This window comes from Sorghum bicolor, chromosome 1 (assembly GCF_000003195.3).
Source record: "Sorghum bicolor cultivar BTx623 chromosome 1, Sorghum_bicolor_NCBIv3, whole genome shotgun sequence".
NCBI lineage: Eukaryota > Viridiplantae > Streptophyta > Magnoliopsida > Poales > Poaceae > Sorghum > Sorghum bicolor.
Genome location: NC_012870.2, coordinates 63,186,985 through 63,258,100, shown reverse-complemented (window position 1 = coordinate 63,258,100; position 71,116 = coordinate 63,186,985). Strand labels below are relative to the sequence as shown.

General features: G+C 42.2%; 5 protein-coding genes and 1 long non-coding RNA gene across 12 annotated transcripts in view; 3 read left to right on the top strand and 3 right to left on the bottom strand.

The window, feature by feature from the left end:
* The window catches only part of LOC110429614 (3-oxoacyl-[acyl-carrier-protein] synthase II, chloroplastic-like), a 7,387-nt gene extending 3,215 nt beyond the window's left edge, over positions 1-4,172 (top strand). Inside the window, exons 11-13 of the mRNA XM_021445813.1 lie at positions 126-206; positions 3,230-3,289; positions 3,655-4,172. Of these exons, the coding sequence (XP_021301488.1) occupies positions 126-206; positions 3,230-3,289; positions 3,655-3,771 (258 nt within the window). The 3' untranslated portion in view covers positions 3,772-4,172. The remainder of the gene's footprint in view (positions 1-125; positions 207-3,229; positions 3,290-3,654) is intronic.
* On the top strand, positions 43,874-44,967 carry LOC8080433. The gene has a single exon (XM_002467676.2). It carries the CDS (start codon positions 43,880-43,882, stop codon positions 44,513-44,515), a length of 636 nt encoding a protein of 211 aa, XP_002467721.1. The 5' UTR covers positions 43,874-43,879; the 3' UTR covers positions 44,516-44,967.
* On the bottom strand, positions 45,681-46,443 carry LOC110431926. The gene is made up of 2 exons (XR_002449401.1): positions 45,988-46,443; positions 45,681-45,902 (listed from the first exon to the last, which is right to left on the bottom strand). It is a non-coding gene; the product is annotated as an uncharacterized LOC110431926 (long non-coding RNA).
* On the bottom strand, positions 49,827-52,314 carry LOC8077075 (protein TIFY 10a). 2 transcript variants are annotated; one of them, XM_002465114.2, is made up of 5 exons: positions 52,010-52,314; positions 51,531-51,660; positions 50,706-50,941; positions 50,552-50,609; positions 49,827-50,460 (listed from the first exon to the last, which is right to left on the bottom strand). In XM_002465114.2, the coding sequence occupies exons 1-5, from the start codon at positions 52,125-52,127 to the stop codon at positions 50,316-50,318; spliced, it is 687 nt and encodes a 228-aa protein (XP_002465159.1). In that variant the 5' UTR covers positions 52,128-52,314; the 3' UTR covers positions 49,827-50,315. The 2 variants fall into 2 exon arrangements, with proteins under 2 accessions (XP_002465159.1, XP_021306407.1); XM_021450732.1 differs by having other exon boundaries at positions 50,706-50,989; positions 52,010-52,242.
* LOC8080432 lies at positions 57,667-67,024 on the top strand. Of its 6 annotated transcripts, none has more exons than XM_021451463.1 (22): positions 57,667-58,000; positions 58,281-58,361; positions 58,468-58,525; positions 58,644-58,664; positions 58,849-58,890; positions 59,266-59,430; positions 59,517-59,585; positions 60,011-60,064; positions 60,145-60,792; positions 60,909-61,082; positions 61,162-61,548; positions 61,610-61,655; positions 61,758-61,829; positions 61,902-62,125; positions 62,215-62,355; positions 62,440-62,828; positions 62,907-63,084; positions 63,159-63,257; positions 63,337-63,468; positions 63,558-63,664; positions 63,798-63,978; positions 66,784-67,024. In XM_021451463.1, the coding sequence occupies exons 6-22, from the start codon at positions 59,266-59,268 to the stop codon at positions 66,799-66,801; spliced, it is 3,084 nt and encodes a 1,027-aa protein (XP_021307138.1). In that variant the 5' UTR covers positions 57,667-58,000; positions 58,281-58,361; positions 58,468-58,525; positions 58,644-58,664; positions 58,849-58,890; the 3' UTR covers positions 66,802-67,024. The 6 variants fall into 6 exon arrangements, with proteins under 6 accessions (XP_021307138.1, XP_021307139.1, XP_021307136.1 ...); XM_021451464.1 differs by having other exon boundaries at positions 58,644-58,706; XM_021451461.1 differs by having other exon boundaries at positions 58,644-58,890; positions 63,165-63,257.
* Positions 68,335-69,552, bottom strand: LOC8077073 (protein FAR1-RELATED SEQUENCE 5). Its single transcript, XM_021452660.1, has one exon. It carries the CDS (start codon positions 69,550-69,552, stop codon positions 68,335-68,337), a length of 1,218 nt encoding a protein of 405 aa, XP_021308335.1.

The following is a 71,116-nucleotide window of genomic DNA, read 5'->3' as shown; positions in this document are numbered from 1 at the left end:
CAATTTTGTATTTCAGAAATCTTATATTTTAGACCTAGCAACCTTCTAGTGCTTTTTTTTTGGCAAAAGAAGCAAACTTCTTTCTCAGTTTAGTTGAGCAAACGATTTGCTTATATGTATTGCAGATACGAGTGAACTCAACGAAGTCGATGACAGGCCATCTGCTAGGAGCTGCTGGTGGAATAGAAGCTGTTGCTGCTATACAAGTAAGGAGATTAATGTAACTTTTCCTGTCAGGGTTGTTTGCTTGTTTTCTTTTTATTACTCAAAAGTCTGTACCTTTATAGGGTCCAAAATTTTAATATCTTAGTGAGCATCTGCTGAGATACGATCTAGTATTCCATTTATCAAGGTCTGTTGACTGTTGTTGCAAGTATTTCAATGTATAGTGCTTTTTCTTGTTTGAGCTGATGTGCAGAGTGCAGTGGAGTCATGTTAAATAAAAACAATGTTTCTGCATTAAAGGTCATTAGAAACTTAGAAACAAAAATTCTTGATACCGGTATGGTGGCACCAGTCACGCGGAACGCATATCGTACTGGCGTTCTGCGTCCTTAGAACTTCCGTTCCGGATCGCGGATCGGGAACAGAGCGAAACGGATGACAGATCATGCCTGGGATGACGTCCCAAGCAAAACAAACTGGATCATCGAGGAGGAAAGAAAGCACGTGGCGGCGCCTGGGCTTGACTGCCAGGTGGATGCGGACGGCAGGGCAGGGAACGATGAACGCGAGCGCCGCAGGCTGAGGTGATTGGGGAGAAGAAAGGACGAGTGCGAATGATGGATGACGATGACTCTGGACTGGGGTTCACTTGGTTATTGGGCTTGAAAGTAGTGCTTGGGCCTATTCAGTCCATAGAGCCAGCCCATAGCTACTAAACGTGAGCAAATTCATGATTTAGTTATGAGGGAAATGTTTCCACTTCCTGATATTAAAATTGATGCGTTCCATAGCTATGTTCCGGGTACGTCGTTCCAATTATCCAAGGATCGTGATCCCCTTCTCGGACCAATCATACCGAAGAGGTATACACCCTACGAACTGGGAACTTAAAATTGGCGATCCATGTTCCGTACTCCATTCCCCGTAGCCTACGTACAGGGAACTTTGTAACTGTGGGTGGCACACAAATGCAAGATCACTCCTTAATACAGCTGTGTGTCATATACCAAAGAAACAAAATGTTGTTGATAGTCTGATAGATAATTTTAAGAATCAACTCTCAAGTGCAGCTGATGCAACTAGGCAACATAGAGTACACCGATAGGATGGTGTAGACCGTATAGATTACATAAAGAAATACAAGTTAGACGTCTAATTCTTAGATATTGTACTCTTGAAGATTGACTTTTTACTGGATGCAAGATGTCTGCAGTATGCCTAGGATGGGGAAGTATCCATTTTTTAGTATCAGTCTACTATAAAAGGTTTCAGTATATGGTATCCAATACGGACAAGCTACTTAAGGGTAGTATTCATATAGAAATTATGGCATGAGGAAGCACCATATTGTAGCATTTTTTTCTTATACAATTTCTGGTCAATTGGACTTTGATGTATCTAGTATCTACGAAGTTAGTAATTCACACTAGTAATTCATAAAGTATCTAGATTCAGTTTCTTACTTGACCAGACTTCTGTGCCATTTGGTACTGCAGGATAATATCAGTAGTATACTAGTATGATAAAGCACTATTTGAACACTGATTTTTTAATAGATCACTCTAGTGCTTGCAACTGGCATTCAAGTTTCTGTTAGATCTAGTGGTTGACCTGTGGATGTTTGGTCTTTTATTTTTCACATTCTGAACAATATGCACCACTTGAGAATGGAACGGCGTAGGAGGGTACAATTGAAAAAGGTGGGAAAAAACATGCTCTTATTTTTTTTAAAAGAACACTTATCAATGTAAACCACCTTTATCAATGTAAACCAAGTTTGACTGCTTATGTGATGCTGTTGGTAACATTTGGTGGTGGTTGCGGGGGGCGAGGGGTGCATCTCATGCCACAGGTTCATCTCTAGGTTAGTAATATCAATAACTAGCATAAATTCCTATGCTCTGTTTATATAAAGTAGAAGGTGATGCAAATAATATATTTTTTTTTACTTGAGTAAGTTGAAGCACCCTGTCATTTGCACTTGGACAATATTATGTCATTTTCGTGTTGGGGGAGGAGAAAAATGTTGACAACATCAGATGTTAGATGAAGTGCCTGAACATATGTGTCGTGTGGCTCTTTCTTTCTCCGTTTAGTAAACATGCACCCATGCACCGTTTATTGCTTTTGCTAGACTTCTCTTCTCCTTCCTTTTTTTTAAAAGACTCGACCAGGGGGAGAGACGTCCCCCTGATTTTCGTCTTAAGAAGATGGTGCCGTGACTCGAACCCGGGCTGGCTCAGCCAACCGCTTCTTTGGCATGTTGTGTTGACCAGTTACACCGTCACCATGACAGTGTTGGCTTCTCCTTCCTATTTACATGCATGCACTTTAGTCTTAGTGTAGGTATTTACTTGCATGGTAAAGTGCTGGCTGGTGGAACCAAGGAGTTTGGCACAGGAACCAACGAATTTAGTAGGTTTCTTGTCTTCGGGCTAAAGGGAGTTGCGCCTTATATACTAGAACGGAGGGAGTAACACCCTTTAGGTGTTCATTTATAATGATGTTCTTTTGAGTGGTCTAGACAAACATAATTCCGAAGTACAGCGATTATGACATTGTGTTCTTGAAAAGGCTATTTTCCAATGTAAACATTGTGTTCTTGGAAAGGCTATTTTCCAATGTAAAATACCGAGGTTACTACAAGTCCATTTTGTAGGGGATGGATGGGAAAAAGTTTTTCCATGTGTATCTTTTGTTTGAGTTTCTATCAGAAGTGGGGTTTTATGCCAACTCTTAAACTTATCATTTAAGCATCCTTGTGCAATGCATGTGGTTTCTAGACACTTCTTTTTTTTTAACGGAGGAAAGACACTTACGTTTTGCTAAGATGGTTGATTAGTTTGCCATCGGAAAGTACTAACTTGCTGTTCCTCAAAGCACCAGACCTAGGCGAGTGTGATAGCCTACAACCAGCATGTTGGTATTTGATACCACTCCATGGGTGCCTACATTTATCAACTTTACTGAGCAGCAATATCAGGGTGCTGGATTTATTATGAGTCTTGTTGCAAATGATATATCATGTTATCCTCATGGTTTCTACTGCATTGTGTACTTGCAGGCTATAAGAACAGGTTGGGTGCATCCAAATGTCAATTTGGATAATCCAGAGAAAAATGTGGTACTTTTCTTTTTAACCCAGAATTTTCCACTCTTGAATTATAATATTATTGACCCTATTTCACCAGACTTGACATGTATTGGTACATCAGCTTATGGAATGGTGGGCACCAGGTTGCTGTAGTTTGGTTGGGGCCTTAATTTTTTCCTATGAAATCTAGTGGGCCTAGTTTGCAATAGTTCATTTGACCAAATTCTGTTTTTGTCAATTCAATAGCCTTGCCTTGTTCATGAATGCTACTCTCCAATCCCGAGCCCATCAAGTTGTTAGATTACAAACTATCATTAGCTTGTTTGTGCTGATCTCTTATTTTCATCTATTTGAAAGCAGTATCCAATATGCTTCTTTTTTGGGTCTTGACTTAGGATGTCAGCATGCTGGTGGGTCCACAGAAGGAGAGATGCGATGTGAAGGTGGCACTGTCAAACTCATTTGGATTTGGTGGGCACAACTCATCGATTCTATTTGCACCATTCAAGTGATAGTTGGCAATTTTCTTGTGGTGGTTACACATCGTCGGCCTTATATATAAGAGAAGAATACCAGGCTCTGCAACATCTTGTGTACTGCAAAATTAGGAAGAAATCCAAAAGCTTAGTAGGATTATATATTGCCACACAACCTACTAAAGATTGCAAATGGCTTCCTTTGTAATAGCAAATCAAAAAATTATGTCGAGCTGAGAAGAGCATCCAATCAAATGTCCCATGTACCCTTTTGGCGCGTTATGTTTTTGTTTTCGGAGGACGCAAATTGTACGCGTCCTATAGGGAGGAACTTAATTGGAGGCGATGTTTTTGGTGTTGCCCGACAGATACAGTGCGTCACATACAGATTCATGATATACTGCCTAGTTCTTTACTTTATGCTAATTGTTGCATTAGTAGCTGCCGGAATCCCCCGTGAGGTCGTGACGTGTTTTGATTTGTTATTATATATCACTGGGCATTAGTGCAGTGGTCTCTGAACTCTGTCTCAGTTGGTCATGATATAAGTGCCATGGATCAGCTAGTACTGCGTTTCTTGTTTATGTGAGGATCAGCAAAGATAGCACAAATCTGCACAACAAGAATTGGGGGGAAAAGTAGAAATCGAGAGGGTGGGTAGTTCTCTAAATCTATTCTGAGTTTTTATCCCGATCTGCATACTTGTATTATATACTTAGTTCTCTAAACTTGTCCTGAGTTTGTTCTGTTCATTGCAAATTGTACATTTGCTCTCTAAACTTGTGTATTACTTACCAAACCTGGCCCAATCTCCTCGGCATCGTGCTTTTGTCGACTTGCCCCACCACACGCACACACATTACCCCTGTGGCTGCTTCGAGCCGCACCACGCTTGCACCGCTACGGGTGCAACTTGTGCTGCGTCGCCGTTGTGATGAGCATGCTAGGATCTACCACGCTGTTCACTGTGCTCGTCCTACCACGACGTGCCTGCTTGTGAGCGCCGCCATACTGTGCCCTTCACGATTGAGGTGCCTCGCCTAGCCAAGTAGCCATGGTGGTGTAGGCGTGCACATCCAAGCGAACAAGATCATCGCAGCGGGAGGCAAGGAATGCTGGTGGTGTGGGGAGCGGGTGCGAGAAGATGGAATCATGGAGAGCATGAGATCCTGCTCCTGCGTGGTGGAGGATAGAAAGGAATGTGGCGGTACCGGTGTCGAGTGCAACTGCTGCGGTAAGGTGGAGCAAGAATGAGTCAAGTAAGGCAAGGAGGATCACAACAATGTAGGCTCGGCTTGCCACTCATCAGCTCGTTGTCGAGAAAGTTGGGTTCGTATATTGCCGAGTGTGGTAGGACTTAGTATGGTAGCATGGGTGTGGCACAGACAGAGGTGACACAATGACATAGGTAAGTTTGGGGTGGTGGGGTTTTGATCGTGGTGCATTCTCACAGCAGGTGAGGCGAGTTCATGTGGTGCTACAAGTGAGGACAGTGCGGTGTGGGGGATGGGGGGCGGTGTAGGGGATGGGGGATGTAAACCGGGGGTGACATGGTAATACAAATTTAGGTAGCTAGCCAAGGGTGTAATTTGCAAGTAATAGAACGCAAATAATAACTTAGAATAAGTTGAAGTCAAATGTGCAGTTTACAAGTAATGAGAACCGAGCGAGAACTCAGGACAAATTTGGCAAGTGAGTGTGCAATTTGCAAACATCGTGATTGAGATGGGAAGTCAAGACAAGCTCAAAGACCGTTACTGAAATTTACTCGTTGAGCAACTACAACTATCACTACTCGGCTATAGTGCTAAGACTCGTTTTTAGAGATGTTCAAGGCCAAGGAGATGGACCTGAGAGCAACCAGAACCCCCTTCTCCTTTCCCTTATAAGTTATTATAGACGATTGAGAAAATTCAAATCTAGGGGAGACCTGTTGCAGCAGATTGAGAAAACCTATCCCTTTTTCTAATATGGGACCCACAAGTCAATGACAACTAGCTCTCTCCTTTCATCTACCTCTTCTCTCTTTCCTCTCCCTCTGCCACAATAAGGGGGTGGCCGTGCGCGCTTATTCGCCCGGTGTGGCGGTGGTGCTCACTTAAAGCATGATGGCGCCTCCACCATCCTAACTCACGCGCGGAAGGAGAAAGGGGATTAAGAAAAATTTGTGACACTTCCTCTTCTTTTGAGGGATTGAGAAAAAACTATAGGAAAAGACGATTGAGAAAGTGGATATGTTTTTCTTTTTGGATATGTTGGAGCTTGAATTTTCTACCAAATACGATTTATTGCTGGTTATAGGGAAAGGGGATTGGGTATTCTCAATCTGGTGGAGATGCTTGTCCTGCTGCTAGTAGCTGAAAACTGAAGAACGACAGAGCTGAAGCCAGATTAACTTTGTGAGCAGGTGCCTAGTGCGCTGCTACCCGATCCACACCGTGGCTTCGTCTCGGGCCCATGTCATGGATTCGTGCCCCAATTGACACCAATCATCATGCATGGGCGCATGGCAATATATGCCATCGACTTGTGGCCGGCACACGACAACCCATAAGTGACCGTTGTGAACTTGTGACGTTGCAGCCTCAGCAACCATATCACGCCGCTAGTGGCCGTTGGATCATTTTGTTGGTCCATGCTTTGTTCCACGAATTCAGAAACCTTAATATTGATTTATTCTTGGTTTGGACGAATATAGACGCATCAGACGTAGCTCTACCAATGAACCGAGGATGCAAAATTGTGCTAGCCTGTAAAAACTACTATGATTCCTGAATTGTATTTTGAGAGCATGGCCCTTGTAAAATCATAGTCATGCTACCCATGGAGTCACCCAACCGAGAACATGGCCCTTGTGATCAGGACATCCAAGAAGGAGGAGTTCTTGGAAGGATTCACATGGTCTGGTCACGAAGGTGTCCGCCAATGCTCTGGTTCTTCCCGGTGGCGCGGAGCAAAGCACGGCCGGCTGCGGCGAGATGTCGAAAATGATGGCGGCGGCCGGTGGGCGTGGGAGGGTTAGAGGTTGTCTAGGTTTCCTAGCATTGGCTTTGGCCACCGGAGCCAAGAGTGGATGCCAACACTAGGGGTGGGTCGGGTGAGCCTCTTGGAGAGGATGCCCCCGGGGCATCTATAATAATTTTTAAGTGTTTATTACTTGTTCCAATATTGCTTTAAAAGTTTGTCATAGTAATAATTATGGAACTTCTAATTTGTATCATTGGAAGATAAATATGAGAGATGTATAGAGAATTGTTTCATGCCAAGACTAGAACAAAATAATTATTGCAACTATTTCTTACTAATGAGTCTTAAGAGTAGGGTCGTCATTTACAAACACAACCTACTTTGCACATATAAAACCGTACACAAATTTCATGTAAATGTCATGGAGAAAGTATAGCTTAACCAACTAAGATCGTCTATCAAATGTAACACTTTCTTTATGTCATCGCTGAACAGTAACCTAAAGGAACAATTTAGACGCTATATATGGATATTTATCAATACTTTAGGGTGAGGCGAAGAGTTGATTTTTTCTTTTAGAAAAATATTGACCAATTCTTAGCAGTTGCAGAATTGAAAAGCAGGAGCGAGTGACTCAAGCCCTCACTCTCATCCCCACGCGTTGCAATGCTGACATAGTACGTTGCGAAGCAAAACCTGCATTCTCGTGACTTGTGAAGCAGCTCATGAGCTATTGATGCAAAGCAATCACAATTAATCAATTCAAAATCATATATAGGAGAGTGATCCAGCAGAACCTCGTATTGATTGAGACCTTGCATTGCATTGCATGCATGCATTTCTGATCACGCATGCTAGCCCGTCTAGCTACTCTCTACAGCAGATTCGTCTGCTTGTGTACTGCATCTGCATGCCTCGAGCCCTGCCCCCTGGCCCTGTTTTTACCTATCTCTATGCATGAATTTGTCTGCCAGCATCTGCTCCCTCTAGGCTCTATGTACTTTAAAGCCTTTACCCAGCCTGAATTATCAGGAGTGAAACACAAGCGCATGCATGCTGCTCTGCCTCTCTCTGTACAGCGTCAGCTAGTGTGCATGGGACGACAGCAACAGCAGTGTTTGCATTGACAAGTCACCAGAGCTAGAGAGGCATGGCGCAGTCTGCCAAACCCTAGTTGTTTGATGACGAGATCCTACACATAGTATGCATGTTGCGGCCAAAACTGGTCGAGTTGTTTGACGACAACGGAAATATCAGGGGCATCTTATTTTCTTTCTCCATTTACTTTCGGTCCCAAGAAAGTGTTTCGTGCACCTCTCAAATTCTACAAAGATTATATTCCAGTTGGCAACTACGTGTCCTCTCACAAATGAAAAATCTATCACAAGATTTTTCATTTTTCAGACAAAAGGTAAACGACCTTTAGTTTATGAAGTTTTAAGCGCATACATGTTAATTTAGGAGTCGCTGATGCCTTTTTATTAGCCAATCAAGAATGCAAGAATTCAATGTTGCCTGCCTTGACATAAAATTAAGAACGCTGCAGACAACGTTGTTCATTTGATGTGCGGTGTCCATATGTAAGTGAACGGGTAAGCTACGACGATTTCATACAATAACATTTTAACAACATTTAATCATTAGATCACACAAATAGAAGATCATAAATCATAACAAATAAATGTGTAGTGCAGCAGAAGAGGATTTGGGGCAGCCTCTTAGCAAGCTTCCATTCCAACCAGCAAGGTTTCCAGAATTGCAACAAGCAAATTTAGAATGTGAGTAGAGCTTCAAGCGTAGGAATTGCATCATTTGGTTTATCTCCATCATCAGAAGAGTTGTTACTTGATGCATGATGAGAAACCCTTTAGCCAACACCATCTGAAGCTATAATTAATTAACTCATGCTTGCGGTATATATAGATCCACCTTAGAGTGGTCAACGCTCTCTATAGTGGTACTTACTTTGACATGTCTTATTTGGAACTCCTTATAAACAACTAAAATAAAATGCTATCTTAGCAAACTCAATGTTGCCGCATCCATAGGTGACCTTTTTTCACAAAGAATGAGCATGTGGTATATATCTAGGAGTAATGGCAATGAAAAGGCTCTAGAAGGGAGATAAGGTTAAAATAAAATGCTACCTTAGCAAACTCAATGTCGCCGCATCCATAGGTGACCTTTTTCCACAAAGAATGAGCATGTGGTATATATCTAGAAGGGAGATAAGGTTGGTGAAGAGATGACCAAGGACATTTGAATGGATCTAGTTGGGCCGGTGAATTATATGGCATCTATTCTAGACAATACCCAATTCATTGTTTGATCTTGTGGACATATTCTTGTACTTAGCATATTTCAAAAAAACTATCTTTTGTCTGAGTTTAGAGAGTCATAACTTATATCATAGTCTAGATATATGTTATCAACTAGGTCTTGGATGCCTACATGATATCAAATCAGCTTTCTATGATGCTTAGGACATGATGAAGTAGCAAAACTACTACCATATAGAAGAACTTATTTTAATAAAGCTTGTGTAGAGGAGCAAGGTGTGGGTGGAGGGTGTGGGAGTGCACTACACCATAACCCGTCATCTACAACTACATTGGAGATAGTAATAACCGCTATACCGATGTACCATAAGTTGCTATAAACCTATGGCAACCACTCACATAAGCTAGTGTAAGTGGCAGTGGCATAGCTAGGATCTAGAACAAGGATGGTCCATTTTAGATGTAAAACCAAACTATATAATGATCTACGTGTAATTTTCATGATTTTAGAGAGCCCATCTACTATAATTTAACCTTGAACTAAATTTTAGGATGGTCCATGGACCACCTGTCCACCTAGCTAGCTCGTTATAAAGCTATGCCAGCCGAGTCTGATGTGAAGTTAAGAAATCCCGAATGATGTTCAAAAAATCTATTCATCACTAGTTTTTTCAATAATTCGTCTGATGTCACAATGACTTTTACCAACCAACATTCCAATGCAAACAAGTTCATGTAACCCTAAAGAAATACATAATTAATCTCACATTATCCAAATTGTATCATTCTAAGACATAAAACATCACAAATTTGACTTGGATGGCATAAGGTCTTATTTATGACAATTGACACTTGTAGCAGGCATGCTAAATGCATATCAGACAAGTTTTCTTTTCACATCTCACAATTAACATGTTTAGCTTGCATTACCATGGTCTGTTTACAAGGTGTTATATCTTTATATTATAAGCTCACGACAAGATAAAGTTCAGTGCCAAATTACCTCTAACTTGTTGGGCGGGGGGGGGGGGGATTAGCTAGTTATTTAGTGTCAACATAAATTATCACTTGCAAACTGATCATAGGTCAGTTGGTTGGGTTCTTTGTGGTGGAACTTGCCCACTCGGGTTGAAGTCCTCAACTTGACATGTGTGTTCATATTTTTCTTTATTTTAGGATTTAATGGTGATATGCTTTTAGTGGTAGGCGATGACCCCATCGACAGCGAGAGATTTGCTGGGCCGGCTCAGTCCTTCAGAAGTGCTCATAGAGATAGGATTTGTCTATGTGTGTTCGTTGGAGTGAGTCTGTGTGTGCGTGTTGTGAGCATCTACGTTGTATTTTGTGTACTTCTAAAAAACATAAATGATAAGTATGAGTTGCAATACAAAAATGCCATCTAAGAAATAGGCAACTCATAACAAAACTGCAATTTCAACTGACCCTTCTTCAACTAGCGTGGATAGGTCCTTTTGCAAGCCTAAATCCTGAGCCACCAATGCTGACTGAGGAAAAAAAACAAACCTAAGCTTAGATCATATTATGCCACACTCCACAGCTTAGATCATATTATCTAAATGTAGAGAACCATTGAAGGATAGTTGAGACTTGACTACACAAAAAAACTATTCTCTAATAATCTTATTCCACATGCCACCATGTCAGAAAAGCATATCAGTGACACAGCTAGATAGTCATCAGCGACGTGGAAAAACACATCATTAATATTGCGTCTCTGATGTGAACCCAGTGGCGTGTATAGCCAAAAGGGAGTTGGTATTGAAAGTTATTAAGCTGCAACTGATTATGTTCTGAAATGAGATGTCAATGAAGCAAAAATCGATCACGTTCTGTTTTAGAACCAAGTGTGCAGCTTGCTGTAGTAATGTTTTTACTTAAAATTTTGATGTGACTAACTTTTATCCAAAAGTTCTTTATTGGAAACTTAAATTTTGGGACATAATAAAAATAAGATGATGAAAATGAGACAACTGTTGGTTTGCAGAGATAACACTAAGTACGTCAACTTGATTTCATCACAACTAAATTGGCTGATATATTCCATCAAGAGATGTGCTCAGACCAGTGCATCAATTAGTAAAGACACAATCATTTTTTTAGAGCAAAAAGACACAATCCTTGGGATCAAATACTTGCCATTTCAATATAGTACTACTAGTGCACACATTTATTATTGGAGATACAACAAAAGCATGTCAATAGGGAGCAATTTTGCTCAAAACTTCGATAAATTGCTTCCTATATGTGACAGATCAATAATGGTCAAGAGAACCATTCTGTATCCCATCCTTCTATATCTCCAATGTCCATACTGCAATTTAGAGAAATATTCATAATTAGATAAATCAATTGCATATTACATGCATGTATCCCTATATATTCGTTCATTAATCCAACATATACAATTTTGCATGTATATGCCTCCTCCTATAAATATTTGGTTTGTATTTCCACGGAATATTTTTTGCATTCTATATATCGTTTTCTGTACTGGATAAAGTTACTGTGTGAAACAAATATGATACACTATAGACACTACTTCATACTATATAGTGGTCATTTTGATTCACTGTAGTATATATAGATCACTATACTCATGACATCCTACACCTACACGCAATAACTGAGCGATTTTACATCCTTTTTCTTGTACAAAACGTTGCAAACAAAAGTAGATGTGGATAAATCTTGCTGATTTTTTTTCTAGATAACTCGTTTTCACTACGAATTTTTACAACAACACTACTTAATTATATTACAAGCATATAGTAGTGATGACAGTACTTATAATACAACTATTCATTACTTACCGGGGCAAGGCCAAGGAGACATCTTCGTCCGGATGGTAGTAGTCACTCAAATGTATCCCAGGGAAGTCAGAGTTGCTTTCTTGGGTAGCCACATGGCCAAGGCTGTCGCTAACCCAACTGGGCATGTCCACCAACGACGACGGATCCTCCGTCACGTTGGCAGCTCCTCCGTCTTCCTGATCGACTACTGTGCCGTTGCTTCCTTTGTCTTCGATGCTCTCAAGGAGCTTGCTCCACCACGCTGACGTGACCAGGTTCATGGTGTCACTCCACTCAATGTCGTGCTGCTGCCCGATCGAGTAGATCGCCGCCATCTCCTCATCATCAAGCACTCGGTGCAGCGATGGATCTGCTGCTGCCAGTGAAGTGTTCTCCATGGTGACGGCGGACAGGTCGTGGCTCGCCATCGTCACCGACGGAGAGGAGTAGACTGAGTAGGAGGAAGCTGGTGATGGTTGGAGTAGTGATGGAGGATCAAAAGAACAAGTGCTGTTCTTGGTGTCATCAGCTGCAACAGAACTACCATTGAATCCCTGAAAGCTAAGGTTTAGACCTAGCGGCTGCGCAGGAAGAGGGACCAACGACTGATCATCAAAGTTATGCTCAGAACTATTGAGCATGGGCGGCGCAACGACTGGTGCGCCGCCGTAACTGATCATCGTCAGTGGGGACGAAGAATAGCTACTAGGAGTAGGAGCAGTGAAGTGTGAAAATGGGGAGTTGTACAAGTAATCTGAGTAGGAAGCGTAGCTCGGCGGCGCAGACGAAGCGCCACCAGTTGCTGCTGCATGGCTTGGCTCTTGCACTAGATGATGATGAACCTCTTGTTGTCGCTGCAGGTGCAGATGCATCAACTGCTGCTGCTGCTGCTGCTGCTGATGCTCTTTGGCTTGTCTCATGGAGGCCCTATGGATCTTGAGAGCTGTGACAATCTCTCTCCTGGCCTCTGCCATGTTGAGCAGCCTCTCCTGGTACGGCCTGCTTGTGTGCAGCCTCCTCCTCACCTGCTTCTTGTGTGGCTGCTGCTGCTGCTGCTGTGGTGTTGCAGTTTGTTGGGCCTGTTGCTGCAGGAGATCGTCTTCTTGTGGCGGCTGGGGCTGGCTATGTGGCTTGGTGCCCATGGTGCTGTGGTGGTCTTTGGATCTTGCTGCAGCAGATGAGGAGGAGCTGAGCTGCTTGACAAGGCTCCTAATGTAAGCTCCCGAGAGGTGTGGCTGCTCGGCAGCCTTGTTGTTGTTCTTTGAGGAGGAGGAGGAGGAGGAAGGGGTAGGAGCTAGCTTGTGGTGGTTCCTCATCTCTCTTTGCTACTATAGGTATGGGATCAGGTTCTCTTTCTTGCTAAGGAAACAGCAAGAGAGATGTGTGTCGTCTGTGACAAAGGTAGGGTGTGAACCAGGGTGATGGGGTGGATATAAATAGGGTGGTACTAGGAAGAAGGGGCATATATATAGAGTTTGTTAGGATGCATTGTTATCCTTTTGGCAACGCATGTCGCATATATGGTCTTGTGGTGGTAGGTTGGCAGCTAGTGTAGCTAAAAAAGACAGCACACAACGTTGAGTCATCTTTTTGGTACTTGGGGTATGTAGCATTGACTCTCGCTCGATCAGCAAGTCTCGTCACAAGAAATTAAAGGAAAAAAATGACTCGCTCAAGTCTGAAAAGCCTCCCCCACCACCTACATATATCAGGGATGAATATAATATATATAGCAAAATGACTTGGATTTCATGGTCAAGGTTTTTGGATAGATTCCATTGGAAGGAGTTGAGGGATTCATATTCTTTTTGCCGATGAAGTAAATTAATTAGAAATCGCCAATATAAAATCGTTAGAACGAAGCTAGCTAGGATTGTTAGTTGATTGCACACAAGTGGTGGAGTGCAGAGGTATATGCATATATAGACACACTAGGCATGCGCCAGTGCATGCGACACGGCCATGCATGCATGGTTTGGAATTCAAATATGGCCAACTCTCCTTTTGTTGTGCTGCTGCCATGCACACTTTCTGTAACGGACTTGATCGAGAAGGCGATAAGATTCACCAATCAGTGACATAAAGATAAGCATGTGGCCTACAAAATAGACATAACAGCATACTAGATGTTGATGATTTCTTCTTCCATGACCGATTGACGATCGATTGGGATCGATAGCGATCAAGACGGGCATTGAATATGTACGTACACGATGGACGGTATATATCTATCTTTAGCCGCAAGTGCTGCAGTCCGTCCCATCTCTCCTTGTGCCCTACTCATCCATAGAATGATTGGCTACGCGTACAGAGAGCATGGTCGTCGACTCTCCGAGGGCGCCGGCATGCATGCAATAAGTCTACTGTAGTAGTACACACTCGTACTAGCAGTGAATTTTGGTGGAACGAACAAGGTAGCTAGCATCAATTTTGAGGGCCGCAAAGGAACTGCCGGCCGCTGGTCGCAGCGAGTCGTCGTCCATTATTCATTCATTGCATGAAGGACCGACTACACGCGTACATATCCAAAACTGAACACAGAAGCGGCGCCCGGCCACATACATTATTGCAAGAGGACTGAAGCTCTGATTTCGTTGGAATATTTATTCAAACCACTAGTGCATGACAAATAATGGGGTGTTAGTTTTGTTTGAACTTACTTTGAGCCCCCTTTAATTTGGAACACATGCATGATTTTTCTTCTTGATCCTGTGTTTTCCTATGAAAAATGAATTGACCCCTCTGATTCCTGTGAAATTCCCTATGTTACAAAGAGGCCTCAACTTGTGGCATTCTTTGGATTTACATGTATCCACCTCAATTCACATGGGTCGTTGGAGATTGAAACTTAGTTTTATTTTCATTCATTCTAATCCACCTCAATGCATATCAAACAAGCCCTGAAACTTAGTCCTGATTGCTACCACTATTCTCTTCAACAGTCATACGTGTACTGCGTTCTCCCGATCCCTCACTACTGGAAACTCGTTCTTTGCCGAGGGTCTGAGGCTTTGCCGAGGCTCAAATCTCGGGCACTCGGCAAAGACCTTCTTTGCCGAGGGCCGCCAGCTGAGGCCCTCGGCAAACAAAAGCCCTCGGCAAAGACGCCTTTGCCGAGGGCCAGGCCCTCGGCAAAGAAAGGCCTTCGGCAAAGAAATTCTTTGCCGAGGGTCACGGCCCTCGGCAAAGACGCCCTCGGCAATTTTATTGTGCTGAGTAACGGCAGCCGAGCCCCGTCAGCCTTTGGCGAGGGCCTCCCGTCAGGCCCTCGGCAAAGGTTTTTAATTTTTTTTTTATAAAACTCTTTGCCGAGGGCCTTTCTTGAGGCCCTCGGCAAAGACCCCCTTTGCCAAGGGCCATCCTTAGCCCTCGGCAAAGAATTTTTTTTTTTGATTTTTCAGTCCAATTTTTTTTGGGCACAAATCACATTATTTTAAACACAATTTTAAAAATTAGCACAAATTTCAATTTTTTTATATATTTCTTGAATTTATTTCAATTCGTCGTAATTTTCCCGCTGTTTTAAATTTGAACTGCAGATGCATGGAATAATTCACTGTAGTCTTTCCAAAAATGTTATTCATGTTATTTGATGTGTGTGGAGTCCCTACGCACAAACTGGAATCAAATTCCGCGCATCTTTTACGCGTGACATGATTAGCCACTTCTTAGAAAATTGATTTAAAATTATATTAAATGTATACGAAGTCAGAAAATCACGAAACTTGACGAGGTTTCATATTGAGACATGTGTAGGCTATGATAAAAAATTCAATCGTTTTCGAGTAAGTTGCGACGTCAGATGTCCAAAACCCAGACATCTCCACATGTGACCCCGTCTTTGCCGAGGGCCTCCTTGCGGCCCTCGGCAAAGAGTTTTTTTAAAAAAATCTGGGCATTTTCTTTGCCGAGGGCCGCTGGAGGAGGCACTCGGCAAAGATTTTTTTGAAAAAATTCTCCTCAATTTCTTTGCCGAGGGCCGGAGGTAGAGGCCCTCGGCAAAGACTCCATCCCGAGAAACGGCGCCGTTATGGTTACTTTTGTTGGCTTTGCCGAGTGCCTGACAAACGGCCCTCGGCAAAGGCCATCTTTGCCGTCTAAAAATTCCCCGAGAGCCCTTTGCCGAGGGCCGCCCTCGGCAAAGCCTTTGCCGAGGGCTTTTGGGCTTTTGCCGAGAGCTTCTAGCCCTCGGCAAAGAGGGCGCGTCCAGTAGTGCCTGCGTTGGTCGTTGCTCTCGAGTCAAGCAATTTATTTGATGTGTCCAGCCAAAGTTTGAGCTCTTCTTGTTGCAGCCAATCGCACCTAAATAATTTGATTCCCAATACAAACAATACCTAAATATTGATCGATCTCCAATAAAAACTATAAAAAAAAACTGTTAGTTTGATCTCCGAATGAATTGGAAAGAAACAATACCTAAATAAATAATTCATGTAAGATATGACTAGCTAGTAAACATGACTGTGGAAAACATGACTAGCTGTGTTGCAGTGGAACATATAATTTGTTGTTGTGTGTTGCTCGTGCCAATAATGACGAGCTTGCTTTTGTCAAATTTAATTGGGCTTGGCTATATATACTACTCCATTTGTTACAAAACATAAGTTATTTTAGCTTTTCTAGATATATTGCTTTTAATATTATGCATCTAGACATTATGTATACCTATGTACACAGCGAAGCTATATATGAATATAATTTGGAAATGAAGAGAGTACTACAAAACTACTAAAATTACCCCATATGTCTCCTATATACAGTGAACTTCAGAGATGTCAATTTATGTTCTAACTGTTTGGTAACAACAAGACACATTTTAACCCAGATAATACTACCAAGTACTAGGTATGTTCTGGAGACGACAGGTCCTCCAAATCCTAACCTACCTAGTGCTCCAGAGGATGGTCCTTTGACCATGTGTGAGTGCATAAAACTTAAAGCAGGCAAACACACATTTATTTTTCTGCCACCCTGCGTGGCTCTTTAGCAGGGATGGACGTAACACTAACACCCTATCTCTAGCTCAACAAGCCCCCTGCATGTATGCACATCCTAACTAAGATCACTCACATCATATCATATCCTTAATTTGCTGCAAGTATACACGAGCTAGTTAACATTTATCCAAGTTGTACATAAATGTATATAAAAAATTAATCATGCAAAAAAGATAACAATTTGACTTACTTGTCACCATTTATTTTATGTTTCGATAAAAAGGTTTGAATGAATCGTGGGTAGGTACAGTCCGATTAGGGATATATGGAAGGTCCACTAGAATTAATGACATGTCAAAGTAGAAATGAAGTACAATAACTTATTACATACTCCTTCCATGTCAAATTGTAAGTCATTTTAACTTTTCTATTTTAGGTACATAGTTTTGCTATATACCTAGATATAGATTACGGATCTAATTGGTTGCATGTATTATTCAGGCTAATACAACAGTTTGCTTGTAACCCTCAAAGTAGGCTCTTATGCAGGCTTGCATAATACATATTTGGTAGTACTAAATAATACAAGTTTGCACAAGTCATTTTTTGCAATGAAAGAAGAATTATATTAGATAATAGCTAAGCATATGAATACGTTACAAGCACTTTAAATTACACAAATATCCAGAAAAAATTTATCTAAATTAATTATACCCAAGCTGTGAATAGCTCTATATCTCAAAGGTAAACATGTACGACGCTTTACAGTATGGATGACCACAAAGGCAAACACTCAGCATGTAACACCCTAAAAATTTATCTTCAAATTAGTATTTAAATTGGCATAATTATAGGAATTATTTAACAATTGTTTAGGCAAAATAACAATTTTTAGAATTATCTAAAATAAACTATAAGGTCTAGAAACATGAAATGTTACATTCATGCTGTTGCATAACATTTTGATTGATTGTAAGACTAGGTTGTTTGGTTTTAAAAATCAAATTGATAGAAATTTAACCAAATTTACAGCTCTGAAAAATTAAAAGGAGTTTTCTTTTTGTTTTTCCCCCTACACCAAATCTGGCCCAGCCCCAAACCCTGGCCCAGTTTTTTGCCCGCGCTCACCCCTGGCCTTGGGCCGTTGGTGGCCCAACACCCCACTCCTCGCTCGCAGCGCGCACGCGGCCCGGTGGCGCCCGGTGGCGCGGCCCACTCCGCCGCGGTCAGCCCGCGCACTCTCCCCCTTCCCCCTCTTGCTGTGCAGTAGGGCCTGCCTGTCGGCGCTCTTCCACCCCCTCCCTCTCTCACTGCGCCGTGGGGCCCGCTCGTCAGCGTCTCCCCCCCCCTTTCTTCCTCGCTGAGCCGGGAGCGCGCGATGGCATTCAACGCCATCACTCCCCCCCACCTTCAAGCTCCGATTGATGGAGGCCATCAATCGGCCTTCAAGCCGCCTTGATGCCGGGCTTAATCGCCCGAGCATTCGCCCCCTCAGCGCCCCTCCTCGCCCTATAAAGCTCTCTGCCGAGCCCCTCCTTTTTCCCCTTCCGTTCTTGAACCGAGCTCAATCCATTCCCAAATTCTTCGTCTTCGGGCACGATGGACGCTGCGAACGTGCGCAGAGCGTTCGCCTGGCGATACCGCGGCCGTAGGTGCACTCCCACCCTACTTTTCTTCACGTTTTGGTCGAAACCGAGCTCACCGTTGTTTTCTCTCTCTTCCCAGTCCGCCTCACCCGTGGCCACGCCGCTCGGAGCCTCCCCGGACGCTGCGAACACCTCCATCGGGACCACGGTATACCCCCGATACTCCCCTTGTCTTTAATCGTGAGTTTAGGGCGCTATAACGCCGAATCCGAGGCTCTCCGAGGGCGTGACAATGGCGCCGCCGCAGGACCGTCATCCCGACGTGCTCCCCGCCTTTTCTTTTTGCCCTATTGTGTTCGCCTCATCGCGCTGGTCACCCTGGTGGTCTTCTTTTTGTTTGGCGTGGCCGGGAACGCGATTCCGGCGAGCTCTGAGGAGCTCACCTCGTCGGCGGTAATGGCGCCGCCGCGGTTGGCCCCGGCTCAGGGGAGCCCCCCCCCTCCTTTTCTCCCTGGGCCGTTCGATCTGATTTCAGCGGCTCAGATTACATACCCCTTCGGGGTTATGTAACCGGTCCACCGTGGACCATGGGCGCGATCCACGGGCGCTCGATCAGCCGGTCCACGCGTACCGTGGTGGACCGAGCCAATCCCAGCGTGCCACGTGGTCCCCCTGTCGGCCAGCGACGCGGTCAGCCATGGACCGCCGGGCGGTTTTGCACTTTAATCCCCCTGTTTTGAGTAAATCAACCCGCAGTCCAACCTAGTTCAAAAATATTTATTTTTAATCTTGTTTTCTTCCGTTTTGAACCCTGCACTTTTATATATTAGTGCGCGCAGTCCAGAACCGTTAGAAATTCAGTTTTAATTCTTTTAAATTCGTTTTTTATTCAGTTTATTCACAGAAATGCCATTCAAATTGTTTTATGTATAACTTTCACGTTTTAAGTCCGATTAGAGTGATTCTTTCGCTCATGTGTTCGTAGGAATGTATAGAATAGATTTATATACTTTTCAGTCACTGTTTTTACTGTTTGGTGTACTGTTCTAATAGAACTCTATTTGTATGCACGTGATGATTGGATTGGATGCTTGATTGGTGTTTGGATCACGAATAGAAGGAGATCAGGTTGGGGTGGTTGAGGAGCAGTTTGTTGAGCTCTACCAGGAGGAAACTTTTGAGGAAGGCAAGTGTAATATAGGCTTCCTTGTACCTATAAATATTAATTAATTCATACATATGCATGTGTCTAAACTGGAATGACTATAAGGATTTTACCTAGATAATTTTGTACCATATATCCTTGATACCCAGGGGAAAGGTGTGCATTTATTTAGATAGTTGCTGCTACGCTTAAAACCCAAGTTAATAGATTAACCTGATTAATTGGTATATGCAATATGATAAAATATGTTCTAGTAACTTGGTTCAGGGGGCTAGAGCTTGGGTTTTGAATGCTCTAGATTCCTCTCCATAAGGACTCAATCCTGAAGCAGCCACCCAGGAGGTCACGTACAATCCTGAGAGTCAAATGGCTCTGACCTTAATCATATAACTAGTATGTGTCTAGCAAATTAGTAGTTATCGAAAGGCGCTAGAGGGGGGTGCCTCGTGGTGTATAGATGTCACTCTTACCTTGGTGTGTACAGTGTTGCGACCACATGTGCCTCTTGAAGGAGGTCGTCTATGCACACTTGCCACTGAAACCTCACGGCTACTACTTTGTTAGGTTGACTAGTGAAAGGTTAAGTAGTGGAACCCTGTCACACTTCCTCAATAGAAGTGGTGTGGGCCTTGCAAACCCCGACACTAGGAAACCACGGCTCGGGGGTAAAGTTGTACAATTTCTGCAGAAATCTAAAACCTGTTATAACAGCCGTGCTCACGGACATGAGCGGCCTGGATCCTTCTTGGTTAGCAGTTACTTAGTCTTGTTTGGGAAAAGTATTAACTTTGATTAAAACTTATGTAACCAGGGTTGGTTCATCATTAAAAATAGAAAGCCTTGGATAATAAAACTTGACCAACTAAAATGCTAACCGCTGTTAAACCGAGTCAAGCCTTTGGGCCTTCATATACCCTATGTTATACTTGCTAAGCATGGTGAGCTTACACTTGTTTATATTTCAATGAAAATCCCAGATGGGTAACAGATGTGTGTACTGAGGAGTTTTCTGAAGATGTCCAGGACTTCTAGAGTGCTGGTGTTCACCAGTTGGTGTCCCTGTGGCAGCAAGGGCGTAGCTTTTCGCTTTATGTAATAACATTGCCAGTGAGCAAGACTATGTGAGATGTTTATGTTGAATATGCGATATAATAAAGTACTTTACTTTGATATATTTACAATTTGTGATAATATTGTGTTTGGACATCATGGGTGCACATATTTGAGTACTTGGTTTTGTTATCAAAACCGGGTACGACACAGCAAAAGGCCTAAGAACAAATGCTTAACGAACGATGGCCAACATTCATGTAGATGAAATTCAGAAACTTCTTCTTTCTGGTGTCTTTCTCCTTCTTCTTCTTCTTCTTCTTCTTCAATCTGCGACCAAAGAATGAGGAAGACTGATCTAAAACTTATTCTTCCTTGTCCTTCATCGTGGCTAGACCTAACCATGATAAAATAAAGAAAAGATCAGAGAAAATTATTCCATGATGGCGACACCATCTCTGTCTTGATGTCGCCGTCCAAAAATAAAAGTCTCCATATCATCAAATCGGTGAGGATGCCAACATTATAGTTATTGCCCGCATCTTCAATGGAGCGTCATGGAGACAACCATTCCACCCTACCATCTCACCATCGCCGGAGAAGAGGAGGAGAAAATAAATCCTCAAAACCAAGAAACTTGACATGGAGAGATCCTAACCCTAAAGACTTGATCTAAAAACGATGGAGAATTTAGATGTTGTTTGGTAGGTTGGGGTGTTACAAATTCTAACTTTTTTGTCTGTTCAAATGCCAAGTTTACTAATTTTTTTAGTCATTCTAAATTAGTAGAATTTAGGTGCATGTTTGGTAGGCCGGGGTGTTACAAATTCTAACTTCGGTCCTCATATCTTCACATTGAACTTTGCATGCTAGTGACAGTTTTTACACAAGCACGTGTGTGATGTATATGTGTCTATAATATATATTCATAATATTAATGTGCTTTGAAACCATGACGATACTGTTGGTGTATAGTAGCTTGTAAGAATGATCAATCTTCATAATAGTATATCTGTTGTGAAGGGATCGATGGTCAATTTTCCAAAAAAATGGTTGTCCATTGGCATAACCATGCACTTGCGATAGTTCAAACACTAACCATCCTAACCCAGTGACAAAATTCAAACATAAAGGTATGTTAATTAAGTCCCCAGGAGAAAGACTCTCGACCGACAGGTCCCTCAATCAATCCCTTTAGGATCGCTCGGGGGCTATACCCACCATCAGGTACGCAAATCTCTGAGCTCTTGGTATTAAAATGGAATACCTCAGATGGTCTGTCAGTTTGCACGGTGGCATTCCGATGATGGCGATCAGTGCATGGCAAAGAGTCATTGGAACACGTAGTGGCTACTCGGTTTGAATAGGATGTGTGGCGCGCAGACATTGGCCGCGGCCAGGCATCGACTGACCCTCGAACGGTTCGATGGCCTATACCTGCCAGTCCGACTGCCAATCTCGAGGCCTAACAGCTATGGCTTTGGGGTGACTATTTAACTGAAATGGTTAGCCTTAGGTGCCCTCTCTTGGTACTTTGACATAAGTTGCACCCCTTTGAGATGACATATATACTCCACTCCCACTCCTCTCCTTTGATTGTTCATGATCCAAGTGAATTGGGAGCGTGATCCAAGTGCATTTGCTTGAGTTCTTGCATCTAGTGGCACTTATGGTTGTGTGATTTCTCTTGTTACTTTTGGTGGTTGCCGCCACCTAGACTGCTTGGAGTAGCGGTGATCGAAGAGCAGAAGTTGGTGATTGTTTTTGGCATCGATTGGTGATATTGCGAGGGGTTCTTATGCATATCAGAAGCCAGGAAAGGCATGCAACTATAGTAACTCATGACTTATGTACCCTCATCGTCATTGTGGTTCTTACGGCACCCTTATGTAGGGCTAGGCTCATAATACCTATTAGTGCATGAACCACCAAGTGAGTGTGTGTCACAGCGTGGATTAAGTTGCCGACAAGCAACCAAACCACGACATAAAATCTTGTGTCGTTGTCTCAATGGATTTCATATTGGACACTTGCCTAGTTCTGTATATCCCACTACATATCTTGTATTTATATTCTTGATATACTTGTGTAGTGGTAGTTCTTGTTTATCTTGCTAGCACTTAGCCTATTTGTGTAACTAGAGGAATTAGTTGATCTCACTAGTTTGCTCGTTGGCTCTTAGTTGTAGTGACTTAGCTTGTGCTTGTGTGACATAGACTTAGAAATCATAATTAACTAGAAACCGGTAGGTGTCTGGCTTTTTCATTTAGAGATAGGGCCAAAATGTATTATCTCCATTTAGTTGTCTAACTATTTGCTCTAGTGAATTTGTCAATTTTTAATTAGGCTATTCAAACCCCTCCCCTCTAGCCATTTAGGACCTTACACATTCGAGTTTAGTTGAACACCAAGCAAATCGAGAGGAGCAACTGAACGATCCCTTACCGAACTCTCATTCTCCTTCCTTGTAACCTTCGATTTGGGTGATCATGAATACAAATAACTCCTCACTACTGGACATAGGGCGTCGATAGCCCAAACCAGGATATATCACCTTGTCTTCTCGTGTGTCCTTGAGTGCCCAAGCCATCAGAGACCCGCACTTCTGACATCCAACGAACAATGATGCTTGCCGCTATGACGAACCCACAACAACTAGCTATTTTGAATACAAAATAAAGGAATTTCTGACATTCTTGTTATATTAATAATATATAACACTATTTTTCTCTCATTCATTTATGGGTTTTATTTTCTTGGTAATTTATGTATTACTAGCAAATGTGCACATGCATTGTAACGAAGAAAAAACTATTAAATGTTCATAAAGACAATGACATGAATGATATATCTATTTATGTTTTATCCTTACTATAATTGTTCAAGCTATAATTTATATTATGATGACCATAGTATCCATAATATAAGTTAGTGTTGGTAATAATATGACAATCTCCTATTAAACCATGTATAAAACTAAAAGACAATCCTAATCTAGTTTTTCTCATGTTACAAATGTATATAGATACTTTTTTTGCCAGAACTAGTATAGACGCTGATGCTCATGTACACGAGTGCACACTCGCCTCTATGAACGCACACATGTACACTCAGTCCACCCTATATATATGAGCATCTCCTAAGAACTTAGATGCAAATATATTATACCTTCAATTTTCATACTATCCATGTGTTGCTACAATTAAATTAACATCAAGCTTATGACTTGCTTTAAGGACCCAATAAAATATATCTTTCTAATCTCTAGTTAAAATCAACAAGAAGTTAGTTATCGATGTGTCAAAAATGATCTGTTCACCAATAATTATGAGAAGAGACCTCGATATTTTTCATATGGCAGCCCTCAAGGGGGGTTATATAGATGTATTTATTTAGATGGGATTAAACAACAAACTACTTATGATTTCAATTTATGGTTTGATTAGTTAGACCATTGGTTGATCTAGTTTTCAATAAAAAAATATAAATTTTGTTTCTAATCAAAACTATATCAACAACTGCTATGAAAATTTGTGTTTGTTTGAGAAGAGTCAACGGTTCAAAGACCTATAATGTGATATTTATAATAAATTTTGTAAGTTTATTGTGTTCTATTTGGATTCTTATTTAAAGTAAACACGGATCTAGGATTTCTAGTTATCTAGGTTACCTAAAGAAGCATATATAAAATAGAAGGGCTGTAAACAAACTGATGGAGAGTGTTGAGAGGTCAAACCGAAAAAATAACGAAGAAAATTTTGCTCTTCAATACTTTCTTCATCCCAAATTATAAGTCGCTTTGACTTTTTTGGTGCATCCATTTTATTATGCATCTAGATATAATATATGTCAAGATACATAGCAAGTTTTATGTACCGAAAAAGTTAAAGCGACTTATAATTTAGAATGGAGAGAGTATTAGGTATGGATATAGATATATGTCATGAGAAAAACAATTGCTGACCATGTACAATCATAATATATAAAATGTTAAGTGCTAAAAAAAATGACGTTTTTCTGCCAGTTGCCACACCGAGAAAGTCAAACGCGGTGTTGTCAAACATGTGATCGAGGAACAGCGCATGTGCATCTGAGAAGAAATATTAAAAGTGTAGTGTATAGGATATGTCAAGTCAAATAACATGCATGATCTGGCAAGCTGAAATATTCGTCCTCGTGTCCAAAAACAATTCTCTAGTCTAGCTCGCTGAACTCTCAGCAGGGCCAGTCCATCGATCTCAAAGCATATCTGACACCCACATTAGCTGCATGCATGCTTGCATGCATATATCACACTCACAGACCATGCATGCATCGATCCATCAAGAAGCCCAGTCGTGTCTACGTATGTAGGCTGAAACCGGCCTAGCCGTAGAGCCGACCTATCCATGACATGTATAACCAAGGGCATTAACACTTAAGAGACAGAGATGTGCCAGAGTGCAGTGCGTGCGTGACAAGAGATCCTCCTCCCCGTCCATGGAGATGGAGGACACACATGAGCAAATGGCACTCTTCCACCACCTCAACTACTACACATAGTACTACGCATCCTTGTTTAAATCCAAAAAAATTTTAGATTTTAATATTGTAGCATTTTCGTTTTTATTTAACAAATATTATCAAATTATAGAGTAACTAGGCTTAAAATATTCATCTAGTGATTTATAAGTAAACTGTGTAATTAGTTTTTTGCTTTTATCTATATTTAATGTTTCATGCATGTGCCGCAAAATTCGATGTGACGAGGAATCTTAAAAAGTTTTTGATTTTTTGGGTGAATTAAATAAGGCCAGACTTTGAATTTGTCTAGGAACAAAAGCTAATAGTGTGCTCCTGCTTTTTTGTGTTGGGAATGATTACGGTTTCGCAAAATAGTACGTACATCTCTCTCTCTCTGGGGATCGAGCTCTGCATGTGTTTAGAGAGAGGATCGGAAGCAATGCAAAACCATGTACTATGTGATTGGCTGCTTGGACGGTGGCTAAACTAGAAGCATCCATGCATCCAGACCAGCAAGCTGCAAAAAGTCTACGCCCTAGCTACATACATACATACGTGAGCTAGATTGGGGCTTCCTCTACAACTCTACTCCTACTGTACATGGAAGGAAAAAAGAGAGAGAGATCAGACGAGACGAAGAATGACGATCTAGCTAGCTAGGCCGGCTAGTCAGCACCAGCAGCGCGCTCGTAGCCACACTCAGCATGATGCATATCATCCTGGAAAATGTATTTACTCACCAAGACGTACACGTACGATGGCTGAAGTTACGATATAATCAATCCCCGTGCCGTGCCGGCCGTTCAGTCGTTCACCGTCGCATTCATGGTGCCGTGCCGTTCGAGCCAGTCTTCTCCGTGACCGACGACGACGTAGGGCGGTGCAAGACGTCGTCGTCGAGCCCTAGCTAGCTGCGTTGTCCTCTTGACCGCACATATATAGGCGAGGAAGATGTGTCCGGAGCCACGCGCCATTCTCATCTCAGGGGAGAAAAGGGCCTTGGCTTCGGCTTTTCATCAAGTGTTTTGTTCCCTTTTTTCCGTTAAGAATGCATGGTGGAGCAATAATAACATTCCTTATAACCACCTTCATTTATTTGGGTTATCGTTTCTTCTTTTCAGCTAATAATTAGCTGAACATCTTGTAAAAACTTGGTTGTATGCGTGGCAGAGACTCCAAAACTATTTCTATTATCTAAAAACACCAAAGTGGACCCGTATGGTTCGAAACAACACGAGTCGCTCCCCTAAGATCACCAAGGGCGACTTGGGGGGAGGGGGAGGGGCTCGGTGATGCCGCCAGCCCCCCACTCCTGATGAGCCACCTCCTCGGTCGATGTCATCGCCCTACGGCACGTGGCAGCAGCAGGCCTAAAAACGGGACCTTCGTCCGTGTCTCCCTTCTCTCCCACACATCCTCTGCCTCCCCTTCTAATCCCCTTCGTCTCTGACATCCTTCCAACGGCGGTGAGGTGGATCCGGGCCCTGTGGCCCCTGATCTGCTAGGTGCAATGACAACCGACCTGACTCCATGCGGTTTGGTCGTTGTGCCCCCTGTGATCCCCTTCGACTCCGGCGTCCTCCCGGCGGCACCTTTGTGGATTCAGACCTCCTGACCCCGGATTTATCGGCCCTCGCTTGCTAGGCTCGACGGCAGCCGGTCGCCCGACTCCACGTGGCTGGGTCAGTGTCTTGTCTAATGCGGCTACCGAGGTGTGGCATCATCATGATGCTCTCGAGCGGTGGAGCACCGACTGGACGGCTCGCCACCCCTGGTCAGCGGGGGGCCAACAGGATGCTCTGCGACACGATGCGGATATGTGTTGGTGCAAGACTCGTGGCATTACCTCCCTATTGTAGTGCTCCCACATGGCGGAGCCCCTACATAAGTACTAGAGCTGCTCTGTGGTATGACATCTCTTCTTCATGTGTGTGTAGGGCCCTAGGCATGCGGTTTGGCTGTGGGCTTGCCGACGACGAGGCTGCATGGCCTTGGGCATATTCATGTATGTGTGTGGCATGTGGTTTGGCCACAGGCATGCCAATGACGGGGTTGCGTGTCCGTGGCTGCTCTCCCCTATGACTCTTGTCGGGGAGGGCAAGATCGCCATTAGGCGTATTTTTTCTTCTTGAAGGCATCGCTGAAGAACCTCCTGTTGTCTCTCCTCTCCTTGGTCAGTTAGGCCATTGCAGCTCTCCTCGGCACAAGAATTGAGCAAAAGCCCTATTAAGCTTCTGCTCGGTAGATGATGATTACGTCTACATGTCATTCACCTCCCTAGAGGCATCGTCAAAGAGTTCTTTTGTTATAGTCTTCTCTCTCTTTGGTACACAAGTGGTTGCGCCACCGTTCATTCGCCCTTGTGCTGGGGCGTGTTGGTGTCATGTAGAAAATGCCTTGTAAAACCTTATATATCACGGGACATTTTGGACCAATATATGAATTAGGTGCGGAACACACCCCCCCCCCCCTTTGAGCTTCAAAAAATATACCAAAGTGTTTTGTTTGCCTTTTCGGTGTTCTATCAGAAGAAGGAAAGAATATATGCATGCGTTAAAGACTAGCAAGCACTACTAGATACCATGTGGGATGGCGGCCAAATTTTCTAGGTACAGAGGGAAATAACCCATAGAATTTGTAGGTATTAAAACTATACAAACCATCACCATTACAAGAAAAATGTTTCAACATGACTAAATAAGGTTTCTACAAATGTCTAGTCAAAACGGCTAGTGATAAAAACCAGTAGAGAGCATTCGCTATGCCAGAAATAATAGTTATTGGTTGAAAACCAATTTCCACTGCTGGATTTTCAAAGAGAACTCCATAGTAAGCAGTACCTTCTCCTTTCACTCTTGGTTTCTCTCCCAACAGTGATGCCCATTGTCATAAAGCAAAAAAATAACATCCAATGGCGTCAGATCTACCACCCGCGCTCCATGCCCCATAGTGTTAGGGCCACCACGCCCGTGCTAGGCCACCAGATCCATGGCCTGCACCCAGCACAAAGGGAGGGAAATTAAAGGTAGAACACACCACCAGATCAGTTCATCCATAGATCGATTCATCATAGAAGAGGGGGAGATTGACACACACACACGTACATGTGAAAGTCCTAGTTTGGTTTTGGTAGTTGAGCTAGTGACAAACTTAGGTGGACTAATGTGTCTCATGTGAGATGAACATGTATTTAGTCCATAGGTACACTAGGTTGAGCAAGACATAAGGCCATTGTTGAGAGATAGCTTGGACATGTGATGATAGTGCTCAATTAGTGAAGACGAAGGAGTTCATTGAACATGATACATGACATAGTGTCATATGGGTAGGTGGATAAGATCAAGAGACGATACTTGGCTATGAAGGACTAGGTTGCAAGTATGAAGGGCAAGCTAAAGGTCAGGTGTGATGGATAATTGAGGCAGTGAAACACAAGTAGAGGGCTTTCTTGGCGGCAATGAACTGAAGCAATGATGTAGAGCAAGCGAGGTTGTGATCGATGAACCAATAAGGCAATATGAAGCTTAGCACAAGGCAAAGGTATGTATGTAGAACATTTCATTTCATCAATTAAAAGTTGAGTACAAAAGAGCTTGACCAAGTTTAGGATAGATAGCCATGCAAGCAAGAGGGGCATTCTTGTGAGCTAAACAATATCTCTAGTGCCACTAGGTGAGACCTAACACATGGAAAGTTGCAAGTGAAAATCGTTTGAAAATGCTAACTCAGTGCTAAAGTTGTTTTCTCATTGGACAACATTTTGGAGTTTGCAACTTAGAAAAACAATTTGAAATGAAGCTCGATGGAGGTCTTTTTGTTGCCACCAGATAAGTCTGGTGCATAGGCACCGGAGCTTAGGCTCTGTGTAAATCAATGTGCGCATAGTGCTAACTTAGGGTTGCTAAGAAGCAACACTAGAAATCTCTGATGCCCCTAGAGGGGGCACACAAGAGAAAGCCGCAACTAGGCCCATGCGAGAGATTTGAAGTAGGTCACCATAGTTCTCGGTGCTAGGCATCAGACCTTTTCGGTGCTAGCTGGAACTCTCAGCTAGGCCAAGCAGAAATTTTCTTGGGCCATCGGATTTGTCTCATGGTGACCCAAGATGACCGAAGAGCGTAGGGCTTCACTAGAATTTGTTCGGTGTGCACCGAAGATAGTGCACAAGAAAAACAATAACTCTAACTCCTTTTGACCATTTGAATAGACTCGTTGGATGTCATATCTACGTCAAACTCTTTTCTCTAGTGGCTTTATCTGGTGGTTCACTAGAATTCCTAGTGGTGTCAAAAAAATGGTGTGCAGAATTTTGTAATGGCTAGTTTTGGCTTGTGGGCTATATATAGTGGGAGTGGTTGGTTGGTTTTGTGGTTGTTAGCGCTTAAGGGTGTATCCCAAACTGTGTTATTCTACTTCTACATCTTGAGAGAGGATTGGAAGCTTGCTTCCCTTGTGGTGTTATCCCTAGAGAATGGCACCAACAATACCCCTATTTGTATTGTGAGGAAGTAGAGGTACAAGGTGATGGAACTGACATGGTGGTGGGGTCGCTCGAGCCCCTATGAGTTTGGCTGAACAATGAGATTTACTACCATCACATCCAACGCTTCATAGTGATCCTCCAAGGTAGTTGATAGTTGATCCAAGGCGATTCACCCATGAATTATGTTTTCTTGCATGTATGATGGTCCCGTGAATTATTGGATCCAACCAGCATCAATGATCCACATTACTTCTGAGTGTATTTCTTGACCTTATCATTTGGACTGATGCTTGATGACGCCAATGCTAGTTCGGCCAAACTAGGTGTAGTTCAATCGAACTGCCTTATGGGCCTAGTTTGCTCCCTTTCCTTCCAGTACTTTGAGAAAAGCTCATATTCTCTAAATACATGTAGAACCATGTTATTTGAAGACATAAACATGCGTGAATATTGATTTAACCTTACACTTTACAGAGAAACTTGGTTGAATCTATATCATAGTGGCCATAAACAATCCTCTTCTCCTATTACCAATTACAAGTAGCAATAATAGCAATGATGATGCACTAGATATTGAAAATGAGCCTATGGTTAATCGAAGACCAGCTGACGGGAAGGGAGAGTGAAAGACTGTGACGAGGCAACTAAAATTTGTACAAGGAAGCTTTGCATAATTTGTGACAAAGAAGATAAAGGTGGATGCCATGAAAGAGAAGAAGAAATATGAGCGCTGTGAGCGAGCATATGCATTACAACAAGAAAGGTTGGTAGCCAAGGCAAGAAAACTTGAGGTAGTGTGGAGCGGTAGAACTCATAATATTCGGGAATGTGAGAAAATTATGTTATGAATCTTAATGGCCTGACTGAGCCACAACAACAAATATGACAAGATCCTACACAATGAGATCCTGACTCGTCTATTTAATAACTCAAGACCTCAAGTTGATTAGGGTGTTAGACATTTTTGTTTTGTCACGTGTACTGTTATGGTCGTCAACTTATTTAGTAGATTACTATTGTTTCATGTATTAAACTAACATTTCACAAGAGAACAATTTGATTTAGAGTAGCATATACATGACCATAACTAAGTTTTTGTGAGGTAATAAAGGGAATGGTGAATTTCAAAGAAGATGTCGGGGAGATAAGAGATACAAGAATGGATGTTTTGGAGTCATTTCTTTTTCTGTCTATGTCTGGCTCCGAGTATGGTAGAATGGCAGGATGACCACCTGTGCCAGTGTGCCACCCAGGATCCTTGTGCAAGATTACAGAATAATTAATTAATGAACTCGGTTGTTGTAGCCTGGAGGCCCATACTAGAAAATGAATTGTCCAGTAGAGGGACGGAGCCCGTTTGAATCTCGGCCCAATTCTTCGGTTCCACTAGATAACGCCCAGTTTGAGCCCATAAATTGAAACAGATAAGATCCACTAGAGAAGAAGAAGTTTCGTATGATTGATTGATTGATAAGATCCACTAGACAAGTTTGTGCGCTTCAATTGGATGTTTACTATGGTTAGTTTTGAACAACCCCTCCCTCCTCGATTAGCGAAACAGAGAAACTGAAGTCCAGTGTACTAGGTAGATTGTTAACTGAATAGCATACAAGTTTGTTATATATTGTAAAAACAGATGGAGGCTACGACTTATGACATTGAACCAGAAATAAAGCTTGAAGCAGGTCAGTGCGAAGGAACCTAGCACTAGCAGCAGAACTGCGTCCTTGGGGTGGGGGAGCTTTTGGATTTGGGCCTTGTTTAGTTCACCCGAAATCCAAAAAGTTTTCAAGATTCTCCGTCACATCGAATCTTGCGTCACATGCATGAAGCATTAAATATAGACGAAAACAAAAACTAATTACACAGTTTGTCTGTAAATCGCGAGACGAATCTTTTGATCCTAGTTAGTTCATGATGGGACAATATTTATCAAATAAAAACGAAAGTGCTACATTAGCGAAATCTGAAATTTTTTCCGGAACTAAACAAGGCCCTGTCAAGACTCAACTTTACGTTGCAGCGCTCGATGCATTGCCAAAAGGAAACCAAAAAAAGAAAAGGAGCCCGCACACACACACACAATCGAACACACGTCGTCGCTCCAGCTGAAAGCCTGAAAAGCAAGCAGCAGTGCAGAGCACTAGCCTCGAACGGCGATCGCTGGCATAGACGCGCGCTGCGCAGCGATGGTAGCTTGCCGACACAGCGGAGGGATCCAATGCCGGCCGGTGCGCACGCCGCCATGGAAAGACGTGTACGTGAGCACAGCAAACACATGGCGAGGCGGACAGGGAAGCAGGAGTACTCCTACTACTCCGTAGTGTGCTGTGGACGGATGTGCCATGATCGGCTGCTCATGGTCATGGCATGGCTGGCACTGAGATCGTGCATGAAACCCCCAAAAAAAATTCTTGCATGAATCCGCGAAAGCAGATGGACAAGTTTGGCGTACTACGTATATTCCTTCAGTCATGTGCAGCGCATAGGAGGAGTATATACTAGTAAATTAGTAATGCACTGATACATAGTACTGTAGTGGTATGTATGTAATGACAAACATAAATAAGTAAATAACACTAGCCTCGACTGCATGCAATCAACTCGTGGATCGGAGCTTCATAGTTAACTGCGGTTGTGACGCGCAAGGCAGGATATATAGAATAAGGCATTGTTGTATGAAAGCAAGACACGGCTCGATCCACTCCATCATGCAAACCGCCAGCTCCCCATAAGCGATCATGGGACCTGCTCCAGTTCATCTGCTGACCATCATATGCAGCGATCCCGTACAGATTTCAGTGTGTACCACTCAGCTCGGGCTCTATATTCTACTTGTTCTGCTGATACAATGACATCTTCCTTGGACATTGTCGCTACCAGTGGTAAACAAAAAAATCTAATCTCATAAAAAGTATCATCAAGGTTATTGGGCTCAACTTTACAGTAATGAAGCTTATAAAATGGTGAATGGGGAGTAAATCCCTGTTCACTTGTACGCATATCATCTATTACGTACTAGTAGTATTTTACTACAAGATTACACCGCCACAGCTCTGCAAACTATGAACAGGAGGAGGAGATTGGAACACAGTCACTAGTACCTATGCACTTCATATTGCAGCATAAACGCTAACAAAAGTCGTGCAAGTGGGAATCTTAAACTGTCAGCGTCCCAAACAATTGTTACGCCTGTACTACGCGTTTATAGTTTTATTTCCCAGAAGGGGAATGGCCACTTATTTTTCAATGGCGACGTCTGCAGATTTGCTCTGCTAAGGAGAGATCTGGAGAACTGAGTCAAATAATCATGGAGCTTATTCCCACTTCACCAGTTGGACTCCAACAACAGCTATTTTTAATCAGGTCACAAATCAATGGGCCATCAACAACTGACGCTTATTCAATTGAGAGCATCAGTACCTGGTTTTGTTTGCTAAGTGGCAACAGATCAATCCACGTCCAGCATATAATCTTAATCTAGAGAAAAAAGCATAGCACAAACCAAAAGCTTGTGTGTTGGGATATCTAAAGATAATCAAAATAAAAAGGGAAGCAAAAGATGTCACCCACTACAATGAATACCATCATGGCGATCGATCAACTCTCTCCAATCGCTGTCTGTACTTTATTATTTGTGCTAACTAAACCAAAGGAACCATATCAATAGGGATTCAGTCCAAAAGCGCAGAGCATATAGTATATGCTTATCATCTACTGATGAGACAGGTAAATAATTAATTCGTGGACTCACCGGTGTGCCACTAGCTAGTGGTTTAGTTGCTCCTTTGTTTCTACGAGTATGGAGCGAAATTCATTTCAGTTCATTCATATGTCCTGTTTCTGTTTGTTTGGGCTTTTACTTCTCAGCTTAGATCAAGCAGGTTCAGTGGACTGCTTGAAGCGCTAGAGTTAAAAAGCTGGGCTTGCTTGGTAGAGCTTGCAATGGCTGCACCAGACAAACAGCTAGCAAAGCTACGGTGGTAGACGCACGTTACCACTGTTCATCATCCGACAACACAGCCTACCAAGGATGCACTTATCCAGCCGAATCTGAAGCTCGGTTGCAAGGCGGCGTCCGCCCAACTCTTTTGTAAGGGCAACCACAATGTATGAAGTAGTCCATAGCCAATTAAATATTTAGTACAGGTAGCTGAAATATTGTATAAATAGTCTATATGAGAGAAATAACAAAAACTAATTCTTAGGACAATGGCCAGCCTCATAAAACAATAAAAATATTACTTATATGAAACCCATCTATATGGACACGTCGGTCCAAATACATTGTGATGGCTAGGCTCAGACTAAAACCCTCTTTAGCAGGCTTCTGTTGTGGCTTCTTTGGCTTCTTCATCGGCTTAATCGAAAGCCTACTTAACAATGCATATAAAGACAAGCCATTTTTTGGCCAGAAATTGAAGCCATAAAAACATAGTTTTTCCTAGCTTCACTGCTTTTAAGGGCCCCTTTGCCACCGCTTCTAGCCCTAGCTTCACTCTGAGCGTCCACACCCCAGCCAAAACTTAAAATACAACTGGATTATAGCGGGGCTGGTCAGAATCATTTCTCCATTTACACTATGAGTTGGGAGCTAAAAAATCCCGCTCTCCACCGCTTCCCCTGCTCCCCCATTCATTTGCCACAGGAATCATTTTAGAATTGATTCTCACCTGCTCCTCACCTTGCTCCCCACCAGAATCACTCCTTCGGAGAATCAAGAAGTGAAACTCTACTAAAGTGGCCCAAAAGAAGCATAAGCCCCATGAAAGAGGCCCTAATAAGTTGTATAAAGAGATGAAGAGTAGAGAAGTCAAGGAGGAAGATTGTAATTGAACTGTGAACTCTAAGATCCCAATCCTTCATCACCAATTCTCTCCCTCACGCTCGTCTGCTTCTTCTTCTTTCCCCCCCAAATTACTAATTAGCCAGTGTTAACAATCTAGTATTAGACTAGCTAATCCTAGCTAGGTATTCCACAACCACATCCTTAATACACTCAATTCTAGAAAGCCATACGAAGTGATGGATCTAACCACCAAGCTTGCCATCAACGAATGGAACAAGTGTTTGGACGAGTACAACACAAGTAGTGCTTCGTTGATCTCAAGCAGGTGTGCTCTGATTGGGGCTCCATCATGGAGCGGCACCTCATGGACCTCGAGCATTTGTGGCGAGGTGTAGATCCACGATGATCGCATCATGTTGCTCAAGTCTGCTACGACTATGTTTGAGGTGTCACGTACAAGGCATTGTGGATAATTGGTGATCCTAGAGAAGGCGGCAAGATTGAGAACACATTTGGACATGAATGTCGTGCTCAAGATGATTGTGGATGAGCGGGAGAATATAAAAATCACCATCAAATCTTCTAGGCTCAAGGGTGAGTAAAAATCCCATTAGATAGCAAAAATAAAATGTTACTATTGTTGTACAAGGCTTTAAACGCTAACTTTACAAATCGACCTAATTAAGAGGGATTAAAGACCCTCGTGCACCTATGAACCAAAGAATCAAAGGTTGGAACTTAGGAGGACAACAAATTCAGGATTTCTAGGTGCGATCACAATCAACTTTTGACTGACTTATGAACAAGTACGCCAAACAAAAGGCCAATTCGTTGAATCGGTCCATAAAAATAATCTACCATTGAGGAATAGGGCCTGTGTCGTCGAGATTTGACCAAAAAATTAATCTACCCCTTGTTGTCCAGCGCTTCTCTCGACGAGATTTGCTTATATTCTAGGTGACTTTGTCAACCCTAGGCACCCCCGTTGTACATCACAAATATGAGTTTTTTCAAGAGACGTTTATGAGTTTTTCAGGCGAAGGACGATCATCAAATCGGCCTTGTCAACCTGCTGGTTTTTCTCGTCGTCTAGACCTACCTTCATTGTATTTCTCAGCTTGTGCACCCTGGATGATCTAGCCTCTTACTAGTGTGTTGGCCAAATTTAACGTCAAATACTTATCTTTCTCCACATTTGTTTATTGTATTGCTACGTCAGTCACTTCTAGTAGACTCTTGACTTGCTCACCCCGCAAACCACTTTTACCATTTTATTACACTCGCAATTTGTCCCTAGGAATTGGTTGTGGTTGCTGGTTTCACTATGCAAACGGGCCGTGTATAAATTTTTACATTTAAAAATCTTATTATATATTATATCATTTAACAAATATTTGCTGGTCGTTGGTCCATTGAGAGTTGAGATCTTGCTCTCTTTCTCAAGAGAGACTGCACTTTTTGATCCATACTAGGAGAAACGAGGCCTTTTGTGTCAGATTTGTTCATGGTTTTCGTTTTGAAAAAAAAAATAACTCTTGTAGTACTATGGTTCATTCTTTCTCCGGGATTTACTGGCCGTTTGCTCTTGGAGCTAGTATCTTGGATTCCATTGTAACGACATCACTGAAGTGCACTAATCGCCCCACTGTACCCCTGGTAGCGACGGTACAGAGACTTGAACGACTGCATCTGCATCCTGTTTCAAACCCATTTAATACGCTGTCTGAGCAGCCAAATCATTCAGCCTTGACAGAAAACGTCAGAACCTCCTTAATATCTTTGCCTCAACGTCACTCTCTCCATAGTCAAATTATTGCTAATCGGCCATCAGATTAAGAGAAGGGCCTCGACGAACTGCAGGGAAAGAAATCAAATAACACCCTTATTTAGTTTGCAAAAATTTTGGTTTTTGGCTAACGTAGCACTTTCGTTATTATTTGACAAATATTGTCCGATTACGAAGTAATTAGGTTCAAAAGATTTATCTCACAAATTAAAGGTAAATTATATAATTAGTTTTTATTTTCGTATATATTTAGTGCTCCATGCATATGACCAAAGAAGAATTTTAAAAAAAATTTAGAACTAAACAAGGTCTAAATTTTGGCCAAAATTCAAACAACTTTTCGTCCTACGCGAATGCCTGCGCAATTTGGGAGCGAGCCACGGACAGATAGATAGATCATGGGTCAGTGGGACCCGGCGCTCCGGCAGCGTCCCTGTCCTGAGCGGGACCCACCCGGGGCCTCCAAAGTCTATCACTCATCACACGGCAGCAGACTCATCACGGACGGCGACTGGTATACAGTGCGCAGGTTTCAAGGCTTCTGGGCCCACCAACCGCGGGCCCCTCCACGGGTAGTGATGGGGCCCAACCGCGCGTGAGGACACTGCAAGCGGGGGGAAATTATTGAGTACAGTGAACGTAGAGAGTACACCACCTACTCCTGTCGCTTTCCTCCCGCCTCACCGCCACGCGGGCCCCGCCGGCTCGCCACATTTTGCGGTCACGCCCTCTTGAGCTTTTCGGTACTACGGAGTAGTACGAGGGTACTACACGTACTCCTACGTTGATGACTCACAGGGGTCTGGACGCAAATAACGCGGACCCGGAGGTGGTCCCCAGGGCCATTAGTGGTGGGTGGCATGCGTCAACGTCAGGAAGGGTCCCGGCCTGACGTGGTGCGTCCCTGTCGTGTAGCGCGCGGGGTGGGGTGGGGTGGGGCCGGGCGTGCGGGCCTAGCGTCCCCTCGGCGAATGGCGGGCGCACACGCGGGCGAGGGCCACGTGACCGGGAGGGTGGACTTCCCCGCGAGGACAGGGCGCGTCGCTGTTTCAGCTAGCCTTCGAGATGAAATTTTTTTTTCCGTCACCCTAAAGATATGGAGAGAGGTTTTTAGAAAACTAATAAAAAAATAAATTTCGTAGCTCGTCAGGAAACTACAAAACAAATTCATTAAGCATAATTAGTCTATCGTTAGCACATGTGAGTTACTGTAGCACTTAAAGCTAATCATAGAGTAACTGGACTTAAAAAATTCGTCTCGCGATTTTCAACTAAACTGTGTAATTAGTTTATTTTTTTATCTACATTTAATGTTCCATGTATGTGTCCAAAGATTCGATGGGATGGATAAAAAAAATTTTAGGTGAGTAACTAAACAGGGTCTAAGAAGACCAAAATGCCCCTGCCGCCGCTACCACGAGTCCACGACGACGGAGCTGAGGGCTGAGGCTGTGTAGCGGGCACACGGTACACAGATTCACGCGACGGGACGCTGAGCTCCAAGGCCCGCATTGTTGCACACGTAGAACGCGTCTGTCTACGGGTGCAGTTTTTATTTATTCTGACGGTGACGACGGCTACGAGTGCAACTTATTGTTTCCTGACAGAAAAATAAATAAAAGAGGCGAGGTTCTAGTGACAGCGAAACAGGAGAATTATATATTATGATCCGCTGTACCTGTAGCGGAGTCCACAGATTTCATCTGTCGATTGCGAGATACAGTGAGCGTATACGTTGGGTTTAATAAATAAAGATAATGAAGATGTGCTTATTAGCGATGGATGCAGAAACACAAGGAAGGAATCAAGGATATGCTACCCGGCAGCTCGGATTATAGTCACGGAGTTGGTCAGCGGTTCGCGGCCGGGAGTAGACTGAAATTGTAAGTCACTACTTTTAATAAAGATAACCTTATTTTAAGCAAAAAAAAAAGTATTCCAAATCGTAAGTCATTACTTTTAAAGATACATACATTTTATTATCTATCTAGGGTACGTATATTCAGATGTAGAAGTTACCGAAGCTAGGATCAGTCCTCCAACCATTCTCGCCCGCTTATATTTTTAGAGCAAAACTCGGCTCATCCATGTCGATTCCCGCCTGCAACTTAAGTGCCACCATCCAAACCACCGCTGCCCATTCCACCTTAGAGTTAGAGCCCTTCCTCCCACCTCCATCGCTAATGCCCACCATTATCATTACACACCCCGGTGACAAAATGTGGAGCTCTAGATGGTGGACGTGGGCGACGACATAGGGATTTCAGTGGAGACAACAATGGCCATCGGAGCAAGAGCAATAGAAGAAGAGACAATAAAATAAAACTCATAAGCCACAAGCAGTCACCTCTAATTGGGTCCCACCTCTATTAAAAAAACAGTAATTTTGTTATTAGAATCGCACCAACTATCGAAGGGTTTGTTTTGTGTTTTAGCTTTTGATGGTTTCTGTTATCCACGAGCTAACATGGAAATGAAGTAAAACCGGAAACATGTTTTGAGCAGTTTTCTTTTTGCTGATTTTTTGTATGCTGAGAAACTAAAAACTTACTACAAAAGTCAATTAGAAATAATAAAGCAGTAACTAGTGGAAAACGTCAATTACAAATCAAAAGCTAGAGAGTTGAGATCTTGAGCTAAAGGGTTTAAAAACTACAGTGTCAAAAAAAACCCCCCCTAAGCACAAAAAAGTACTAGTACGTAGAGCATCGCCCTCTAACCAAGAGCAGCGGTGCTAATTCGAGTCATTGCCAGGCCAGATGCGCTCATACAACTCAATCAAGCTACAGCAGCAGCAGTAGTAGTAGTCTGATATAGTGCAGCACATCTTGTGCATTGCGTCTCGGCCCATATCCGATCCAACGGCCAGCCCACAGAACCAGAAACAGGGTCCACACTCCAGGCGTACAGTGGGCGGAACGGAATCCAGGAAACCGGCGAGGAGGGGGGGTATTCCCGTCCATTCCTCCCAATCGGCCGCCCCGCTCCAAAACCGGAGTCATCCTCACCACCAGCCGGACGAGGCGAAGCGAAGTGAAGGGGACAACGGCCACACCATCACCGAGGGGAATAAAAGACGAGGGCCCCTCTATGTTCCCTTCTCATCTCATCATCAAAAAAAAAAAAAAAAAGAGAGAGAGGGTACGCGCGGCCGCGCAGCGTACGGTACGAGCAGTACGTGGCGCGGCACGCGTTCCCAGGAGACCCCCCCCCCCTCTCCCCGCGTGGCAGCCCAGATCCGTGCATGCGATGCCGTGTGCGCACGGCCGGGGACACGAGACGAGCCCCTTCCCCCGGCTCGCCTACGCGTGTCCTCGCACGCGTCCCCCATCGGCAGGCACACCCACACGGGCGGGCGGGCGGGGGGCGCATCAGCGTCAGGCAGTGTGGCTTTGGCCGCGGGCTCCGACTCCCAGGCGAGCCAGTCCCATGGCCCAACGTGACCTGATTGGCCGGCGCCGCGGCTTGCGAGTGAGTGCTGTGGGGTCCACCTGCCAGAGACAGTATCCGACTGGCCACTGCCACTGTAGCGGGACACGATGCTGGCTTGCGTCGCGCTCTCTGTATCTCTCTAGAAGGTTCAATGGTGGTGTCGGCGACCTGATTGTATTCTAATTCTAATCGAGGGTTTAGCTGGTCCCATTAGGACGGTTTAGTCACAGGTAAAAGTGATTGGCCAGGCTACGTGGATGGATGCCGATTTCCAATTGACAGCCGGAAAGGGACACGTTTTATCACGGCTACTCCAACCTCGCAGATATTTTGCTATGTTTACCGCGTCCTCATGGCATTCACCGGAGGCACTGGGGCAGTGGCCACTGGGCCCACCGCTGGCTGAGCAAAAGTGTGATCGATCAGCTGAAGAGTGGTTTTGGTGGACGCATCACTGCACGACTGACTACTCCTACCAGTCATTTGATTCCTAGGATTGGTCCAAACCTCGTTTCATTTCCTTCCGGTGCCGATGATGGGTAAGGGCATGTACAACTTAGAGACGGGTTCCATCTCTAAACGTCTCGAATTTATCATAAAGACAGATCATACAACCAATAGACAGAGGTATGTCTATAAACCGTTTAATAATCTGTATGTAGCTAAGATCAATTATGAATATCAAATTGTATACCATCATAAGATGAATATAATTACAATATTTCAAAACCATCAGTGTAATATATATTATATATAATGATGAACATAATTATAATATTTTAAAAACATTAATATAATATATATTATATACAAAGATGAACCTAATAACACAAGACACAAATATAGTACTTTCATTGATCATGACTAGTTAATATAGAAATAGCATAGACAATTGAACTAGCATTTTAGACTGACTGGGCATTTCATCGAGCACCTAAACTACAAGCAGCCGCACAGAGCAGCAGCGACAGCACGTCCCCTCCATGGATGTTGTGCGCGGCGGCATCGCGTGCGAGCGCACCGCGGTCGCCATGGACATCAGGCTCGGGCTCGGTTGTTGGTGCTTATGCTGTGCATCGCCGGGGCCGGTGCCGACGCTGCCGACGAGGGGAACTTGCCGTTCATCCCTGCTACTGCCGACGATGGGGATTTGTCGCATGCATGTCTTCCCCTTCCGCCCCTGAGACAATGGATTTAACACGCGGAGCACTAGATCAGGCGATGCCGGCGATAGCTCGCAACAGCTGGTACAGCAGGAGGGGCAGCGTCGATTTGGCCTTGGAGCACGAGACGACGACCAAGCTCTGTCTCTAGCTCGCCAGGGATTATTTTGCAAAAAACACAACATACAGACAGCTACGCGTTGTACGTGCCCTAAAGATCAAAATAACACTGACCGAGTACGTATTTCGCCATTCTTCAGGAAAAAAACTGTGCCTACTACTCAGACCTCTCTGATGTAAAGAGGAGCAACTGACATCATGGAGATCCAGAAGACCAGCCATTCTTCACGGAATGAGAACCAGTACTGACTTGGCCTTGTTTAGTTCACTCCAAAAACCAAAATCTTTTCAAAATTTCTCGTCACATCGAATCTTACGACAGTATTAAATATAGACGAAAATAAAAACTAATTGCACGGTTTACCTGTAAATCGCGAGATGAATCTTTTAAGCCTAGTTAATTTATGATTGGATAATATTTATCAAATAAAAACGAAAGTGCGCGAAAACTTTTCAGATTTCAAAACTAAACAAGGCCTTGATGATGAGGAGGAGATGAGATGACACCCGAGTTTACCGGAAACATCAGAGTTTAGCGACGATAACGGGTTACAGTACTTAACAAGGCCTTGATAAAGTGGCAGGAACTGGGAGGAAAAGAGGAAAACGACACGACGTGAGGTGACGTGAAGTGATGTATTGGCCGTGGCAGACTCCCATGCTGCTCCATCAGCCAGCGCAGCACACCATTTTTCTCTCTGATGAGTCCATGGTTTTCAGCGAACAGATCGTCCTATTCCCGTCGCCTTCCGCCCCCACCTCCACCACCCGCAGCTGATTGCTACTCGTACGCTCGTATCCTACACGTTTTTCTTTCTTTCCAGCCATGTTATATACGAATAAAATATGGAGTATCTTGCTTCATTTGTTCTACAATATATATGTCCGTTTGATAGAAAATATAATTTGATAACAATAATTACCATGACACTGTCGAATTGGTAGTTATTATTATAAGGTTTTTACTCTTATGTCTAACTAAATGCTTTGATAGAAGAAATATGGCGGCATAGTTTAATTGAATAAGGATATGGATGTCTATTTACATTGCCTTTTTATCTTGAAAGTACTCTCTCTTTTGTTTCAAAATATGAGACATTTTGACTTTTCTAGATATATAAGACGTCTTGGCTTTTCTAGTTATTGCTTTTGCTATGCACTTATGTCTAAATATATAGTAAAAAAGTATATCTAGAAAAGCCAAGACATCGTATAATTCAGAACGAATGGAGTAGTATTTTCTTGCTCTATCTGTATGCATGGTTTGCTATGGATGAGTATTTGCAAAAATCAAGGGAGTATCATGAAGGCAATTAGTGTTTGCTTTGGCACTAATAGGTTCGACTTCTACAAAATAAAAACTAAACATGGTGGTACACTTTAATACCACAAAAGACCACATCATCCTATATATATACCAGTGTCATTTTTCATCCATTTCTTCATCACTTCCACTAAAGCTAAAGAAACCTTCTTGCCTTTTTGTATATAAATCGCATTGACCAGCGCACCTATGAACAATACCACAACATCTCTAGTTAGACCTTGTTTAGTTCGCAAATTTTTTTGTTTTTGAGTACTGTAGCATTTCGTTTTTATTTGACAAACATTGTCTAATCACGGAGTAACTAGGCTTAAAAGATTCATTTCACAAATTACAGGTAAACTGTGTAGTTAGTTTTTATTTTTGTCTATATTTAATGCTCCATGCATGCGACCAAAGATTCGATGTGACGGGGAATCTTGAAAATTTTTGCGAACTAAACAAGGCCTTACTATTTCCCATTACCAAAGTTAAGTAGCCAAATGCACAAGTCAAACCTTCAATCCATCAAACAAAGCTCTTTCTTTCTCCTCGTAACGAAACCAATCACTGTTCAACCCAAATCAAATCTAGATTGAGCTCTACCTTACCAAATTTGAGTTCCTCAATGGCTAATGATCTAGTTACTCAATAGTCCACATTGACGTGCAAGTCACCAAATGAAGTTATTTCACCTCAAACCAAGTCCCTCCTAACCTAAACCAAGGACCCGAGGTTGTTGATGGCTGATCGAGTCTCTTTTAACATAAACCAAGCTCGTTCGTGTTTCGGTGATAAGAAGAGAGTAGCAAACCACCATAAAATCTACACCTTCTTAGGATGCTCTAGACTTGAGGATGGGATCAGATGAGTTGTGTCCTAATTTCTAAATAGAAGCCAGAAGATGCACAACCCACGCTCTGATTCATTGCATGACCTTCAATGTCTGAATCTAACACCTAGCTTGCACTACTTCATGGCTTGCTTACTCAATCTATTAGTTTCCACAACTCTCCTTCAGTGTCGTATCGAGCTTGGCCATCGAATAAGAAAAAGAATGTGATATATGTTTGGCGAGAACTTAGTACAAAGATGGTAGAACAGTACAATAGAGAAGATAATAGACCGACAAAACTTGTACTCCCTCCGTCCTACAAATAAACGCAATTCTAGTAATGAATCTGAACATACATAATGTCTAGGTTCATCGCTAGAATTACGTTTTTTTTTTGGAACGGAGGGAGTATATATCTTAAAAAAATATGTTTTCTAGTGATATTGAAGTGTAGTAGTCAGTTTGATGGTATATATTTCTAAAATTAAGTTATTATTACAACATTCGAGTTAAAACTTACTTTAAAACCTGGTTGTACAAGCTGGCGTACAGATAGTGCAACCGCTCCGTGTTCCTCTAGCCGCACAGGGAAGCCAACAAAACTGCTATTAAAAATAGAAATATAGCGCATACAAATAAAAAAAAGATAATAATAGCAGGAAAAGAAAACCCACAGCAAGGCCGGAAACCGCCGTTGCCAGGGGCTACAAATACAGGAAACCACTCCCCCTCTCTTCCTCCCACTTCCTCGCCTTCCTCTTCCTCTTGTGCTCCTCCAACCTCTCCTCCTCTGGTCTCTGGTTTGGACAACCACCAAGCCAGGGAGGAGCAGCGCTAGGCAGCCAGCCAAGGACACCGGAGCACGCACGGGCGCCCCAGCCAGCGAGAACCTCTTCTCTTCTTCCGCGTCCCAACCAACAGCGAGGGCGGCAGCATATGGTGGAGAAGGCGAGGACCATGACCATGGCGCGCAAGCTAGAGATCCCGCAGTGGAAGCCCGACGGCCTGCTGCCGTCGCCGACGAGCCCGCTGGACCGCGCGTCGCCCCGCGGGTGGCGCCACCGCGACGCCGTCGGGGGCGTCGGGCTCGGGATCCTCGCGGCGCTGGAGGCCGAGGAGGGCCCGCGCGCGCAGCCCGCCGCCGCGCTGGCGGTGCCGAGGGTGTCCATCCCGCGTCGCGCGGCGCGGCTGGAGGTGTCGGAGCTCGGGTGCAGCGGGCGGTGCGCCACCAGCCTGTGCGGCGGCGGTGGCACGGCGTCCGCCAGGCGGCCTTCCGCGTTCCGCGTGGCGGAGTTCCTGTCGTGCTGCGACATGTGCCGGCGGGCGCTGGACGGGAAGGACATCTTCATGTACCGCGGCGAGCGCGCCTTCTGCAGCATGGAGTGCCGGTACCACGCCATCGTGAGCGACGAGTTCCAGGAGGAGAAGGAGCGGAAGCGCCGCGCCGCCGCCGCCGCCGCCATGTCTTCCGCCGCCGACGTGCCCAAGAAGTCTGCCGCGGCGGAGATGGCCGGGTCGCCGTGCAGCGGCAGCGGGCAGATCTTCTTCACCACCGGCATCGTCGCCGCCTGATGAGCCGACGGACGGATCCACCATTCCTTCTAGTCTAGTGATCACCAAAAAAAAAAATCCAGCTAGAGGAACCGGCGGCCGCTGTAACATAAACATGACAACAACAAGAAGAAAAAACCATAAAAAAAAGCAAGAAGAGAAATAAGGGTGGGCGTTTGTGTAGAGAAATGGGTGGGGAAAATTTGAGGTGGCAGGGGTGTTCATTGGATCTGGATTTTTTTTTTTGTATGATTAGTATTTAGTAGTACTACTATCATGGCGATGATGATCATGATGACGATGATGGGCGAGATGAGATGTTTTTGTAGCAGCAGCAGCAGGAGAGAAGGGGGAGGGGATGATGACAAAGTTTTCCAAGGATTGTTGCTTTCCCTTTTGTGTTTCTCCTCTGCTCTGCCAAAAGGAATAACATTTGAGATCTGCCGTCAATCTACGAGTATCTGTTTGATGAATCGTCTTGTTGCACTTCCTTTTTTTTGGTAAAGAACTGGAAAAGGTGCTCTGCTCATCAAGAAACTGTGTCCAAAAATGTTGATGAATCAAGGGTAGTACAAACACAAAAGGTGATGATGCCTCGTCCTCGTCGTAAATCATGAACACCCAACAGAAAGGGTTTGAAGCACTCCCGATCTAATTCAGCTTCAGATGAACTCTTGTGTACGTTTTGATCAAAGAAACCGATTTCAGAGATGCCAACGAGGATGCCCGTTCCCCTGGGTTCTCTTCTCCTGGACGCCCAAACACAAAAAGAAACAGGGAGAGAGAGCTGCCAGGAGCAGTGAGCATAATGGCTTGCTGGTCCTACTACCGTTGCCATCCGTCCTAGCAAAAGCAGAAGCTGGAGTTGGAGTTGGAGAGGAGAAGAGTTTAGACCAATCACCAATAATTGGTGGATGCCTGCCACACTCTGCATCTACCTGATGCTACGATGGCGGCGTATCCATGAATCCATTGACACTTCTAGTTCTAGCCCTGATCTGATGAGCTGCATCGATCAGTTTTTCTCCTCCACCTCCGGAAGGGGAACGGGAATCGGTGGAAGGATGGGAGCAATTGAGGCAAGCGAGCCGAGCAGGATGCGGATCAGTTGGCCTTCGTTCCATGCAAACGGACAAGGGACGTGAGGAGAATAGAGAATCTTTCTGGACGGTTCTTCCCCGTTCTACTTCTACCTCCCCAAGCCTCTCCGTTTCGTCCCGTGCCAGTTTGGTCCAAGCTGCCAGCCATGTGTGCCTGCCTGCAGGTACTAGTACGTCTTTGGGTTCATGTGGTTTCATCAGTTTCAGTCTTTCAAGTCTGAACTGACGGTGGGGCACGTAGATGTTGCACTTGCAGTGGAGTGTACGTAGCTGCCGCACTCCTGCACTGCCCCATATATCTTGCTGATCTGAGTCGAAACAAAGAAGAAACAGAGGAGATTTTCCCAGGATTAGTAGCCGTGACGGTAAAGACAGAGCCCGTGGGATGATTACCATGATCGATGGCCACGAAGCGTGAAAGAAGGCCATATATGATCGATCATACGCTGCACATCAATCAATCAATTAGGTGTTCAAGGCATAGAAATAGAATGCACAGGGTGAGACTAGATCATATGCACTGCCTTGCATAGCATGCACAGGAGGGTCACTAGATCATATGCACTGCTTGGTCAAGTTGAAGACTGCCGTGGATCAATCCTATCCAGCGTGCTACTCCATCATCAGTAATGTGCACAGCACAGTGCACACCCAACCATACAGTGGTGTCAGCAGCTTGTTGCATGCAGTTGGTAAAGCCTCAGGATGGATGCAAGTCATATATAATAGTGCTTTTGTTGTGATTTCTCAACAGCAGCCAATTGCACTTCATTACCATCAACTGTCTTATATATAGGCCTTGTTTAGTTCCAAAAAAATTTGGGAAAACGACATTGTAGCATTTTCGTTTGTATTTGATAAATATTGTCTAATCATGACTAACTAGGCTCAAAAGATTCGTCTCTCAATTCCGACCAAACTGTGCAATTGGTTTTTATTTTCGTCTATATTTAATACTCCATGCATACGTCTAAAGATTCGATGTGACGGGGAATCTGAAAAAATTTGCAAATTTTTTTGAAAACTAAACAAGGCCATAGTACTCCCAGCAGGAGCCAAGTTCATTTCAGTACTACCTTCAACTGTCTAGCTTTTGGGAATGAGAGCTTATCAGCAGCTACATATACATGCTTCAGCAGGGAGGCTACAGTATGTGTGATGATCACTATCAGACTAGCTAGCATCATGACACATACCTCTGGAAGAAGGAAAAAAAAAGTAGTCTTACCTTTAATGATCGTGAGAGAGAAACCAGCACTCCAGCAGAATTGACACACACTGATAGGTTCAACCACGTCGCTTTAGATTGTCCCGTCATTGTCATTATCATGTTATATTTACACCCATGAATAGCCACTATATATACACACACATTTGGTTTATATATCCAGGAAAATTGAATAAGTGATTATGATTAGAGGATCAGATGAATGTATAACAATGGAAGAATAATCTGTCCGTAGTGCTGGAATTGGTCAATAATCCTGTCCTGTGAAACCATATATACTAATTGCCACTACTGGTGTAGAGTAATCATGAAACAACGACGGCCTACTAACTTCTTATGCTAAGTCAATTGTTATACAGCTGCATGGTTGGAACTAGCTTGGAAGAAGAAAAATACAGTAGGTGTCAAGTCATGGCCCATGGCCGTCGCCGTGTGGATGCCATGACAGCAACAGCCGTAAGCCCTGTTCGGAGGTATTAAAGTTTAACAACTATAGTAGCATTTTCATTTTATTTGATAATTAATATCTAATTATAAATTAATTAGTTTCAAAAGATTTGTCTCTCTAGCTATGTTTTTAGTTTCATAAATAGTCTATATTTAGTAGTTTATGTATGTGTCCAATATTCAATGTGATGGGAGTTGAAGTTTACCCTGACGAACCAAACAGGGCCTTATATTTTAGAGCCTGTTCGTTTGTCTACTGTTCATTGATTTGTTGTAAAAGAAAAATAGTACAGAAAGGTTGAGATTTAGAAGATAAGCTTCCGCTGTTTTCTCCATCGTCTGAATGAGAAATATATACGGCGTTGTTGAAGGTGAAGCACTGTCCCAGACGCCATGCACTCCTGGACAGAGACGCCAGGTACTTTTTTTTCATATTCAGGGTCCCTTTGAAACTCAGGAATTTCACAAGAAGTTTATAGAAATTTCACGTGATTCAGTTTCGCAGAAAAAAAAGCAGGAACGGGGGGAAAAAATCCCGTATTCCAAAAGAGCCTTTATTCTATACTTTTTCCCCTGCAAATCAGTGTCCCCAGGCTGATTTGGTGTGAGTGATTTGGGCCTTGGGACAAGGGCAGTAGGGCTCTATAAATGGTGTCAGACAATGTATACTGTAAAGTATTTTGCGTATACAGTATGGGTGATGAGTGGCCGTGAAGTCTAGCAATGAAGCCTGAAAGACCCCTGCTGACGTTGTGGACTGAGGAAGCCTAAAGCACTGAATTCCATTATGCATTGCACTCGAAACAGTCCCAAGCGTCCCCAGGCACGGCACAGTCCATTGAACTTAAGAAACACCTCGCACAGCCCATAGGAGGAAGGGATGGTAGGGCAGTCCAGCAATACCATGGGCCTGGGAGCCTAGCGCAGCAGGCCGCGAAAGAAAACCATCTGTTGCAAACCAATCGAAGCTGTTTTCAATTTGATGATCAACGTCTGGTAATACTTGTTTAGGGAGGAACCAACTGTAACAGATTTATTTATTTAAACGGTTTTATTTAATTAAGGAATCAAAACATTCTAGCCTCCAACATTCATCAGGTGAACGAGTTTCAGATACTAAGCCTGATCCCGTTACAGGGAACAAAGACTTGACACAAAGTTCAATTATGACCCGATGGAACCACTAGGATAAATTTAAGCTTCAATCCTATTATAGTGTCTCGACCCCCAACTTTCCAAAGACTTCCAACACCATGAGTTTCAGTAGACGACATCCTTCCTTCATTTGCATATTCTCTCTTCCTCTTTAGATAGCTGTAACCAATGCCCTGATCTAGTATGCCCCCTCTCAAAATCATCTACAAGAAAAAAATTAGTTGTTGTTCTGCTAAACACAAGATCATTTCTACACAACCATACTGCCCAACACATGGCCGGTGTGCCCCACTATTACTTGGTTCCTTAGCCAAGACCCAAACAATTGGGCTATATCCTTTGGTGGTTGAAAATGAAAGGTGATGAACAGAGACTTCCATATACACGATCAAAAGTGGATTAATATGCATATGCAACATATGATTATTAGGGTCAGGTTGGAAGCTTGGTACCGGGATGGCTGTCTGCCACACAACCTATCGGTGCACGAGATACTCGTGAGTCGTTTACAACTGAGATGGAAGTGTCAAAGACCAGGGACGAGGGCAACTAGCCTTGCCGACGTTTTACGAATTATGTACCAGGCTTTGCTCTGTTAAAGTTTATCGTCCGTCACATCGAATGTTTGAACACATGTATGGAGTACTAAATATAAACTATTTACAAAACTAAAAACACAACCGAAGAGTAATTTGAGAGACGAATCTTTTAAGTCTAATTAGTCCATGATTGGATACAAATTGCTAAATAAGACGGAACTGCTACCTGTTAACTTTAACACCCCAAACCAAACACCCCCTTAGGTTCGTGGTGGCTACCTAAAAGATAGTAGATGTGGGCACATTTACGTCAAAACGACAAAGCTGTGATTGTGATCAAATTTTCAACATGTATGTACTTGCACGGCAAAAATAAAATCTATACATTCATAGGCAACTGCACGCTACGGTTGCCTGCAGTTGGAGTGAGGTGGGCTTCTCCTATTTTAACATTCAAAATTTAGTATATATTTTTTCTGATAAATGTCTTCTGGTAAGATTTCTATATGCTATGACTAGTGTTTAGTGTTAAAACACTAGAAAAAATCCACGATTTTGATAGTGGCGTATGACTGGAAGCGTCGAGCTAGCACCCCCGGCCAGGTCGTGCACGACGTCGTTGACGACTGACGGTGAGCGACCACGCCATAGCACCGGACAGTGGACAGTGGAGTACCGGAACTTCTGCGGACAGTGGAGTACCGGAACTTCCGCGCTCAGCTTCTTTTGCCCATGACTACGAGCCACACCGCCCCACACGGGTCAGTGAGCCACTACTATTATACAGCCAGCTGCTCACTACCAGAACAGTGGCGGCATACTCGGCGGAAGCGTAAGATCCCAAGCATGTTTAATAATACAAGTAAATTATAACTTTGGAGATCAGCATTTTTATAGTCCAGGGACATTGACCGTACAGACTTACAGAGACAACCAGAAGATTAAGAGTATAACATGAAAATAAAAATAAAACAATCATACGGGATGTATCTGTTACAATAAATAGCTTTGTGACACACACCAGTGCCAAAGCCAAACAACACAGAACATCCCAAAATATGAACTTGTTCTAGCAACTACATTACAGTTTCATCTTTCTAACATGGCCATTTGGGTCAGGCCACCACACGCTGATCAGCCAGCAAACCTGCCCCAGCACCGGTAATCCTTAGTCAAGTCCATCTTTAGCTACGTCCTTTACATTCGTACAACCTACGTATCCACGCGAAAAACACACGGAACAATAGGCCCAAAACAGAACACTTTGACACATGACTGTTGAGTCTCTCTATGATCCTTTACTCTGGTACAGGAGTATCGCAGTTTTGAAGATGGTGATGCTGGATTGTCGATCATTGGCTCCCCTCCTTGCACAAGCTCAGATCAGGATTGGCGATCTGAGGTCCCAGCCCAAGCCATGGCTGACCCTCCGCCATCTCCTTCTTCACAGGTGTAGCATCTGAAGGGGAACCTTGGTATGGTGCTTTCGCGGTAAGGCTGAAATAGAGAATACCACAGATTAGATCCTCCTCAACAAGTTGTATCATTTGAAAACAATTGTGTCATCCCAACAGCAAGAGTAACCTACCGATCCTTTCTCTTCTCAAGGAACCGGCGAAGAGATGCCTTGGGAGCCTGGGGTATATCTGCAACACATACATTTTGGGAACAGTGATCAAGACAGAAATTAATCATCAAGAGAAACACCGCGCACATGAATAAGGGGTGCACAAGTTAGTTACCTGCTGGACTCTTTTGGGCATTGACCACAGCAATTGGTGCGGCTGGCACTGCTGTGATCTTGGTGCTGTCAGTAACTGTTGCAACTGTGGGGGAAGGCAGCATGCCAGGGTTCTGAGCTACAGACGAACCCTTGCTGGCCATTTGCATCAGGTCTTTTGCTTTCTCAGCAGGGAAGTCATTGAACACAAGGACCTTCCCGCCATAGAAGATAGTCAGCTGGCGCTTCTCTGGCTCCCTGAGAATCAGGATGTTTCCAGTTGTCAGGTTTGGTACCCAACTTATACTACACAAGAACAACTTCTATCAATTAAAAAAAATTAAGTTTCAGAACTTGGGTGGCACCAATTTTTCATTGATTAGTTTTGCAGTGCCAGGTTCTACATATTTTTGGATGGATTTCCTACCATTCAACCACTACTTCATAGCAAGAAAGTTTTAGCACAGATCACAGAAACTGTGCTCTGCCACACGACCATATATTTTTTGGTAGAGCCTGGCTTGAAATCTGAGAAGCCTTATGAACAATATTCTTAAAATATTCAGTTTCAGATCATAAATTAACTTCTCACAATTTTCTGCAGACAAAGATCTGTGCGATGTGTGATGATCGAACCATCTATATCATACAAAGGATAAGAGCCATATCTGAAATACAGCTCGTTGGGAAAAAAAACCTGGCCACCAAGAGCTGCTTCTCACAACAGTTAGATTGTTTACGTTTTCAGTCGATGACTGACTACAGCAATAGTATCATACTAACATGTATATGAACAAGAATGGCTCGAAACCTAATGGAACAGAGAGGTATCTGTTTCGTCAAGTACCTCACATCAGGGGCTTCCTTCATGGCAGCCTCCGAGCCGAACCCAGCGTTCTGAGGGAATAGATCCATGGTCTCCTTCGTCGTGTCCCCCTTTTCCGTGTCTGCCGACGCCCTCTTTCCATCGGCTTCAGCTGAAATCGGAATAGAGCACTCTTCTTCAGTAAACGCTTAGCACATAATTTTCAGACAGGCCGTCCAGAGATGAACAGGAAGCTATCAGATTCGGATGCTAGAACTGACAGAGGCCGAAATTCTTGATCCAAATCAAACAAAAGTGACATTTTGGCTTCCAGATCAAGACTTTGGGACCAGATCTGACACGAGACGACTACGAGAGCACCTCGAAATAGCAACTTTTAGCCCGAATCACATCCCAATTCACCACTTCTCCCCAACAGACACTGCTAAACTCCCAACAGATAAAGAACACCTACTGAGACTCCTGAACTTTTCCTCAATCAACAAGAGAAGAGAGTTCACCTCTGATGGCGAGGCCGAGATCGCCGGCGGCGGCGCCGTTCTGCCTGACGTAGCGGCTGAGCAGGCTGCAGGCCATGGCGAAGCTGGTCGCCTTCTCCCCGGATTTCGCAGGTGCCATCGTCGCCGCAGGCCTCAAATCTCCACTCCGAATCAACACAAAACCTGCTTCAATTTGCTCGAGGTGCTGTTGTCGCTCTCCTCCTCTTTCCCCTTCCTTTGGTCGTCGTCTGGGCGTGCGTAAATGAAGAGGCGCTGGGCTTATCTTTTATTCCGGTTCAGCAATGGCGAGTTGGATTCTTTCTCCATTTTCCTGCTTTAGTTTTATGTTTTTGAGCACGTTCTTCTCGTGGCGGCGGGGAGAGCTACTGTTGGCTCGGAGATGCCCCAGGTGGCAGAATCCTGATGGTTTTGGGATGGCTGGTGCTCGCTGTTTGGAGCACTGCGCCTGATCGTGGCTGTGATCGGATCGCAGTCGCCATCTCGTCTTACCAGCAGAATCCGGATTTCCTGCGGTGGTGAATTTCGGTGAAGACAGACTCCACACATACTCCTTTCATACCCAGATTAATAATTGTTTTAGGCCAGCCATTTTCACAAAGATAGACGTTGTGCACGTGCAGCGGGAGGTGTGGACGCGAGCGCGCGGCCAGAACTCCAACTCGCGACCAGCTGCCTCGGCCCACGAGAAGCCAATTAACTGAGCTACGGAACGCATCTGTCCTAGTACCACGCGAACGCAAAGTAGAAAAACTACCTCCTAATTAATCACTTTTTGATTACCACAATTCTGTTCTAAACGTCTATTAATCTGGGTATAGAAAGAGTACACGCACGCCTCATATGCACGATAAGAGCAGGTTTAAGCTTGGCTATAGCCTATAAGCAGGGGCTAGACATTGTTTAGTTCCCCAAAATTTTCAAGATTCTCTATCACATCAAATCTTTGAATGCATGCATGAAGTATTAAATATAAGTAAAAAAGATAACTAAGTGCATAATTTGTCTGTAATTTACGAGACAAATCTTTTAAGCCCAGTTAGCCCATATAGTTGGATAATAATTGTTAAATAGAAATAAAAGTGCTACAGTTGAATCTAAAATTTTTTACAAAATAAACAAGACATAAGTTGAGTCATCAAGAGACTAGCGTATGAGACAAGTCCTACAACAATCTAGGCTCTCCTCCAATTCCACATATAGGCCTTGTTTAGTAGTTCACCCCAAAAACAAAAACTTTTCAAGATTCTTCGTTAAATCAAATCTTGCGGCACATGCATGGAGCATTAAATATATATGAAAACAAAAACTAATTGCACAGTTTGTCTGTAAATCACGAGACGAATCTTTTAAGCCTAGTTACTCCATGATTGGACAATGTTTGTCAAATAAAAACGAAAGTACTACAGTGTCAAAATCCAAAAAAATTTCGGATATAAACATGGCCATAGCTTTAAATTTATATAGGGCCCAACAGTTTGTTTTCTCTATCTTGTTTTTCTCTCACTAACGGGACCCACAGCTACGAACAGTGCAAGCGATCGGCGTAGCCTGCAATGACAAACTTATTCTCTTTGCTCTGTACTCTCTCTCACGTCGGAATATGCTAAGCTATCTTGGCGTTACGACCACTAACGTGGCTTTACTGTACCCGCCTTAAGTGCAAAACAAAATCATTCAAATTCCACTTGTTTCGTCCCTCTCGCATTGAACCAAAAAAAACCATTCTTATCGTCACAAATAAGTTTACATTTCGCCTTTTGAGGATCCAATAAATTGTAAGTTTGACTAAATATATAAATAAAAATATTAATGCTTAATTGTAAACAAACAACGCTAGATCAATCACAATTTTATAGTAAACATATATTATATTTAAAGATATAAATGTTAATATTATTTCTAAAAAATCTAATTAGATTTGAGAATGTTTGACTTCTTAAGATGCAAGACATGTATTGTGTATTTATTTTGGGACGGGGGAGGTACTAGTTCGTAGAACTCGCTTCGTTAGTGACTTGAGTCAGGCAGTCAGCTCGAGCTAAGCCAGTATTTCAACTCGTTACAGTAACGAACCAGCTTGTGAGCGCAACAGGTCATCAGCTCAAACTATCCATCCGTGGGCCGCAGGCCCACAATAGCCACATAGCCTCTGGCCCAATTGGCCCACACGGTCTCCCCTGCGCTTGAGTCATCCGAATATCAGGCGCAGTTGTTAGGTAAAAAGTTGTAGACCTCGTCGGGTATTACAACTTTAATGTTGATTTTGTCTCTATACAATATCATTTTTAATCATATCAAATCTGATATGAGAACTTATATTAAATATTTAGACTTATAAACTATTTAAAATTAAAAAATAATCAACCATAAAGATGCAGATCTCTTTAAACTCTACGGTTTTGATATAAAGTAATCCGATATTATGTGAAAAGGTTATGTTTTTTTATGTAAAACAACTATCATACAAGTCACGAAATAAGTAAAGTCACAGTTTTATTACTACTGTGGTCTGAATAAATTTGTCGTGGCTTGAATAAGGCCTTATTTAGTTCCAAATTTTTTTTACAAAATGACACTATAACACTTTTGTTTGTATTTGACAAATATTATCTAATTATAGACTAATTAGGCTCAAAAGTTTCGTCTCGCAAATTATAGATAAACTGTGCAATTAGTTATTTCTTTTATTTATATTTAGTACTCCATGCACGTGTCACAAGATTCGATATGACATGAAATTTTGTAAAATTTTTTGGGAACTAAACAAAGCCTAAATTAGTGGCAAAGAGTCTCAAATAAATTGAGCGCGCAAAGAGAGTGGGTTAGCCTGGTCCTTTCTGTGATTTCTCTAGATCATTCTGAGGTTTCTTGGATGGTTGTGGTATACACATAAAGTGAGTTTGTGGAGGGTTTGAGGGTATTCCAAGTTAAGATTGTGAGTCGGGAGTGTGCATTTGGTGTTCTTGGCTTGGAATTCATCAATGGCTTGGAATTCATCAAGTGAAGATTGAACACTTTTGTCATTTCTAGCAGCTAGACAACTCGACGAAGGACTAGGACATCCTCCTGTGGGGCTACTTTGTGGGGAGAGGCTCATAAAGTTGTGCTCAGCTTGAAACCCATCGATTGGAGAAGGTGTATATTCACTAATGAATACTTTCTTGTTCATTTGTTAGTTCTTGCATTTCCTTTCATGTTATAGCTTTGTGCCTTGCTTGGTAGGGGTGAATATGGGCATAGAGCCATGGTCTAGACGTTATCCAAAATACCTCTATAACATATGTAAATTTCTAGCTGAATTCAAAGTAGTCCTAGACATTGGGCCAAATTCTTACCCTCCATCCGACCTAGGCACATAGAGAAGGCAGACCAGGCTCAACGACTCTTGTCTTCGTCTCCCTTGGGTTAGCCCCACAACTGCAAGTGCACCCCAATCCCAACTCAACGACTGCCTTCCTCGTTTAGTCTTACGCCTATTCCTCTCCCTGCCAACCACAGTGGTGTATGCATTCTTCGTATGAACATAAAGACAAGGGTCATGTCAACCACCTGGTGGCCTTGCCTCCCACACCATGCAGTTTTCCTTCCTCACTTGACATGTTTTTTCTCGTCCATCCTGCACCACCGCTATCTCACGAGAGGTTGACATGGTTTGTTGAGCCATAGCTACCATTCTCCTTTTGTTCGCTGTTCCCCTTTTGGTGTGTCATGGGGGGCCATGTGCAATATATCCTCATGGTCCTGATCGACTGCATGATTGAGGTGTCTATCAATGACATGGGGGTTGTGTAGGGTGTAGCAACCCAGGCTATGTAGGGTGTAGCAACCCATAGCACCACTGAGGGTACGCACGGTGCACAGAGCTCTAGGCGTGGCATAGGTCTTGTTGATAGCGTCTCTGCCTCCTCTAACTGTAGCTCATGTTTGGTTTAGTATCACTATAACATTATCTTAGGACGTGTTTGGATGTCTTGCCATGTTTTCTCCCCTGGCCTGGCTTAGCAAAGCCAATCTTGCCAGCAAAGGCAAGACATATTGGCTCCCCTGCAGAAGCAAGCAGAAACCTCGAAGACACACAAGAACCGAGGTAGCCACCAAAGAAACCAAACGTTGTTTGAACTTTGCTCAGCAAAGCAAAGCTAGGCTAGGCAAGGAATCCAAATGCATCCTTATTTGTCTGTTCCTGTGTAAATCGATACCGTGTAATAGTGATACTAAAAACACACATTTTAGGTTTCAAGTACCCTCAATTATTTTTGTATACCCCATCAAAACATGCTTTAAATTTACCTTTTTTCGATTTGCCTAGTATGGATGCAGACCCATACAAACATTCATGCACACTCATCCTACAAAGCTCAAACACATAAATTCTAATTCTATGAGAACCTTGGAGAGACTGAGTTAACAGATCTCGATTTTGAAAAATTACCATAGTTGTCTTGCTGTTGATGGGTATATCGCCTGTTACTACAAGAATAGCACCATGAAATTCTAAAACAAATCCAAAGGAATACAATCACCCATGCACGTGCCATTAAATCTTAAAATAAACTAAGAAAAAAGTGAGAACCCTTGGCAAAGTTAATGACTTGAAATAGGGTGAATGTGTTCCACATAAAAGACCTAATGAACATGCCGAAAGAAGATAAATAGGCCCTTTTTGGAAAAACTTAGTTTCCACACGCTAAAGTTCCAAGCTAGATTTCTTGACAAGCTAGATTTTCATAGAAGTAAAATGGAAGAAAGCTAATCGTTTGGTAGTCTCTTCCTCCACGAGGTTTGATGGCTAGCAGCAACAACATGCATGGTGGGGGAGGACCAACGGAGAAGATGACAAGGCTAGGGGTGATGAGACGACTATGTATCTCCATGTTGTCGCTACCGCAGTGTCCCCTTGTTGGATCTAGTCTGCAGGTGCCTCTCGCATCTTGGTCACATCAAGGATAAAGGACGAGGATGTTGTAGGAGGAGATCTATGGGCACAACCACAGGAGGGCTAGAATAACAATGCAGGCATAGTTGACGGCGCTCAAGCAAGAGAGGAGGGAGAGGGAGACACCGAGGCTGGCGAGCTAGATGACAGAGACCGAGAAACTAAGGGAGACGCGGGGGCCGGCGAGCTGGAGAACGAGTCCAAGGAAGGTGTGGGGGCTAGCGAGGGAGAGGAGTGTGGGGGCTGACGAGGAGAAGGGAGGCATGGGGGGATGGATATAATGAAGCCGAGGTGATTTTCCCCAACAATGCTCTCGCCGTGATGTTTCCGCGTTCACGTGTAAATTCCCTTGTGCAAGGAATTGCAGGGAGAAGAAGCTTTGCACAAAGCACGCTGTTTAGTGCCGTCTATTCGCTTCTTTCCACCACAATCAGTTTAGAATCTGTTCCACACGTATATTGACTGAATCGAAAAAACCGCATACATTTGGCCAGTAGCATGACCCAAATCGAATCTGCTGACTTTTTAAAGATCCTTCCATATATAAGTAATTGTGCATTATTGACTGTGAGGTATATGTCGCCCCAAAACACAGGCTGTACACGTGGTTTGAAAAGCGATCAGTGCAACAACTTCAGACGATGGCGCGTTAACGACAGGGTTCGTTGCCGTGACTATAAATACATATATGCAAGGACTAATGCGTGAACACATACAACGAGCGAGTCAACAACAAGGTGCGCGTCCTGCAGCCGCTGCAGTTCTCTAGCTAGCTAGCTTAGCAAGATAGATCGGCTCGCAGTGCGACGATGACAATAATGGCGGTCGCCGGGAGACGAGGTGGTGCGCGGTGACCGGCGGCCGGGGATTCATGGCCAGGCACCTGGTGGCGGCCTTGCTCCGCTCCGGTGAGTGGCGCGTCCGGGTGACTGACCTCACCCCTACTCTTGTACTCGGCCCCGGAGAGACGGAGGAGATCTTTGGCGATGCTCTTCGTGATGGCCGTGCAATCTATGCTTCGGCTGATGTCTGCAACCTAGAGCAGCTTATCAAAGGTAATAAATATATATATTACTAGATGATAGCTGTAGAAGAGTTTTTTTACGCTAAATCTGTGTCTCACTCGAGCGATTTAATCGCTTCGGTCACTCGATCGTGGGCAGCCGTCCGATTCGTCGGTGTGTCATCTGTGTCGTTCTTTCTTTTTTATTTTGCTCTTTGTCTGACATGTGGGACCATCTTGTCGGCACCTACTATTCGATTTTTTGGGTGTCGCGCCTTATATTCTGGTTTTGGACCAGACTCCTCACGTCCGCTGCTCCTTTCATTTCCTAGATACGTTTCAGTTGTCTGTCAGTGGAGCTTGGAGAGGGCGACTCGAGGCGATGCGAGGCTTCTGGGCTATTCCGCACTAGGGTTCGTGATTTGTCTGTCTATTCTTCCTCTTGGATTCATGGATCTGAGGTATTTGAGTTTTTTGCTTGTATTTTGAATCTCTTGTGTTGTTTTTCTCATCTGTCAGTCGATCTCGAAGAGGCGATTGGAGTTGACTGAGGTGTATCGAGGGATTGTGCGCTAGGGTGTGTGATTTCTATCTCGATTTCTTCATTAGTTCAATGGATCTAATCTATTTAAGTTGTACGCATACACATACATCCTGAATCTCATGTATTATTATATTTTCTTCCATTTGGACAGCGTCTGATCTGTTCGTGCAAGGTTTGTTGCTCATGCGGAGTTTGGTTCGTTCATGGTGCTAGGGTTCGTTCATTTGTGTTGTTAGTTTTGTTATTTTTGTGTCGGATGTGGCTTGTGTTTGTGTATATTTTAATCTGACCAAATTTCCTTGTAAATGTTTGTGGTTTTGTCGGTAATTTTGGAGCTACGATGTCATGTTCTTCAGTGTCCCTATTCATCTGAAGATTTGTTCAGCGTCTGGTACAAGGTAATTTTTCCTCTGTCAATTTATATGTTATTCAATGTTTTGTTCAATGGCTCTATGCATTATTCAACATCAATTTAGTTTAATATGTTACAGTTTTAGGTGATTAGAACCTATATTTAGTTGTAGTTTAGTTTAATAGAATATGTTTTTAGTTGAATCAGCTTTCAATTTTGTTAAGCATAATCCATTTTTAGATTTAGGTGATTAGTTATTTAGGTTAAGTTTCTTCAATTGAAGTACAAATTGTATTAGGCTTCATAGCTTTAGCTGATACTTTAGTTAATTTTCTAAGTTTCAGTTTTTAAAAATTATAGTCTTATATCATGTTTTTTTTGTTCTTTTCTTTTTACCTGATACATGTTTCTTTATGTGTAGATGGAGACTAGAGGTCGAAAAAAGCGCCGAGTTGAAGATGTTTGTTCTCAAGATGAATTTGTTGATTTAGAAGGCAGTCAGAGTGATGATGTGGTCTGTTCCCAATATGCTAATGATGATTCCTTTCTTAATAAATCAAGTTCTGATGTTGAGCTATTTTCTGTGGTAAGTTATATATTTAATTTGTTTGTTTCTGTTGATTTATTTTATATATTTGTACTTAAACTATTTTTTCTTTTCCTTTTTTTTAGGATTCTTCATCTGATGATTCAGGTCCTCAAAGGTTTAACAAAACTTTGTATAAAGAGTGTTTGAAAGATGTATGTATCCTTCTATCATATTTTCTTGTTTCTATTTGGTTTCTTGTTTCTAATTTCTTCTTTGTTCATTGTATGTGTTTTGCTGCTACCTGTATATTAGCTTTATATCTGTATAATTGTGATGCTTAGGTTCAGTTGTTGCCTATTAGTTGTAGTTTTGTATTTCAGTTTACCTTTGATATGTTTGTTCCCCATCTTTTGCTGTTGTAGTCCTCAGTTAGAGTTTAGTTATGTCAGTCTTCATTTATCCATCTTTTGACTCACTTATTCTGTAATTGTTTACTGAACTTTTGTTTTCTAATTTTTTTAGTTTTAGTCTCAGTTTAAGTCTTGTTTGAATTAGCGTTTTTAGATACTATTATTTATTTTCCTATGTTTTAATTCATTTTAAATATTTTTATTTATATTTTTTGTTGTTGTTTCAGTTTAACAGGATCAGAGCCTTAAAGCGTAAAATGTATCTGGCTTTGGTATCTCAGGTATGATTCTTTTCTTAATTTTATTTTTAAATTTTTAGTTCTGTATATTTTATTTATTTCTCCTTTTTTTGTTAATATAGTCCAAGAAAAAGAAATCTTCAAGCCATTCATCTGGTGGGTTCACTAGGCAGTCTCTCAGCGAATTTTCTAGTGTCATTACTTCCATGTCTGAAGCTAAGAAAGATGTTATCAGGAGATATGGATTTGGTTCACTGCTGCTTTTTGACAAGTGCTTTGTCCCTAAGAAGTTTACTAAGTGGTTGGCTTCTCTTATTGAGTCTAAGTCTGGAGATCTGATTGTTAATGGGAAGGTTATATCATTGACTGCAAAATCTATGAATCTTGTTCTTGGTATTCCTGTTAGTGGTACTCCTTTTCCTTCCAATTACTCAGCAGGCAGAGCTATTGTTCTATCTAAGATTGATAAGACTTCTTTGCCTCAAGTTTCTTTCTTTGCTGATAAGCTGACTGCTGATGATCTTACTGATGATCTGGTGCTGATATGTTTTTTGGTTGTGGCTTTGCATTGTTTTCTTTGTCCCAACTCTAATCTGGTTCCAAGCCCTCGCTACCTTGGTATCTTTGAAGACCTTGAGCATATGAGTTCTTTTGACTGGTCAGGTTTTGTTTTGCGTTGGTTGCTTGATGGTGTTAAGAGTTTTAACAAAGTTAAGAAAGTTGGTCAGAAAAGTTCTGGTACTCTTGGAGGATGTATGTTCTATCTTGCTGTAAGTTATCTGTTTTCTCTGTGTTTTGTTTCTCTTATTTTTGATTTCTTTTTTTTGTCATTATGTTTAGATTGTTTTGTTTATTGTTTGTTAACTTATTTATTGTATTTTGGTAGGTTATTTATTTGGATCATGTTGACTTCTCTCATCGTCATGTATCTGAATCCTTTCCTCGAATTGCGGTTTGGAAGCAGAATATGATCAAAGATTTTTCTGATCTTGATGTAAAAACTCCATCTGGTTATGGAATGAGGCCTCTTCTTGATTTTGAAAAGACATGCTATCATAAGGTAATTTTTGGTCATATTTCCATTTTTTGTTATGTTTGTCTTTATATATTTATTGATTTATTTGTTTTTTGTTTGGTAGGCTTTGCATTCTCATCAAGAATCAGGAGCTGAATTTTCTGATGGTGCTGAGTTCTTGACTAAGCTTGAAGAAGCTTGTGGTTGTCATGTGCCTGACAGTTTGAAGGCTAGTTTGTTGGAAGTGATTGAAGATCATTGCAATAGTTGTCTTCCTTCTATTCCCATTGATTTGGTATCTCTTGGTGCTCTTCCTGTTGAATTGAAGACAATGTTTTCCAAATTGATGAATCATGTCTATTCATTTAAGCAAAATTCAGAGGAATTAGTTATTAAGGTTTTGAAGGAGTTTGCTGATTATGAGAGTTCTTCTGATCCTCCCACTGTTTCTCCTGTTATGGCTAGTGCATCAAAAAATGTCAATGCAATTCATGAACCCCATGATTCTCAGGTATTACTTATACTTCTATTTTTTATTTGTATTTCCTTTTTTTGATTCATTTGATCTGTAGGTTAATGTTGAGAAAGATAAAAGAGCTTCTTTGGCAAAGGATACCGGTGAGCTATCATCTTTTGCCCACTCATTACCGATCCATTGTCTTTTGTCATGTTTTAGTACTCATTTGTTGTTTATACTTTTTGTTTTTGTGTTTTTATTAGTTGTTTCTCCAGTTAGTTCTCCATTAGGATGTCAGGGTGTTGTGGGTGTTGCTCCGAGTTCATCTTCCAAGTGTGAGTTCTTTATATTTGTCCTTTGTATTTTTGTATCTTTTTTTAAATATTTACATTTTTAAATTTTATTAGGTGTTCCTTCATGTTTGAAGAAGCAAATTAAATTTGGTTCAGATGTTGCTCCCACTCAGCCATATGATCCTTTGCCTAAAAGTGTTCAACCATGTCATCTTGTTGGGAAATCTTCTTCTAATTCTTTGCCTTCACATGTCGTTGAAGATGTAATTCATGTTGCTATAGATCATGATTCTGATGTCTTAGCTGGTGCAATTAATTCTCAAGATCATTTGATTCCAGTAAGTTTCTTTCTGTTTTATTTTGTTTTCTTTTTTATTATTGCATTTGAATTTGTTTATTGTATTTGTTTGTTTTTTATATTTTTCAGGGTCAAATTGTTATGCAAACTTTACCTTTTTCTGATGATGAATCTCCTCATATAACTCCTGAACTGTCAAAGAAGTTGCCTCCTATTTCACAGCTGAAATCTTCTTCTAAGGCTGGTTCTTCAGTTGGTCTTCCTATTAATGTAATTATGTACTTATTGTTTTATTTTTATTTTTTTTTTAATTTTATGTTTAATTGATGTTTTTTGTTTTTCTTTGTTTGGTAGGTGTCTTCTCCTGAAGTTACTATTGTTGGTTCAAGATCTCTATCTCAGAAGCTTATGTCAATGGGAAAGAAATCAGAAGCTTTGTATGATTCAAAATTGCAGAGTTCACGTTCTGGTCTTGTTACTCCTCGTCCTTCTGTTTCGAAGGTTCATGGTTATCCATCTGTTATTGGCAATCAATTTAGTCGATCTTCTAGTAAATCTGATTTCAAGATTTCAGAATCATCTACTGGTGGTAAGGTTCCTCTTCATGGCCCTAGGAGGGTTGTTAAGCCAAGTCATTATGTGAGTGATGAGTTTGAGATTCAAAGGGTAAAATTCAAAGTTAGCAAGTCTCAGATTATGAAATACAAGGCTATATGTAATTTGGCCATGTCTCGGAATAGTGGGTATGTTTTGTTTTTATTCATTTTTTATTCTTATATTTTTTAATTTTTGATTAATTTTTGTTTAATCGTTTATTTCAGTGATGATGCTATCTTATTTGGAGGAGTTCGATGCACTTTTTGGGCTCTTGGTGAATCTCTTAAGCCTGGTGGTTTTGTCATTAATTTTGTTATGGCTGCATTTTGCTATCATCTATACTCTCAGCCATCTGGTCATCTTGATGTTTCTAAATGCCACTACTTCTTTTCTAGCATATCTGTAAGTGCTTTTCTTTTATTATTTGTCTCTATTTACTTTTGAGTGTATGTATTTTTACACTCATTTACGTGTAGGATCAGCTTCTAAAGGATAGTGATGTTGCCAATGAAGATATCTTGAACAAAGCTTTTACCAGAACTTCCAAGTCAAGGCCTCTTTATTGTTCTAACTTGGTATTGCCTTTTTAATCTTTTAACTTTTCTTGTCTTTATTTTTTAATCTATCTTCTTATCTAACTTTTTTTAATGTTAGCTATTCTTCCCTTGTCTCTACGATGAGCACTGGTTTGTCTTTGTGGTTGACATAAAGGACCGTTCGTTTGTTTTCTTGGATTCATACTATGGGTTACAAGATGAGTACCAGGTTGAAATGAGGGACAAATTGGTATGAAAATTTCTTCAGTTTAATTTTATTTTCTTTTTTATGTGTTTTCCTTTTAAATATCTTTTTGTTTATTATATATTTGTTTGTAGATTTCGAATTTCAAGTTTTGGTGGAAGAAATTTGGTTTGATTGATATGGGTTTCCATGGTTACACAGTTTCTTATCATTTTGTTCCTAAGCAGGCTGCTAATAATCTGTAAGTTATCTTCCTGTTCATTTTGTTAGGTTTTTCATATGTTTCCTTTTATATGATTCTGTTTTATGAATGTGATCTTATGTTTTATATTTTTTTAAGTTGGAAATTTTATTTTTTGTTTGTTTGTATGCAGCTCTGATTCTGGTATTTTTGCCATGATGTTTCTTGAGCACTGGAAATCTCCTCGTTCTTCTATATTCACTCTCTTCAAGGAATCTGATATCCCTAATTTGAGGATTAAGTTTGCTAATGATCTCGTCTTCTCTGCAAAGAACACAGGTCGCAAGGATCTTGTTACCAGTTATCAGTTTGAGGTAACATTTTCAAGGTTACTTTTTAGTTTGTTTGTTTTTTTGTAATGTTGCAGTTCTTAATTTGTCACACCCATATTTTAAGAACAAAATAGGATGCATAAAAGACTCATATGTGCCCCAGAAACAGTCGCACACATAAATAGACAAATCTCAAATGTACCATTGCAGTGTTTATTACATAGCGGAATATATATTGAATCACATAGTCTCATACAAAAATGATAGCATAAAGTAAACAACGCTCTCAACGGAAGCTCCACACAGGGACACTGTTGACTGGTTGACTCCAAACCTAGTACTCATAGCGATAATCCTCATTCCAGTCATCTTCATTATCATATCCTGAGGTGTTGGGAAATTGCAAGAGTGAGCACATATCGTACTCAACAAGTATAACCAGGGGTTCATGAGGCTCAAATAGCTGACACTGGTTTGACTGCATTTAGCTTTTAATAGTGGATAGCATATTCATAATTAAATGGCAAATGCCAAGGTAGCATAGATAATCCACTAATCACATGATCAAGTGTAAGCATAATTAATCTCATAGCATAAACGATAATCAAATGAACATAACAACTTAATAAGCTCATTGTCGGCGCAGCAAGAACCCCCAAGGCCGCTCATAACCGTGAGCACGGCTAGTATACCAGTTTTACACTCTGCAGAGGTTGTACATCTTTACCCATGAGTCATGATTTACCCTTTCGCCCGAGGTAGCTAATCTCTTAACCCCCTTCCTAGGGAGGTCGGCAGGGATCACTATGAAGCCTTTCAAAAGTTCGTCTAACAAGTTAGGGCCGCAAGGTTTCCTTTGCGCGCAGATATAGATACCCCCCTTCCGAATGGCACAATGACGCGCAGCCTATACACATAGGGACAGGGGCTCGTACTATACCCAAAACGGTTCAACCCCTCCGCCCTTTCGGGTAACCGCTAACAAGCTAGAAAAGTTCTTCATACTGAGCTAAAGCCAGAGCCATTATAGCCCTCATGGTTGCACTGTTGTCCCGGTGATCACTTACAGACAAGATCTCATACAGTTATTTGTCATTCTTTTATGTTCATTGCATATCTATTAATCATCTTACAAGATCATGGATTATATCAAGCACTAGCACATCTACACCAAATGCATATCAAGTAGGTAACAAGGAATCCAGGTAACAATCATCTATGATTTTGCTAAGGTCGACAAGGTGATAGCATGCATATGATATATATGTGTAATTATAAGTGAATAGGTAGCAAGGATAATCCCAAGTTATACTTGCCTTGCTCAAAGCTCTTCTGAGCCCGCTGGTCTTCAAAAGCTTGGTCTTGATCACCAACGTACAGCTCACCGTCTATTCCCAAACATCAATCAACAACACGCAATCCAATGGAGACAATCATACACAAAGCAAACAAGGTATAATTAGAACATTACACCAAACAGTGGTAAAACAAATATAAAAGTTTATCAAAATATTCTACGCAGCGCTACGATCACACAAACGTAAAGTTCACGAAAATCGGAATTAAAACGTGAAAGATATGAATTTTCTAAGATTTCCTATAAAGAAATAATTAATTAAATGCTACTGCAGAATTAAAAAGTTTCAAAACAGTAAACTAATATTTCTAACATGTAGAGATCGTAAATACGAATACAACGGAATTTGAATGGACAAAAACGGAGTTAAAACGAATATTTTATGAGCATTATAAAATCAGTGGCAATCTTGTAAATAGCTGAAAACGTATTTTAAATTCAATCGGCAGATTTTACGTTTTCAGAAAGAGAAGACGTATTTCCCTGAAACACGCTTTGGACCGCGGGTTGATATGTAAATTTTCTAGGGACTCTTTAGCAAAACAGCGAGTGAAGGGGTATCCTTGTTTCTGGGCCCTTGATCTCGATCTGGACGGCTTGAGTGCGTCTGGGCGCCAGGCGGTGGTCCGGCCAGCAGGCTGCCGGCTCCGGTGCGGTGGCCACCATGGCCGGAGAGCCGAAGCTCGCCGGAGCTCCTCGACTTCTCCTTTCCGAGCACCGTTTTTTGAAAGGAAAATACCGGGAGGGCGAGAAGCTCACCGCGAACGTAGCTAGGGGCTTGGCTCGGGCCGAGAGGGAGCGAGAAGCTCGCGTCGCGACGGGAAAAGGATGCGGTCCTCGGCAAGATCCAAAACGCCGATAGAGGTGGCTAGGGCACGGTTTTAGTTGGTTTGGATGCGAAAGGAACATGCGAGGCGCTACGGGATGCTTTATAGGGCCTCGGTTCGTGCAAAACGGCAAGAAAATCGCGCTGTTCCTGGGATTGGATTCGGTCCTGGGGAGAGTCCCGTTTGGCCACGCGAGGAAGAAGGGTTGGGGCGCTGACTTGCGGGGCCGGGTCGTCAGCGATAGAAGAAAGAAGGGTGAGGCGCGCGGTTGGGGCGAGCTGGGCCGCTCGCGACCTGGGCCGGGGCGTGGGGGAAAAGAAACTGGACCTTGGCCGATTGGGCCACCAGGCCGAGAGCACAGGTGAGTTCTTTCTCTTTTTTTTTCTTTTCTTTATTCTATTTCTTTTCAAAGCATTTTCTAAAAGAGCTTTTGAGCATAAAGTAAATAAAATAAAATACAATCAGCACAAAAATTATTATGCTTCAGCATGAATGCACAGCCATGTCTCTAAACTTATGATAAATTTTATTTTCAACAGAATTTATTTATTTACTACATTAAATGCTCACAAAAAAATGCTTAATTAAATCAAATTAATTCCTATTGATTGAAAATAAATTTTTGGGTGTTACATAATTTTTTTACTGTTATAATTTTGACAGGATGACCAAGACGTGTAATCAACTTGGTGTTGTGATATAGCTCTAATGCTCACATGATGTCTTAGTGTTAAGTAGAGGCACAAATGTTCAGACATTACATTGTCCATATATGGATGTTTCTGTAATAGGAGTAGAATATAAAACTAAAATGCTTGCTATGATGACCTATGGTCTATAATTGCTACAATGTAATAGATAATATTGTTCTCCGTCCTCATTGATGGTCTTGTTTGTTTTTGTCTTCTGCCTTGCTGTTTTCTTGTGCTCCATCTCTTTCAATATATGCATTGCTTGTAGTTGTTCTCATTTTCTTCTTGCTCTTTCCATTTGGACCTGCATTGTTGTTATTCTTGTTAGTATATACTATCCATATAAGTATTATATTTATGGAATTTTCTATTATTTCTGTATTCTTACTTGATGAAGTTCCTCCTTTCTTTGCCTTCTTCTTTTTTGCTGCATTTGATTTTTGTCTTTCTTGTTCAACCATATCTTTCCATCTTTTTGGCTTTACTGGTCTTCCTTTGTTCTTTATGCTTTCTGGGTCTTGCATATTGGTTCCATCATCTGCCTCTTGTCTCATCTGTATGCCTGGTTGGTCTGCATTATCAGTTTGTCCTCCCGATGCCTCAGCTGGTTGTGTTCCTTCAGGTAATGTTCTATTTGGTGGTGACATGATGATATCTAGGTTTTTTTTCAATTCTTTTGAACTCATCTAGTAGATATTCCATTGCTTCTTCCTTTGCTGATCCTTTTGAAGTTAATTGTGCTGCTGCTCTTGACAAGATGTTGAATCTGAGGATATCATCTGTAGCTGTTGATGATTGCACCCTTTTCAGGTTTATTCTCCTTTCCTTTTTCCTCCACCTATCAATTATGTACTTGTCTGGAATCTTTCTTACTTCTGTTTCTACTAATATTTTGAGGATATGAGAGCAAAGGATTCCATCCTTGTTGAATTTGCAGCATATGCAGCTATAGTCTTCTCTCCCTTGTGATAGGTTAGTGATGACTATGTATCTCCTTTGCCTGTGTTTGTTATATACTTGATTTGTCTTCTCCCATACCTCATAATGTCCTTCTTGTTCCAACTCTTTATAACTTAGTGTAGTTGTAGCTCGTAATTCTTTCATGAACTTGCTGAATATATTTCTGTTGTACATCTCCATTGCTTGTTGTTCAATGCTGTAACCAAATTCCATCATCTTTGGAGTTTTTTGTTTGTTTGCATTGTCTTCTCTAGCTTCTGCTATGTTTATTGCATCTACAATTCTTTGGTATTCCTTTAAAAAGCTTGTGATGCTGTATGTAGGTCCTACATTGCTCTTGATCCTTGCATTGGTTCCTTCACTTCTGCCTGTACTCTGAAGAAATGGGAAGAAATCATTCTTGAAGTACACTGGTACAAATCTTTCCCTCATTTCCCACATCTTGTTGAAATACTTGTTGTCTTCCAGTTTGTAATCTGCTACCATCTTTGTCCACAGGCTTTCAAATTCATGTACTGTCAATGAGTTGCCTATGATATCTTCAAACTCCTCTGGTAATCCTTCATTGCTTGCAAAGCATTTCAAATTTTTGTTGTAGCATTTTTTTAATGTGGAATAAACAATTTCTGTGCTTTGTATCAAGGAACACTTGTTCTATAGCTGCTTTCATTGCTGCATCTTGATCAGTTATAATTGTCATTGGATGCTTTCCACCCATTCCTTCTATGAATGCTTCGAATAACCATTTGAATGTTTCTATTGTTTCATCGCATATGAATGCACATGCAAAGAAACATGTATGTCCATGTCCTGTCACTCCTACAAATGGTGCAAAGGGTAGGTTGTACTTGTTTGTCATGTATGTTGTGTCGAAGCTCACACAGTCTCCATATTCTGCATAGTATTTCATTGAGTCTGCATCTCTCCAGAAAATGTTTTTTACTCTGAGATTTTCATCCACATCAAACTTGTAGAAGAAGCTTGGGTCCTTTGCTTTCTTTTCTCTAAAGTAGTCTAGTGCCTGCTTCATGTCTGATCCAGTGATTGTTCTGTTTAACTTAGTTCTGAAATTTGCTACATCTTTCTTCTTGTATGGTAGAGCTGTGACACCTCCTCTCAGATAGGATAGTATGGAAATCATTTTTCTAGTAGGGATGTTGTTGTCATTTAGAGTTCTAATTAATTCCTTCTCCATTTCAGACATGTACTTGTGTCCACTGAATAACTGCTGTCTGTTTCCTAGATCTAGTGGATGGTTGTGGTCTAGCTCCAATCTGATTACTTTCCATTTTCCTTTTTCTTCCTTCACCACCATCACCACTGGGCAGTCTGTTTTGATCTGTACATTTGTTTTCCTCATAGGTCCTTTATCCTTCTTTTTTGTCTGTATGTCTATTACTTCTTCCACATCTCCTTTAGTTTTCTTCTTTCTAGCTTTGCCATAGGATTGGCATTTCATTTCAACTTTGAAGATTTCATTGTTCCTTTTCTTGTCTGTGGTTCTACTTGTATGTGTGTTCACTATTTCAAATCCTGCTAGGAATCCATAGAAGTGGAAGAAATGGTGGGCATCTTCTCGGCTTTCAAATTCCATCCCCAATTGAGGTGTATATCTGCTATTACAGTCTGCATTGTTTCCCTCTCTAGCAGCTCTCTGTTCTGACTCAATGAATGCATCAATCTCTTCTTCTGTCAGCATTTGATCTTGTTCCCTGCTGTTTATGCTCTGATTTACAGCTTCACTTGTGCATGACATTCCATTTGTTGTGTCCTGTTGCATGTTGCTTGATGTTCCTTATACTGATCCACTTAGTTGTATTGTTCTTGTCACATTACTCTCTCCTGTAGTATCCTCTATCCCATTGCTATGTGATGTCTCCTACATGCATCAATAATTAATTTTATTAATCCATTGTCTATATGTTTTAATATTTTATTTTGTTTGTTTATAATTTTTTTCCTTGTTACCTGCTCAATGTTCAAATCGCTGAATATGTTGGTTCTCCAATTGTAGTTGTCCCCTGCCATTGTTTCATGTTCCAGAGCTGCAAGCTGAAATTTATGCATGAAGAAGATAAGTATCTTATTTTAAACTTTGATCTCTTTCTCATGTATGCATCAGTTTTCTTTTTAAATTCTTACCTCTTGTTCTTGTTCTTGTTCATCATAGTCCCAATTGATGAAGTCATTGAAGCTTCCATAGACTCCTTCATGTAACTGCATATCATTGTCATAGAAGTGTAAGTTTTGATAGCCTACCCACTAGTTTATGTTTTTGTATCTTATATTTGCTCTGATATTTTTTACCTGGTTATCTTCCTTGGTTTCTTTTTGGTAACTTTGTGTTGAGTCTTGCCTTGTCATGTATGAAATCTGCATTTCTGTTAGCTGCAATAATTAAATCATGGTTATTCAATATAAAGTCTTCAAATTATTTCTGAATGGAAGTTTTTTTTGAACATGTGTACCTCTGTGTTGATGTCTCCAAGTAGCAAAGATGTATATGTTGCATATGGATCCTGCATATTTGATTTCAGTTAGTATGAAAATTAACATTTAGTTTTATTTACATTGTGGTAGTTGATTATTTATATCCTCTATGGAGTTGTAAGATTTGTATTTTTTTCATGTAAATTGATGGAATGTACAATTTTCATTACCTGGTAACTTGCTGGTATTCTGTTATCTTCTTGTGAGTTCCTTATCTGCTCCATCATTAGTCCTGTGTATGTTCCTGGACATATATACTGTGAGTTGAGGATTGTAACACCCCAAAATTTGCAATTTTCCAAAATAGGATGAATTGTTAATTTGTGTATTTTTGTGCCCATGAAATATAGGAAAAAAATAATATTTTTATTTCAATTAAAATTTACTATAGGAGTTAGCAACTTGTTTGAGCATGCATGCCTCTGCATTTGATTTATTTTGATGAGTGGGTTTGACTAAAGCTTAAAAAGAATTCAAATTTGGTTTTGAAATGTGTTTTGTTTTAAAAGAAAAGGGAGACATAAAATAGAAAATGGAAAAGAATTCCCTCTCCCCCTCCCTGTCTCGGGCTCGGCCCATTTCTCTCCCTTCCCCCGCAGCCTGCTCCTCCTCCCCCCTTTCTTCTCTGCGCGGCCCACTTCGCGGCCCAGCGCCAGCAGAGCGAGCCCAGCAAGCAGCGCGCCCCTCCCACCTCGCTGCAGCCGCTGACAAGCCGACCCCGCGCCCCGTTTCGCTGACAGGTGGGACCCATCTGTCGGGTCTTTCCCCTACCTCGTGACGGAGCCGGACTGCGCCGAGAGATCGCACCGGCCGCGCGTAATCTCCCTCCCGAACTCCTTGCTCCGCACGTTTGC

Excerpts from the sequence above, each read along its gene's own strand:
- LOC8080433 (XM_002467676.2), top strand. The coding sequence starts at position 43,880 with ATGGTGGAGAAGGCGAGGACCATGACCATGGCGCGCAAGCTAGAGATC.
- LOC8077075 (XM_021450732.1), bottom strand. The coding sequence starts at position 52,127 with ATGGCACCTGCGAAATCCGGGGAGAAGGCGACCAGCTTCGCCATGGCC. Across the intron at positions 51,661-52,009 it reads TCTCGGCCTCGCCATCAGAG|CTGAAGCCGATGGAAAGAGG; the intron begins GTGAACTCTCTT and ends TTCCGATTTCAG. Across the intron at positions 50,990-51,530 it reads AAGGAAGCCCCTGATGTGAG|TATAAGTTGGGTACCAAACC; the intron begins GTACTTGACGAA and ends GTTCTTGTGTAG.
- LOC8080432 (XM_002467674.2), top strand. The coding sequence starts at position 58,798 with ATGTTTGTGGTTTTGTCGGTAATTTTGGAGCTACGATGTCATGTTCTT. Across the intron at positions 60,065-60,144 it reads ATCTGGCTTTGGTATCTCAG|TCCAAGAAAAAGAAATCTTC; the intron begins GTATGATTCTTT and ends TTGTTAATATAG. Across the intron at positions 61,830-61,901 it reads TCCGAGTTCATCTTCCAAGT|GTGTTCCTTCATGTTTGAAG; the intron begins GTGAGTTCTTTA and ends AAATTTTATTAG.
- LOC8077073 (XM_021452660.1), bottom strand. The coding sequence starts at position 69,552 with ATGCAACAGGACACAACAAATGGAATGTCATGCACAAGTGAAGCTGTA.